Source organism: Rhodamnia argentea, chromosome 8 (genome assembly GCF_020921035.1).
Source record: "Rhodamnia argentea isolate NSW1041297 chromosome 8, ASM2092103v1, whole genome shotgun sequence".
Lineage (NCBI taxonomy): Eukaryota > Viridiplantae > Streptophyta > Magnoliopsida > Myrtales > Myrtaceae > Rhodamnia > Rhodamnia argentea.
Window position 1 is genome coordinate 23,964,179 of NC_063157.1, and position 60,948 is coordinate 24,025,126.

The following is a 60,948-nucleotide window of genomic DNA, read 5'->3' on the forward strand; positions in this document are numbered from 1 at the left end:
TATTGCAGCGTCTCTTTCAAGTAGGCAACTGCTTTTGTCTGTTTTGATCCCCATAGAGGTGCATTCCTTTTCAGCATTTGTTGTAGTAGGGTGAAGTATCTTGGAGATCTTGGGAACAAAATCTCGAAGGTAGTTGACAATACCAAGAAACTGTTGCACCTTTTGGCTATGAAGTTTTATGTGGGAAACTTTTGTAATTCTTCTACAATATGGGGCCTGGACAATAGGTTCCTTCTGTCAAGTGCATTTCAAGAAACTCTATTTCTTTCGGGCGAGTTATCATCTTATTCTAAGAGAGCATAATACAATGCTTCTAGACAATCTTGGTAAACCGCTTGCAATGGGATTCTTCATCAAGATTGTAGAGAAGAATATCATCGATGTGTATTTGGAAATTTATCAAGATTGGCTAAAAGATTTTACACATGACTTTTTGAAAAAGAGAGAGAGCAATTTTTAGTCCAAAAGAGACTACTATCAATTGGAAATGCTGGTTTGGAATGCAAAATCCTATTTTAGCTCGGTCTTCTAGATGAATACCTAATTGTCAAAATCCTACTTTAAGTTCAAACTTTGAATAGATCTTGGCCTGGGCTAAGCTAAGAAAAAGGGAACTTTTGTGGGGTAAAGGGAATTTATCATCATGGAAAAACTAGTTCAAAGGCTGATAATTGATTCCAAGTCGAGCTTACCTCGATTTTGCTCTACTCGTCTATTAACATAGAATGCTTCACAAGCCCACCGGGAATTTGAAGGCTCAATAAGATCTTGGGCGAGCAATTTAGCACATTCCTTTTGAGCCGGAGAAAGATGCTTTAGTTTCATGCTAGAGTGGCTGGCCTTGGTAAGGTTAATATCTTCATTTCTTTTAAAAAGAAGTTTGACAAAGAAATCTAGATTTTTTCACAAAGGATGGAAACAGCTTTGAGAAAACTGCGAATGGGATTCAGAACAACAAGATAAAAGGTTTTGGATGATGGGATCAAGGATTTCTAATTGGATGATAAAAAGTCTTTAAATATCCACAAATTCTTGGAAATGGTTATTGAATTTTAAACCAGTGGATAAGGTCCTAAGCTGTGGAAGTGTAGTAAGAATATCCAAACCAATGATAATATCTTTATCAAGAGAGCTGCATCCGAGGATTTTAACGGTGACAGGACACTAAGGAAAGATCCGGAGAAGACAGATTCAATATCATCGTTGTCATGTGGAACACAAGTGCTTTGTGCTATTTTCTAGATCATATGACTTCATTGACGCTTTGCTTGAGGGCATTCTTTGGCAAAGTGCGCTTTCTTGTTACAAATGTAACATCTATTCAACTTGCATTTCTTCTTCGAAGAATGATGATGCTTTCTTTTGCGAAGAAACTTCCACTTGCATTTGCCTCGCTTCTTCTTGAAGGAGAATCTTTTGAAATGCCTCTTCTTCTTGTTAATGGAACAAGAAGGGTCATTGCGATCCTTAGGTCATTTGATTTTCCACCCTGGCTTTATGCATACTTTGTTAAGCTCTCTATTTTCTCGAAGATAGCCTTTGAAAAGTTCTTTGCAGAGGCACAACTCTTCAAGTACAATGTGAATTGCTTGTTGAATTTCTCCAAGGGTAGCTTCTGCTAGAGGCCTCTGCCTTACCTTCAAATTCTTCTCAGCAGTTTAGCTAACTTCTTTAGGAATAGAGGATAAGAAGGTTGGCTTGAGGTTCCAGTCTACCCCTAGCAGATAAAAGAGCTTGGCCATTGCTTTGAAATGTCGGTCAAGATCGCTTCTATCCATCGAACAACATTTTCGCTCGAAGAATTCTTTCCCCTGGAGTTCAATAGCGCTTTCGGGTTTTCCGTTGAAAATTAGATGAATAAGCTAGATTGCATTGTCCAAGCTTTGAGTCAAGAAATGCATCTGATCATGCTTGAGGCCACTTTCCACCGGTCTTTTAGAGTTCCCGTGAGTCTCTTGGTGAATTCAAGAAGTACTTCATATGTAATATACGTCGTAAGGTGCCTAGTGGTCAACCAGGCATGAAATTCTTGGAGTTGATCGGGTCATTTGTGGTAGGGAACATCATCTAAGGTAAAGATGTTGACGACGAAGTTGGAGTACCAGCATGGGGAGTAGAATGGATTACATCTAGTTCCGAGGCTATCTCCTCCTTTGATGGTGGATATACCATCATGATGACATTATTCTCGGATGAGGAAGAGTTATTAGATAATTTAGAATCGGACGATTCACTTTGAGGAGGATTTGGAGAGTCTACAGCGTAAATAGTAGGAATATGGACTTAGTGTCTTAGGAAATTCTCCAAAGGATTTGACACCATGAATGAAGTAGGGGTGTTTTAGGAGAGGGTGGTGAAGGTGGAGGGGATAGTGATTTTTCTTTCCATTTTTCTGCTTTTGCAATTGGTCCCTAAGGGATAAGATGTTGCTCTTAGATGGTGGTGCTGATGAACGAAGAACAACTGCAAATGATGAGGATGATCCCAGAGGAGAGAATTTTGGTTTTGGAACTGGTTCAAGAGAAGGGAAAAGGAAGGGTTCGGGAGGTGATGTGAAAGGCTTTTGTCCTTGGAGGATCTGGATTTGATGCCTAAGTTTTTCAATTTCCGGGGTCCGATTTTGTAAGTAATGACTAGGATGGATTTGCTTGATTCCTAGCGGTTGAAGCCGTTTTTTGGAAATCTTCTAACATTTTTTTGGGCACAATATTCGTTTGATCTACTCATTCAAGAGGGGTAGCGACTATGTTAAGGACTTCATTTTGAGCAAGAGCGCTCTCGGTCTGCTAATTCGGGACGGCCTCGGCTAGAGTGAGTCCTTTGCGTCGTCCTTGAGCATCTACATCGGTGGAAATAGATATCTTGGGTGAATGAAGGTACCTTTGCTGAGAATCATAAAAATTTTCCAAAAGAGGAAACTTAGCGCCAATGTTTCTAGTAGCTTATGCTTGGAGTGGCGGAAAGTTATCAGCCTGGAACATACATATGCTGGGTAGGACCGCCGGAGGTTTAGACTTTGGAGTGCATGTGCATGGTTTAGGGAGATCAATGGGATACGAGTTTTTCTTTACCCATGTATGGATTAGCTTATAGAAGGGAGAAGTAACAGATTTCTTTGGTGACGGCGGTGGCTTTGGTATGGGTTCAAGTTTTGAACAAAGAGGTGGTAGTGATATGATATGTGGGGGTTCAAGCGATCCATACGAAACCATGAACTAGTAACGTCCACCATCTTCTTCAAGTGGTCCCACTGTGAGGTCTCCGTCAAAGTATCTCTGGTAGAGAGTATCTTTATTTTCTTATTCTTCATGGAAGAATGTCCGTCATCTTATTCTTCAAGACTTCGGGAGCATGATGATCGTGAACAGTCAATATCCCAAAAACAATGTCCTGTAAGATCCTTGTAGTAGTGAACAAGTTGTCCATTTGAGTTAAAAGACTTAATGAACTCTTTGGAATCAGGGCATTCCTTACTGATAGGATCAGTTGGACATGGAGACACAAGATGGTAGGGATAATAGAAGAAGATTCTACCTTTTCCTTGGCAAGCTGATTTGTGGGAATTTGTTTGGGCACATGGATGCATGAAGTCTGGTCATGATCAACAAAGATAAATAGGGCATCTTCCGAGCTGGGAAGATTGAGATCAATAGCATGATTCTGTACTTTGTAGATCATTTGGTAATGTAAAGTAGCGGCTATGAATCCAGGAGTTTGAGGGGCTTCGGTGATCTATCGTTGTACTTTAAGGGCCGAGAGCAGGCTGGGGTCAGCAAGAGCCATGTTGAAATTTGGAAAAAGAGTGACAAAAATAGTGCCTGCATTCATAATGGTGTCACGACCTTAAAAAATAAACAAGTTAATTTTCGGGCTAATGGATTATCGGGTTAATTAATTAACTAACCTAACTCGGACTCTCCCAAGTCCATACCAAATCGCAACTTAAGGTTCAAATAATTAACATGCAACGTGTTTTGAATTTGGAGTCGCCACTAATCATTTTCGGTAGGTTGATTAGAAACCTAAATAAAATAGCGGGAGAAAACTATCTTATTTCCGCGAACCGGAGATTTTGAATTCGGGGGATTTGGTTACGCTAGATTACTCTAACGCCCTTTCGGTACCATTTTCATGAAAAATATTTGATTTGGCAATTTTGATGGATTTTACTTGAAACTCAAAGATGCAATTTTTTTGGTTTTTTCTTCTTTTTTATGGGGATGTAAAACATTGAACTTTGTACGATATACACCATGGGTGATTTAGAAAGAAAGAAAACGCAGCCAATCACGAGTATTTACAAAAATAAATTAACATGTAATAATGCTAAATTTTGGGACACGTGACATGTCTAAAATAAACAAACAAATGTTCACACCAAACGATTACATTTTTGTAGATCGAGATGGAAAGGGTTACCTTCTATTACACAAAATCTTACTCACGTACACGTTATGGCTTCCTTCAAGATCTCGGAGTTGGAAGAACGTGGCTATCGTCGAAAAAAGGCAAGCAGTGGCGCTGTTGGATGGCGAGAGGCGAAGTACGTGCCGGGACTCGTCGAAGATGATGCTCGACTAAAACTCTTTTCTTCACTCTCAAATTTTCTCTTACGATTTTTCTCAAGAACTCTCTTTTTCTCTCTAAAGAATTTCTCTCACAAATTCTCTCAATTCTCTTCCACTCTAAAACTCTCTCAATTCTCTTTCCCTCTCTTATAGGCAAAGTTCTTCATCCTTCATTCTTCATCTTCATTTCTTCACCTTCCATCTTCATCTTCTCTTCTTCATCTACATCTTCTCTTCTTCATCTTCATTTCTCCACCTTCCATTTTCATCTTCTCTTCTTCATCTTCATCTTCTCTTCTTCATCTTCATTTCTCCACCTTCCATTTTCATCTTCCCTTCTTCATCTTCATCTTCTCTTCTTCATCTTCATTTCTACACCTTCCATTTTCATCTTCCCTTCTTCATATTCATCTTCTCTTCACCATCTTCCTTTCATTATCTTCTCTTCACCATCTTCCTTTCTCCATCTTCTTTTGGTATTTGCAATACGGTCCCTGGAGTTTCAAGTATTTGCAATACGGTCCCCGAAGTTTTAAGTATTTGCAATACAGTCCCCGAAGTTTCAAATCTTCTCGGTGCATTTTTCCATCACGTGCCTAGTCTAGACGCATGCTAAATTAAGTGTTCTACTTGCCAAATTATATGCCAATGCAATGTATGCTCAAAATAAATATGTGAGATGATTTTTATAATTTTTATGCAAAAAATAGATTAGTCAAAATTTAGGCGTCAACAAGTGGTTTGAATGGTTCCGATACGGGTATGTTGGTAGTCAACAAAACGAGTATCTAGCAAGGCTATTTTTGCGACAACATGCATTTCTTTTCGTCCATGAAAGGAAAGAGCAAGATAGATAGCTCCAAAATGGAGATAAGTATATCACTGTTGAGCCCACTGTAGAGGGAACTCTTGAGGAATTTGTAGGGTGACAAACTGTTCTTGCTGTGTGGACAATATAGAATGTTGATCAAACTTAGAAGATCGAACGTACTCCTTGATGATTCGATGGGCATGTTTCATCAAGTGTCTAATAGATTTGATGGGAGCAAAGGACGAAGGCTTACAAAAGGCAGAATACGGGTTCATGTCATGTGTGGTCTAACTCAACAATTTAACGGTAAAATTTAAAAGAAACTAACGTGCGACAGATTTGTCACGGGTGTATCGGTTCAGGATTTTCTGTGGTAAAAAAAATTAGTCTGGGGTAAATCTGTCCCGGGTATGTATCGGTCTGGAGTTTTTCGCGATATTAACTTAAAAAAAAATACAATTAAACCCTCCTTTTTTTTCTCCCTACTTCTAGTAATAGTTTTTCCTTCCTCCATGTGAAGATAGAAAATGGAAGGATGGTCCTGTACGAAAGAGCTGTAGCCTGTAAATGCACGTTGCGATCAACCCGGACGTAAGCCAGCTTTGTCCAGCAAGAAACTGTAAAGAATATTCCCCCTTCTTTCTTAGCATAGGCCCCGATAGATACAGCCCAAAATGGGGTCATGTGGTGGGGACAAACCAAACTTAGAACGGACTTTTAAGCTTTTTTTAATCTTTTTTATTTTATTGCTAATCAATTATTATTGCCTCCACGGCAAAAAAAAAAAAATCATAAAAAAAATGTTAATTACGTGTCGTGTTGAGATTAGCAAGCAGCAAGGATTTTTTTTTTTTGTTTATTTGCAGGGGAAAAATGATTTTGTTCCTAAATCCTCACTCCTCCGTTCGGCGGCATTTCCAACTTTTCTTCCTCTTTTGGTTGGAAACTTCGTCTTGTCAAAGATGACGGGCGCTTCCAGAGCAAAATTTCCGAGTAGAATACGCGACGGAATGTCGCGCGCAACGTTAATATCGTTCGACATGTTGCTGGTGCGATGTCGCCGAATTATAATTGCCGTCCCCGTTTATTTGGAATTTGCAGTTAATAATGTCAAGAATAGTTACAAAGGAAGGGCGGGGGGGGGTCCCAAATGTTAAACGATGTTTCTTTGTTGGGGTTGTTGTGTGCCCACTACCCTTTCATTGTGATCTTTGTCTCGTGATCAAAGGTGTCATCGATGTGGCTTGCCGTTAAATGCGATGATGCATGAGTTGCGATCACGACATTAACACGGACGAAAGGTCGCTACAAGCGTCATAACTCCCGTGTTTTGTCCCAAGACTTTTCAATCGATTATTTGAGTGCTATAACTTCTCAATCGATCACTCGAACGTCGTAACTCTCCAAAAGCGAAGCTCGACAGATGTCCTATATTTTGACGCCACATCGGATGATTGAACGAAAAGTTACGGCGCTAAACTAGATGTACTTTTAAAAGTCAAGGCACTCGAGTGACCGAAGAAACGGTCGAAGGAGAGTAATGACATGGTTAACGTGTCCTGTGACCAAAAACCTTAAGAAAATAAAAAAGAAAAGAGGAAAACAAACGGATAAAAGGGATTTGCGGGTGGGGTAAAACCTGAAAAGCTGGAACAAAGTATAGGCCGGGGTCAACTTTTCTGCCAAACTCTTGGCTACGGATTTGCTACGCGTAGGAAAAAAAAACAAGGTAAAAAAAAGATAGGCAGATACCTTAAAACCTAAGTAATGTGGTGAAAGTACTATTTTGTCCAATTGACCGTCTCAATTATCCGTTCAATCCTGAATCATGATTTTCTGGGCTAAATTCGCAGGATTCAGAATGCCAATTGAGAATCAATCACGAAGGAGAAATCATTTTCCAATTGTGTAGTTGAGAAAAACCCAACACGTTTGACCAAAAAGAAAAAGCCCGGGCATGACTTTCTGTTGTGTCATGGCAACTCAGGTAGGTTTGCCATTTTCAAAATTAGGGGCACTCCATGAAAAGGGATGCCCGTTTTTGGTACAACAAAGAAAAGAGAATAAAAAATAAAAATAAAAATTGCCCTTGAACGAAAATGCCCCCGACTGTGAATAGGATCTGTCAGCCGGTAAGCTCAGGCCCTTCTTTACGTTTAAGCTGGCCACTCCAGTAGACCCGTCAAATCAAGTTATTATTTGAAATTTTTCCCGAGATATTTTAGGAAGAGAATGATATTTTTTACCGACTCATTTGAGTTCATTTGGTTTTGAGACAAGGGCAGATTAAATCGGCGTGAAAATCTTTAAGGTAACGGTCAGAAACGAGGACATACCAGCCGCACCAAAGGTCGGTCCTTTTTTTTTTTTTTTTTTTGTTTGGCGAAGTGGGGTGGGATGTTGGGGGGTAAGAATCGGACGAACCTTGAGATAGAATATCCCCGCATGAGCTCGAGGCGAAAGCCTTTTCTTCTGACTCGTCTCCTCTGCGCACGATGGGCTCGCGGAGAAACCTCTCCTTTCCCTCGTCTCCTCTGAACACATGAACGTGAGGAGGAAGCTCCGCCAACTCTTGCAGAGGAGATCTAAGATCCACGCGAGGGACGAAGGCTCTTCTCTCCCTCCCCCCTCGAGGACCAGCCCCCACCCCATCGTTCCCTTCGCTACTCCCAGGATCCGGGCAGAGTCCCAGATCCCCCACGGGGACAAATTCCAGAACACACGGAGGTTTGCCCGGGAATCATCGGGTGAGCTCCGCGCTCGATCCTCGGATCGCACCCTTTTCGTTTTGGATGTCCCCTTTTGCGCAAAGGAGGTTATAAAAAAAATTTAAAAATAAAAAATAAAAATTGGATTGAAAGAAGATTGGGGGTTGTCCGGAGATTTGGTTTTTCTTATTCTGTATTTGTGCTCTTGTTGTTCCGGCGACAGCGGGTGTGCTTAGCTTGCTGCTCGGATTCTTTCTTGTGCGTATGGGGATGGATTCAAGCACCATTCAACTTCCACCCACGGAGAGTACTGAATTGGAGGAGTACCCACCTGTGACCTCCTCGAGGATCAAGCTGAGGGATGGGAGATTCCTGGCCTACACCGAGAGGGGTGTCCCCAAGAGCAGATCCAATTACAAGATCATCATCGTCCACGGATTCGGCAGCTCCAAGGAGATGAATTTCCCGGTGTCCCGAGTACGCGCTTATTCGATCCGTTTCTGTTTCCGCTCTTTTTTTTTTTTTTTTTTAGGTTTGTAATGATCTGAATCCGTTGGTTGGGGTGAGCAGAAGTTAGAAATTGTGTATATTTGGGGGAAAAAAGTTTGAAGCTTTGTGTTCAGGGCCACTTGTTCGCATGCGAAGAAGATGGAAGCGTCAAAAGGTATTCCATGGGTAATGGGATTTATGTAGATCCTCATCGTTGAAAAAGGAGGCGGATTTAGGATCTGTGAATACACCAGACGGTTAGGGTTGATAGAGACTCCGAATGAAGGGATTGGTATGGATGATCCAGTAGCGATTGGACTTCATCCGGTTTTACCCTTTCTGCTGCTGAAGAAGTAGGAAATTTTATCTCCTTTTGATTTCTGTAGCATGAGGAATGAGCTGTTAAAACTGGTTGTTCAACATGGCAAACTGTCTGTTAAGAGGTTTGCTGACCAAGGCAATGACTTAATCGAGGCTGGAGTAATCATTAGTCCTGTAATTGGCAGTCTCCGAGAGAAAGTACTTGAGAGACATTTAAGAAGAGAGTAGTCGATTTACATGTATTTTATGCCCAAATTCAGAATCTTTGGTCCTTGTTTTGCAGGAACTCATAGAAAAGTTGGGCATATATATAGTACTTTATGATCGAGCTGGTTATGGTGACAGCGACATGAACTCGAAGCGTACTGTAAAGAGTGAAGCCCTTGATATCCAAGAGCTTGCTGAATGGTTGCAGTTGGGGTCCAAATTTTATGTGATTGGTGTCTCAATGGGATCATATCCCACATGGAGTTGCCTCAAGTATATACCGGACAGGTAGCATCGTCCTTGCTGACACTTAAAATTCGCCTGTCTTGGTTGCATGTTATTTGTTCTTGGATAAATCATGCTTAGTGTGACTTAACTCCATGAAAAATTTTAGAAAGTCGTCTGTTCTTACCTGAGCTTTCTCCTTGCAGGTTAGCTGGTGTGGCCTTAGTGGTCCCAACAGTCAACTATCGTTGGCCTTCTCTTCCTGAGAGTCTGACAAAGCCCGACTACAGAAAGAAGCTTATCCGGTGGGCACTCCGGATCGCAAGCCATGCCCCTGGATTGCTTCAGTGGTGGGTGACTCAAAAATGGCACCCTTCAGATGGAGACCCAACCCTTTTCAACCAACGAGACATCGAAGTCCTGAAGACGACGCCAGGCTTCCCCATGTTCACCCCGGTAACTATCAATTTACCTGCACATGATGTGATACAAAAGCCTACGTTGTTAATCATATGTATTCCTAGGTTAGTTACATACTTGCAGATGAGCTTTTTGCAAGTTTTTGACAATGTCAATGTATCTTCTCACTAACAGGAGAATTTACGACGACGAAGAGTATTCGAAACTCTCAGAAGCGACTTTAAAGTAGGTTTTGGCAAATGGGAATTTGACCCCATGGATCTAAGCGATCCATTTCCAAAAGGCGAAAGCGCTGTACACATTTGGCAAGGGTGTGAAGATAAGGTCGTGCCTTTTCAGCTTCAAAGATTTGTTTCAGGAAAGTTGCCCTGGATAAAGTATCACGAAATTCCTGATGGAGGGCATTTGCTTGTGCATTACACTGGTGTATGTGACGCCATTGTGAATGCTCTTTTGCTGGGGGAAGAATCTCTTTTGCTTGGAGAAGAACCGGTTTCATGACAAGGTGGTCATGTTTGTACATTATTCATGACACCAATAACCTCTGTGATTCAAATTGCTCATTTGGTAAAGTAAATTGGTTGCAGAATGTCTTGCTGATCATATTTTTTTTTACCAGATGTAGTTTGTGATTAACAGGGTTCTGACCTGCATTTGGCTAATTTACAGTTTCTTTCGATATCTTTCCGTTATTAGACAGCAGATTCATCTCTTCTTGTAAGTACTGGCTCTGCGCTATTAACTTTGGCGGTTGTTCCATATCCTGAAGTTTGTAAGCATTTTACTCTGGTGCTTATGCATAAACACTTAGGAAATACTATGCCACTGTACTTCTTCTTGGTTATTATTGATCGAGTGATCATGAAGAGAGGATGACTGTGCACTGAGTGATTTAGGTAGAGACTTAGTTTGAAAGTACAAGCTAACCCAGGGTGAGAACCGAAAATGCACCAATCATACCGCCCAAAATTTCCTACTGCAGCAGAAGCAGCTTCAACTGGAGGACATTTCCTCTCTTTAACAGTTGTTTAGTACTTAAATGAGGCGACAGGACGAAGTAAAGCATTGCGACGCAACTACCGAGTTGAACCACACAAGCTTCCACCACGAAAACTGACCGTAGAGATCAAAATATGGGAAGCAAAACTGCCCAGTAATCCTACTGAACAAGCCTTTGCAGAGAGCAAGCCAGTGGAATACTCGGATATAATCTGACCTTGGAGATCAAGATTCCTGAATTATCATCTAAATCAAACAGAGATGCTTACTTGACCACCCAGATTTCAACCGAATTACGAATGCTAGTACACATTCTGTTGTAGCAGAAACGGTAGGGGTTTCAGACCGTCGAATGGCGTCGTGTTTTCAAATAACTTACGGCAGTTGCCCCAGAAAAACTTACGGTGCCGAAAGCATCTTCCCAGTATGTTGGGCTTGCTGCAAGGGTCCTTCATCTTTGCGCAACGCGTGCTTGTTAAAGCGGGCCGCTCATTTTCGATCACGTTTGCAAGCACGCCGCTCATTTTCGATCACGTTCTTGAAGGCAAATGCGGATGAAAACATAGTCCGGTCCAGACCACACTGATCGATCTGTGGAAGCACAAAAGGAATGTGACAATGAACACAAGAATGCTGCAAGGAAGCTTTCATTCCACAAGCTGAAATTCGTTTCGACTCTGAAAATTATTTGGATGTGGCTTTTGATTGATCAAATAGTGAGTGGGTTCTTCTTTTTCACTCTGGGTTATCTTTCTCTTGTCACTTGTTCTTGGCAAGTTCTGTACTTTTCCTCTGGAATATGGCTTTTCCTCAACAAAGGACACTGTCGAGGGGACCTATTCATTTGGGTGACGATCCATCCGAATTGTTCTTTTTTTTTTTTATAAAGAGGGTGAAGCTCTTTCAGATTGACCAATACGATCGACCGCAGACCTCTTGCGCATTGAAGAACGCCTTATCCACCCGAGCCAACGCTCCTTTTGGTGCTAATAGGCATAACAGAAGTTATTTTGAATTTCTCCGTCGAAAGTTTCCAACTTCATTGATCCGATGGTTGAACTGGTCGAACCCGTCGGCTCACGAATCGGAGTCAACCGGTTTGATGGGTCCAGATTTGAAAACATAGATGAAAAGTGAGTAGAAAGTGAAGCTTTTCTGAATGAACTAAGTGAGCAGCATCTGACAATCTCGCTAATTATGTACCATTCCACTTAATTCATTCCGGACCTAAGTAAAGTCCTTAAACTACTTCGTTTGAACTCTAGCACGCAAAATTCATGATATTTCCTAAGATGAAAGGAAGAAAATTTTTCTCTCTCAACTTAGGAGGTAATGGTGGAAAAGGTAGACTCCACGTCATTTTCGGATATCTACCACCGAGTAGGGTCGTATAATAGCGTTCTGCGCCCGGGGTGAATCATCGAAGGTTCCACTCCTATTTCGTCGACTAGTGCTTTGCACAATATCTTTGAATCGACTTGTCGCCGACGTACCTCTTGTTCAAAGACACTCGCGAGATTGTCAAATGCTACTCTCTCTCTATGCGTGAGCAATTAAGGGCACACATGGCAACACTTCGGTTTCTGATTTTTCTGCTCGTGCTATGTAAGTTGATTTTTTATCAAAGAAAAGTGTTTGATAACATGATAAACTTTCTGATTCTCGAATAGAAATTCGTTTGATAACCGTTGAAAATTTCTACTTCTCAAGTATTATTAACATAAAATCTTCTACAAAAAATTATTATTGGCGACAGAAAAATTTCTATTTCATTTTTAATTTTTCTAAATTTCTTTAAAAGATACTTTTGATTATTAAAAAATGTTATTTAAATTTTAAATTAAAAATAATTATTTATTTTTTTGCTTTGGTGGCTAGAGATGGCGACTCGATTGGGGGGGTGGTCATGGGGGCGGTTGGGGGTGACCGACAGTGGACAGTGGTAGGTGGTGGGTGGCGGCAACCGACAGAGGTTGGTGCGGGGTAGTGACGGCGGAGGCATAGCTAGAAGAGAGATGAAAATGAAAAAAGACCGAAGCAAGATACATATTGATGTCGAGAGATTTTTACTTATGAAAGAGAAGTAACTTTTTTTAAATTTCTGGAATTAACTCAAAAACAACTTCAAAAGTAGAAATATAATATTGCGTAACCTGGCGAATTTCTACTTCAAATGTTACAATAACAAACGGATTTCTACTCCAAAATCAATTCTAGAGAAGAAATTCATTTCCAGAAATGTTACCATGTGCTCCCCAACTTGCCAATGTTCCTCGCTAGAGGATGAATTGTGTCCTTCTCGTGTTTAAGGGGAGAAGGTAAAGACATGCCTTTTCTTTCCCCCACGAGACATTACTAAGAAGTTGGAAATTATCCCAACCTAGTTAGTTGGGGTGTCGGAGACAGGTTCCGTGAAGAATTATATCCGTGAATGGAAATTCACTGAAGTTAAATCCTTGTTAGATCGTGAATGTTGTAGCGATAGAGTTGAATGAAAAAACTTCTCCTTGCTAAGAAGAAGATGCGGGTTCGGTTCTTGCTATCCTCCCGGGTTAAAGTAACGTAGTTAATGGTAAATGGCTCACATAATTAACGGTAATAATACAGTGAATGGCTTCATCTCAAAAGGAAAAGAAGTATAATTTAATTTCTCGTTTTTGTTACGAAAGTCAAATCCATCGTGGCGATGTTCGGAGCATCGCGAGCTACCAGCTCTCTCGGCTGCCCTCGAAATTGGGAAATTTGAAATGACTGAGAAGCACAAGGACATAAATCTTAGACCTTTGGAAGGTTGGTGTAATTATTTTTTTTTTTGGGGACAGATGAGGTTAGTGTAATTAAAGGTGGCGTAAATCGACACTTTTCTTTTGGACAAAAAAAAAAAAAACGACAGTTTTCTATTTTGAACATGAGATTTTCTTCGTTAAATTTATGCGACATTTCAAGGCTCTTATTAAAATGAATTTCACAAAAAGGAGTTAAGTTAACGATCTTAAATGCACAATATATATGCAGCGAATGTTAGGGCGTGCATGGCAACACTTCTACTTCGTAAATCAACTTCTAGTGAGAAACCGATTTTTTTACTTCTCTTGAGAAGCAGGAGCTGAATTTTCTACTTATACTCCAGGAGTTATTTTTTATCGGAGAAATTCGTTCGGTAACGGTTAAAAATTTCTACTTCCGAAATATTATTAACACAAAATATTCTGTGAAAAATTATTATCAGCAACCAAAAAACTTCTCCTTTATTTTTGAACTTTTTAAATTTCCTTAAAAATAATGTTTATTATTAAAATATTATTTACTTTTCAAAAAATAAAAAAATATTATTTATTTTTTACTCCGGCGACGGTGGCCGGCGCCGTGGTCTATAGTTGGTGGCGATTGCGGTTGCGGTTGACGAAGGTTGGTAGTGGGTGGTGGTAGGTGGTCGGCGGTTGGTGGCGGAGGTGGTCCGCAATCGCGGGCGGCAATAGGCGGAGGCCGGCGAAGGTTGGCTAACGAGGACGATTGGCGGGTGGCGGTGGTCGTGAGCGGCGGCCGATGGAGGTCGGGGATGGGCGGCGACCAGCAACAGTCCGCGGTGATGGAGGTTGGCGGAAGTGGGTATGATAGAAAAGAGGGTAAGAGCGTAATAAATAAAGGGTGAGGCAATAATCACTTTTTGAATTGGAGAAGCTATTTTTTTTAATTTTTCAAATTGAGGAAAAAATAATTTCAGAAGTGAAAAATGCTTTTAGAAATAAAATTTTTTACCAAACGAATTCTTACTTTAAAAATTATATTATCAAATAAGTTTTTACTTTGGAAGCACTTCAAAAACAGAAATCCATTTTTCGTAAGTGTCGTCATATCATGCGCCCCATTAAAGAACGCTGGGTCACTTCTTTGACTGCTTTCCACTCTCTCTCTTTTTATTTATTTTATTTATCTACTTTTTATGTTTTTTAGCGGAGACAAATACGGCAATGTCTTCTTGTTTCGTGTCAACGCGCAGCATTTCCACGAAAGGAAGCCAGCGGCCGAAGCTCGATCGGTGACGCCGCGACGACGAAATTCGCCGACCACGAACCCCGAACTCCGATTCGGCGCCCCACCCCCGCGACCGTGCTCGATCGCCGCCACTTTCTAGATCTCTCGCCCTCCTCCCGTCGCGTCGGTTCTCGGATAATTCTTTTTTTATCAGGTATTTCCCGCCATTATGCTCCGCGAAACCTAAAGCATTTCTTGTTTTCCCCCTCCGCCCTAGGGTTTAAGCGCATTTCAAGCGTTCGATTTTTCATCTTTGGGAAGGAGCTGATTTGATTTTTTGGTGGGTCTTATCCCCGTCACTCGCTTAATTCGTTTGGCGACTGAGCAGAATTCAGGTAATTCGAATGAAGTCCGGATAAATTTAGCAATTTTGGTTCGATTTGATGTCTTGGTCGTGGCTTTGTGATCGAGGCAAGTTTGCTCCTGCGATCGACTGGGGTCTTGTTGTTGGAGGAGTGGTGGCTTGGTGAGATCACCTGCTGACGAGCCGTCATCGCTCATTTCGTGGCTTCTTGTTGCGTTGTAGTATGATTGCGTATTGGTAGAGTCCACAAGCATATGCTTACCTTGCTCCGATGAGAACTTGTAGGCATTTGTGGGCACTGCGCTTTTTTTAGAATGACCGACCTTTTCTGATCTTGAGAAGATTATAAATTTGCTGGGGTTTGTATTGATTCAAAAAGTTTTGTGGGTCGGTTATCAAAATGGTGACTCAACAGAAAAGTGATGCCCAGAACCTCCTTGTTACAAAAAAGGAAAGAACCTCTCCTTGTTACCAAAAGAGGGACATTGTTCATGGGCTAGGCAAGACTAGTTATTCTCTGTCCAAAATTAAAAACTAAGCTAATCGTTCTGAGGAGCATCGGTAGAGTCTACCTTCCTATTCTTCACCCTGTCCTCCTGAAGGCATTTTATGGTCTTATCCTAGCTTTCTCATCCACCATTGGGGCAATGTTGATAATTTTTGTCATTTTTCTGGTACAAGTGGTTTTTTATTTTTATTTTTCTGATGTACGAGTGCCATATGATTATCTTAACAGCTTTTTGGGGATCTGGAAATGCCAGGGAATTAAGAAACTCAAGTAGAATCTGAATTCAGCAAGGATAGGTACTATGATGTGACGAGTTAAGCAGCTGTTTGACAGGCAGCAAGTGCACTATGTTAGGTCCTGGCAATAATTCTGGCAAGTGCAGTAATACGTCTTCATTGGAAGTGCCTCCCTTGCCCCAATGTTTGTCACTTGAGCCAATTACATTAGGCAATCAGAAACATGTACGATCGGGAGAGATCAGGAGGGTCCTTGCTTTCCCTCTTGGCAGTACATCAGAGGGGCATTCATTCGGAGTGAACCAGCCTAAGCCTTCTGCTGTCATGGCAACCAAGGAGCTAAAGCATATCAAAGAAAGTGTTGAAGATGCCTCGAGAAAAGCAAAGTAATGGTTCTTTCACGTCCTGCAAAGATCTTGTTTATTGCCCTACTTCTCATTCAGGTTATTCTGTGTAGTGGGAGCTCTATTTAAATGACTGGATTGCACTTTTTTGAGAAAGGCACAATTTGGAAATTGGTGGGAAAATTTCTCTTAATTTACTTCAGTGCATACTTTGGCGGTTAGGGAATGTGGTATAGCCATCCATGAGTCCTAGCAATCCTTGGAAATAGCCCATGAAGTTGAGCCGAAGACATGTCGTTGTGGTGCTTGGCTTGTTTTCTTGGCAGTTATGGGTTGAACCACTCTGAAGATGTTTGTGACATTCACTTAATATTTGTGAGGATGTCTGTTTATTACCCTATCACGGTTGGATAAAGCTTTTTGATATCTGGTTCATGTGATGCTTTACCCCAGCTTTCTATAATGTCTTATCTATTATATTGAGAACCAAATCTAGGTTGATTGTTTGTCATCATCCAAATTACTACGTGTCCATTGAATATTTGGTATCTTTTTATCAGGGACAGAGCAAAGATGTTCCGGGAGTCCATCTTTAAGCTGGAAAAGTACAGGGAGAACCTGAGCTCAAAGAAGCGACAAAGGACTGATATCTTATCCATTGAGAGGTCTGGGGTTGACCTGGAAAAGGTGAAAAGTCAACTTCGTGGAAGCCCTCGTGACATGGTCAATGCGAGGCTAGAGCAGAGGCCGAAAAATGTTGGATTGGTTAAGCGTGTCCGTACTTCAGTGGCAGATATGCGGGTTCGTATCCAAGGCTTGTTTCCATTTCTGGTCTATAGTTATTCAGTTCTTTTGGAAATTTTTATCCCCTGCTTTTGTTGCGTGTTTTCTAAGGTATTGCTTGGTTTTAGATTACTAGTTGGTCATGCTTTTATCTTCTGCTCAATTTTATTTGGTTTTTCTTGGATGTATTTCTGGGTGAGGTATATTTTCTAGTTTTTGTCCTTTGAAGGGATAACCTGTATGATTTCCTGGTTAGAATCTGTATCACCCAGATACTTATGCACTGCTTAGGTGTAGATAAATTGAGAGTTATCTTGTATCCGCTGGTTCAATGATTGTTATTGTAGATATTTCAGTCCTAGTTGGAAAACCTGAAGATTACATGTAATTGCTGAAGCCATTTCACCTATGAATTCATAAGAAACCTTTCATCTTCTTTTCTCATTTGAAAGTTTTCTACGGATTTGGTAGAAGCTCCAAAGAAAAGCATGAAATTACTGACAGCCTGTTGATGCTGGACAAAAATGTTCGACCGCAGCTTTATTCAAAGTGTGCTATATAAGGTTTAAAACATGCAATGCTGTCATGTAACGACATGCATATTAACACACTCGAGTCCTTAATACGAATTGCCCCCTATGGATGATATATTTATATGCCAACTTGCACTGTTTTTGATAGATTTCTGTGATATGAGTCATCATAATTGCCTTGTCTCGCGAACTTCTTGTTTATCTTTTGGCGTTCATGATAATTGTTATTTTAAATATCTGTTTATGATGCAGTACCTACATCTGAGAGATCAGTTCAATATTTTCCATTGCACACTAATGTTGTTTAGCTCTTCATGTTATTAGGCTGATACCAAGTCCATTTCTGCCTCGAGGCAGCCGGCACTTATGGAAAGAAATGAAGAAAAGGTCCAGGTTGGTAATGGTCTTTTAGTTCGAAGTGAAGAAAAGATCCGCCGGGTGGCTGCTCCAGGTGAGAGTTGGGAGAGGAAAATTAAGAGGAAGCGATCTGTAAGTGCTGTAGGCAACAGAACTGTAAATGGTGATGGAGATCCAAAGCAAGTTATGCAGTCTAAACTGCCTGCTGATTCCAAGTTGCAATCTGGTGATGGTCACATTTTCAGGTAATCTTGTATGTCTATCATGTTGATGTGAATATCTGCATTCTAAGAAGTCTGCTGTGTAATTTATGTCTGATTGAGCTGTAGAGTCATTTCCTTTTTCTTGTTGATTGTGGACATTTTGAACTCATTAGGGATCAGATAGCCTTTCATTTTTTCTTGTCTCCTTCCTTTGACTCAACTGTATTATTCACTCTAGATTCTCTTATACTCGCATGTCCCGTATGCAGAATTTCTCTATTGGTTATTGCGAAAGTAATTTAATGGGCAGCTGGGATGGGTAATAAACGATATGGTGGATTTGTTTCTTTGTTGGAAGAATATTTTTGTTTTACGGGTCTGAGTGGTTTTTTTCTTTTTCCAATATGGCTGATGAATCTTACTGTGTACAATGTTGGGGTTTCTAACCATTAGTAGAGTCTGGTCCCTGGGCAACATTCAATTAGCTGCCGCTAAGGAACTGTCAATTTTAGAAGGCAAGCTATTGAGATTTTGAGATACCTTCCTAATGGAAGTTTTCCTTGATTGATAGCTGCCCTTTGGCCAGTGTAATTGATAGCTGTCGTATATACGTGGCTCGTGATATTCACCCAATTGACATTTGAATGGTAATAAAATGAAGTAGTTGCTCACTTTTTTAATTTTAGTCTTGAAAATGGTTCGTGAGGCTAGGGCTAATTGAACACAAGTGCATAAGAAAGGTCGCCGCACAAGAAAAGGAGGGGCAAGGAAGCCCTTATATGCATGGTTCGCCATTCAGCATAGCATCTGTAAAATGCGTGCGAAACAATTATGTGTTAGATGATTAGTAGCTGAGGAAAATCTCTTGCATATATAAATACTTGTCACCTGAATCACTTCATTTGTACTATTCTATCTCTCTCTCTCTCTCTCTCTCTCTCTCTCTCTCTCAATTTTCTTGCTACTACAGGTCAAAAACTTCTAATGGCGTGGGTGGAACAAACAAGTTGATCAGCCGGGTTGAGTCTCCTGGTTCAAATGCCTGTGCAGTTCTCAAGAATGAGCTGGAGACAGCCCCTTCACCAAGGGATGGTACTGATTTGCTGGAGCAGAGGGTTTTACTGAAAGGAAACAAGTATGTCCTTATCTATTCTCAAGATATCTTGTTCCTTGTATATAGCTGCCATACATGTTCGTTTCTAACATGTTTTAAGACTCTGCTTTATACCTTTCCTTCATAAAAAGGTGTGCATTTCTTCCGTCCTCTATATACTTGGTCAGGTTGACGAGGCTCTTAATTGCCAATAACCGGAGTACCTCTTTCAGGTCAAACTTTGAGGAGGGTGATCTGGCTAGTGGTTCTGGTTCATTAATTAAAGGAAAGGCCTCCCGAGCACAACGAACAGGTTCGCTTATGGTGCTTGATTCATCTCCTAGCATTCATCCTTCACCTGGAGCTCTTGAAGATTGGGAACCACCTCCAAAGTCAAATAAAATTATGGCAGCTGGCATCACGAATGATAAAAAGCATCCTGTGTCTCCCGGTGCAACTTCACAACCAATGGCACAATGGGTTGGGCAGAGACCACATAAAAAATCACGCCTTCGAAGGGCAAACCTAGTCTCTCCTGTTGTGAATCCTGCTGACAAGACTCAGAATCTAGCGCAAGGCTTTGCGACACCAGAGCCCAATCGTAGAAATTCTGCAACTGGAAGCAGTGGATCTTTGATTGGACGCATATCAGGTAATGGCAGCATGAAGATCAAGAAGGAACCTGACATTTCATCGCCATTTGGCATGCCTGACAATGAAGAATCAGAAGCTTGGGAAAACGGACTGAAAGAAAAAGGGATGGATGGTGGTGAAATTTCTGCATCTCATAGTGCTGGGGTTAATGTTTTGCCTGTGAAGAAGGGTAAAGTACTTTACGAAATGGGAACAGTGAGAAAACAAGGGCGGAGTGGAAGAGGTTTGTCTATGACAAAGTCAAGCGTTTCTCCACAGGAGAGGATGGAGGACCTAATACCAGCAAAACCACCTCAAAGTGTGAGGCTCAGTTCAGATAGAAACAAAAGGTCTTTGCATTGTTCATTCCAAAAATTCTGCATAACGCACTTGCACTATTTAGATTATATTCTCTGTTAAACGATTTTTGCTCTCTATTGTTGATCCAGTAAATCAGGCCGACCTTCTTCGAAGAAGTTGAAAGATAAGAAGGCTGTGGCTCGGGTTGGGTTGGTGCTAAATGCCGGCACTTCCGATATTTCTGGTACAGTGGAAACCCAAAGCTTTTGTTTAGTACTCTTACATCTCAGCTTCTCTCACTTGGGTATTATTGGCTAGAATAGCTCTAAGTTCTCTGACATTTGAGAATATTGATGATGATATGATGCGGCTGAGTAGACATAGGATAATCTCATTGTTGGAAGGACATACGGTGCACATGGCCTAATATTTGTGATCCCATATTTTCCTGTTGGCACATATATTGTAGTACTTTTACTTGGCTTTCTGTGGATGGGAGAAGCTTGTCTACATAAAAACATGGTGTATTTCCAAGAATTTAATTTCTGGGGTAAATTATATAAGTCACATCTTCATTCAGCGAATCTGATTTTTTAATGCTGCAGTATCTTGCTTTTGATGTAAAATCAAACTTTTTGCATTCAACGTTTGTCGTGCACTTGGTTTCTCTGTGATTTAAGCTTCAATAAAATAGATTCGAGACCTTTGGAACCTTCCATAAGCAAAGTGAATAAAAAGATTGCCAAACTTATGTTTTGGCCATGAAGAAGTTGCCAAACTTTGATATTCCACTAACTTGATATTATTTTGCAGGTGAAATGGATGATGATTTTGAAACTTTACTTGCTGCTGTAAATTCTGCTCGAAATGCTTTCAGTAAGCACTCTGACTCAGATCCTCTTGTTAAGTTTTTTTTTTCCCTAATGTTGACTCTTTCATCCCCCTTGTGAAAATGTGACCATAGAAATCTTTATTGTTTGTACAGATGTCGCATTTGTTAGTACACTTTGGAAGAAAATGAAACATGTTTTTGCTTTTGTGAGTCCTGAAGATGAGTCTCACTTAAAGCAACAGGTAATAGTTATGATAGAAGATCAGTTTCTCGATATCTTGAACGCGGGATTCATCTTGCTCTTTTCTTACTTGGATCAGCTCAATCGCACTGAGGAGCTTCATGAGAGTTTGTCATTCATTATCAATCATGATGCTTTGGTAAGACAACTTGTTTATGGGGCCATATTTTCTTTTTTGTATTTCTTTCAGTCTATCAGCGACTTATGAAAAATATTTTGCAAACTTGCAATACTTTTCTATACAAAATTCTCAGGATAGATATTACATTCTACAATAATTTATTGGTTCTTTTCTCAGGGCGCAGTCGTTCACAGAGAAGATTCTGACCGTCCTGGTGGACGAGAAGGGAACCATTTGGATGAGGAAGCATCTCATAATGCTATATTATCTGGCAGATTTGACATTGGGAGTTTGGACAAGGGTACTCCGTTGTATCAGAGAATTCTTTCGGCTCTAATTGAGGATGGCAGTGAAGAACTCTACCATCACAATGAAGGCAAAAATTTGTCTCTTCAGAGCGTGAGCGATGATTCTCATTGTGGTTCATGTAACCAGATAGACATAGAGTCCAGAGAAAAGGATAGGATGGAATCTGAAGTCGAGTCAACTGTGGATTTATGGAATCAGAAAGTTAACGTTCTGGACAGATTTTCTGCTGATAAAAGTGCTGCCTCTAGCACAGTTAGGAATTCAAGCATGTCGACTTCTGTTTACAGCAACGAGCATTCATTTGGAGATGATGAATACTCCCATTCAGATGCAGCCATTGTCAGTGAAATATGTTCAGATGATATGGGACAGCTGCCAAAGAAGGAATTGAACGTCTCTGCCTTTCCTTACCATGATGGTCAATATCAATCTATGTCTCTTGATGACAGGCTTCTGCTTGAGCTAAGGAGTATTGACATACATCCAGAAATATTGGTAGGTTCCTTATTTAACAGCCAGGATCCACTGGACTCTTTCCCAAATGTTACCCATGCCATGGAAATCCTCTTCTTACCGCTTATATGTGAACACTTCCCCTCTTATTGTTTCAAACTTGGTTTGCTTTATGCAGCCTGATCTAACAGATGACACGGAGGTGATTAATCAAGATATTGCAGAACTGAGGGAAGGGCTATACCAACAGGTTGATATCTCCCTGGTCTTCTTGAATTTGTTGGACCGTAAAGTAAGGAATTGAAAGGAAGATTTCTCTTTCTTGGGTGGAAAGAATGAAGTCTAATTGATTAATGTCCAATCTTTCTCTTGCAAAATCCTCCCACCATTGATCTCTGATTTTTGACTGAATGTTAGATTGTCAGAAAAAGGACAAAGTTGGAGAAAGTGGATAAAGCTATAATGAGCGGAGAAGATGCGGAAAGACGGTAATACTAATGCCTTGTTGGGTACTTGTCTGATATTTTTCTCTTGCTTCTTGTTTTGTTTAAATAGTTGGACTTGATATGCAGGAAAGTTGAACTAGAAGAGATTGCTATGCAACGACTTGTTGAGATGGCCTACAGGAAAAGAATGGTAATTGTTTATCTGTTCGAAATTCATTATTTAGAGCTGGTGGATTATTTGTTTTTGAATTTTTTTTCCCACAAAATTCATATGTATTATCCATCTCTAATAAAAAAGGAACTATTCTGTACTTTCAAGTATCCGCAGATTGATGGATTATTGGTTTTTGAAACTGAAATATCAGATCGGATAGAGTAGACAGTAATAGACTCATGTTTTCAATGCAGACTGTCCTTTTTCATGCTGTCTTCTCATTATGGATTTTAGTACACCGATATATTATGTTGAAACGCTGGTAGTTCCTATTACTAGTTTCTTTTGGTTAGCTAAGAAATTGCCCAAATGGTCTTGAAAAGAATCATTTTTCCTCCTACCCCCCAGGGGGCAGGGTTGGACCCCTGCCTCTGTGGTTCTCCTATTTATATGCTGGCCATTAAGCCAGCAGAGTTGATCCAGTTCATATCAAGTGATGAAGTGGAAGGGATGCGACTCTTAGACCTTACCTCATATTGGTACATTCTGGTTCTTTGACATTGCATCTGACCTCGCCAATCTGTCCTATAAGAATGAGCATTATTGTGTGCTGAATGCTTAAGCAACCAACCGAAGGATTAGGGTTCCTGATTCTTCATCTCATATCTTTTTCTCTTTTTTGTTTAGTTCTAATATCTGGGTTGTGGGTTGGCTGTCCGTTGTGAAGCTCTTTTGTTTACATTTGATGAGTTCTTATCTAGTTTTTTGTCATATCAGCTGTTCTATGACGTAATAACAGAATTATTTGTTTGTGACTTATGGGGCTATCATAGGTCAGAGTAAATTTTGGTACTTAGAGTTTATATTGGTCATCATATTGTAAAAATTTTTAGTATGATTTTTCTTAAATATTTAATGCCTAATGCTGTATGTCCTAAAATTCAGTGTATTTTGCACATGATCGAAGATAAGCACTGAATATCCAGTTTTAGCGTCTCGTTTTCTGAGATTATGCTTTGTTTAGTTCCCACAAGTCTAGTTTCTGTAACATTTTCCTCATCAATAAGCAAAAGACAGGTAGGAAAGTTTGTCAACTTGGATAACAACAGAAGGGCAATGTTTTGAAATTGGGCATTCTTGTCGATGTGGTTTCAATTATTCAGAAGCCCACCCTATGCTTTGTAGTACTAGAAAGCCCTTTGACCCATACTTGCCACGACAGAATTTCATCTGGGTTCTAACAAGAAGTCCAAAAATGGATGCCTTTCTCCACCACTACCAGACGCTGGCAAATTGTGGTGGTAATTGGTTTCCTACATAACTTCGCATCTTGCGAATTCCAAGCTTACTCCAGTGTGACAAATGGTTTTTATTTAGGCTGGTTGATTGCGTAGTGCTTTCCCTCGGTAGTCTTTACTGGCCGGATGGTTCCTCTTCTAAAACTGCTTAGGGGGTACCCATGGTATTTGGCAATTTTTCCAGAAGATATACATCCAGTATCAGTACGACTTTGTACTTCTTGATGGTAACTGGTTCTACTTGAGGTAAATATCGTATCAAGTCTTATGGTGGTCCTACCATATCGTCAAATACATTATATCATGCTAAATCAGAACAAAGACAAGTTTTTGTATGTACCTTTGATTGAAAAGTAGCTGCAATGGTATGTTGATGTGGATGAACTAGAGACGATTGAAGCACTGCGCTGGTTGGTAAAGAGTATTGTCATGTCAATTTTCTATACAGGCATGTCGGGGCAGCAGCACTTCAAAAGCTTCAGTGCGAAAGGTTTCAAAGCAGGTTGCGTTGGCTTTTATTAAGCGCACGCTTGTGAGATATCAAAAGTATGAAGATACGGGCATCAGTTGCTTTTGCGAGCCTGGACTGCAGGAAATCCTCTTTGCACCGCTGTCTAGCAGTAATGATGCAAAATCTGTTGAGTGTGTCGGCTCAGGAACAGCAAGCAATTCATGCATCAATGTTCCGAATCCAGGTAAATTTTGATCGTGGTAGCCTGTCATTACAAGATTGACTTGGAATCAGTTATCAGTCTTGCCTTTTTCAGGTTTGATACTTGTATATGACTGTCACCTGATAAAAGTCCTATCAGGATTAAAGTTCACGTGAACGAAGTGGTGTAAACCCTTGACCGAAAAAAATGAAAAAGAAGTGGTGTAAACCAGTAAAGAATCTTTTAACCTTCTATATTTCCTGCCACAGGTGCTGTCTCTAGCACATTTGAAAGGTGCGACTCTCTCGGGAAGAAGAAGGAAATGCTAATTGATGATGTCATGGGGTGTGCTTCCTCAAAAGTAACATCGATTGACAGCTCCATACTTGGCGAAACAAAGGTTAAGAGAGGTGAGAGGGAGAGGAATACGACTGTTACTACTCCATCTGCAGGGGGTGGTCAACAATCGCTCCAAAGCCCCGGGGTTGAATGCAAAACCAAAGCAAAATCGAAGCAGAAGACCAGTGATCATCCGACTTCAAGAGCAAGGCCTGGGAATGGATTTCCAGAATCGGCAAATACCTCTAATCACGCGATTAACGCATCACTTGGTCGATCGAAGGCGGGTAATAATGGACGAGGAGACTCCACTAATAATGTGGATGAGCCCATGGATCTGGCAAATCTCGGGCTTGGTGGGAATCAAGATCTCAGTTCGTTTTTGGACTTTGACATGGATGGGATGCAAGAACACGATTCTGTTGGTCTCGAAGTACCACCGTGGGATGAGTTCGCATTCGACTTTTAAAGCTAGGACGGCGCACAAGATTTCGACTTCATTAATCTGCAAATGCTGGAGCTGGGGGTGACTTATATGGTGCTGTGTTGTTCCATTATTGATCAAGGGTGCAATGTGTAGAGTTAGGCAATGAAAATTTGCAATTCTCCATTTTACCAGATCGTTGGGGCGCAAGCAGATTCAGAATTGTCATTTTGATTCTTTGTTGTACGCTAATCCCCAATAGTAAACAATTTTGCCCATCCAAAGTTACAATCTCAAGTGCAGCTCCTTTTAACCAGCATTGAAATGGTGCCTGTCAGAACACCCCGAAGGGTTCGGTAGGGTTCGGTTGTTTCGGAGGTGCTGAAAATGAACGATTCAAAAAATTATTTTTAATTAATCACTTATTTCTTTTACAAACAAAAAACATTATGATGTAATCGAAAAAAAAATTATTAACTAATTATTCCGAGCGATAAAAATAAATATTTTTGGAAAAATAATTTTTAAATTATTTATTTTTTACGAAATAATAGAGTGAAAACGTAGTTTTGGTTTCTCACACGTTCCTTCCTTGCAAAGTCGTGACGGAAGCAGCAATACCCTTTGACAAATTAAAATAGAATTCGAGACCTAATCTAAAAAGGACGTGTCCCATTAGTCTTAGAGAAAAGTCGCCTTTGCTTCCTACTTCTCTTATGGGTGCGGGGTGAGTGAAGGCACGCCGACAGTGATGGACAGTGCCAAATTAATTAATTTTATTCGCAGTGTTAATCTATGTTCGATTTTAATGGAATCCAAAAGTTAGAGACGCCAAACCAAAAAAAAAAAAAAAAAAAAATTCTCAGTCGAAACAAAATAAATAAATAAAAAATAGGATAGCTCCCCGTTTTAATTTAAAGAACAAAAAGAGAGTAACCACTCCAAAAAAACCTTGTCATTTTGTCATTTTCCCTCCTAATAATCACCAACAATTGATGCCATGGAAGAGCAATCTGTTTGTCCCCGACCATCTAAGGCCTCAATTGAGCGTTCGGTTGAACTGTTTCCCGTCGTGTTAAAATCAACCGCTTTGTCCGTGAGTCCGACGTGTCGAGGAATGTTAAAAGTTGAAACCATTTACTCGAAAATAATCTATGTTACATAATGCTCATGGATGAAAATCCCTGCAAAGATTTGTTGTTTACGACACTCTCAATCTGTAGAAGTTGTTCAATGAATAAAGTAATTTCATATCAATCTGGAGACACACATTAATTTAAAAAAATCGATGGGTCTCCAAACTTTTTCAGTTTTTATAACCATGTCGGCAGAAGATCATCTGTGTATTCATATTAAATGAATAATCAAAGTAAAGAAGCAGAAACTCTCAATCTGCCTCGTCCTATTTGAAACGAGAAACGCATAATTATTCACAACCACTTCCATTAATGAAAAAGGAATGAAAGAAAGAGGCAAAGCCCTCGCACCCACCACCCCAGATTTTCTCCTTGTCAGCACCAAATATATATAATGTGTTCTTTTCTTGTATGAAGAGGACAACAATGTCATGTCATTAGTTAAATGGGATTTTGCTTCCTGCTCAACTCGGTCCTTTCTTCATATTCTAACAACAAAATGAACGTCTTCTTTTGCAACCACTTCACGCAAATGCAAGAAAACCGCCGCACCTCCACTTCCCAACCATCCATACATCTCTCTCTCTCTCTCTCTCTCTCTCTCTCTCTCTCTCTCTCTCTCTCTCAAAAGTGCAATTGTATGCATTCAATGTTCCCCACATGGGTATGAATGCCATTACTACATACATGATGAGCTTGTAGCAGGGAAAAGTATAAAAAAAAAAAAGTCTAGATCTATTGCATTGGTGTTAATTCGGTCATAAAACATCAAATTGGACTAACTTAGTCGTAAACCTTTTGAAAATTTGCCAATGTAGTACATCCAGCCAATTTTGGTCGGAAATTGCCGACATATACGCAGGACGTCCTACATGGAATGACCGACGCTAGCGTTGACAATTTTTAATTTTTTTAAAAATTTTTTTACATGTTCTTTTTTCTTTTCGTTCCTTTTTCTTTTTCTTCCCAACTGTGTGCTTGCAAGGTCGCCGACCTACCATCTTCGGTTGCTCGCTTGAATCCCGAACGAGGGTGTTAACCCTTGCCTAGATCCGGGCAAGGGCTCGACACCCGCTTGGATCTTGGCGAGGCCGCTTTCACCCTTGCCTGTATGTGGGCGAAGGCTCGACGCCCTTGCCTATGGCCGGCGATCTCATCGGCCAGATTAGTAAATGGAAGAATGAAAAATAAAAGAAAAAAGCATAAATTTTTTTTAAAAAAAATTAGAAAACGTTATCAAATTTTTTTTCCACGTCAGCACTTTATTGTGTCATTTAGAACAACCGATGTTCATGTCGGTAATTCGACCAAATTGATAGGATGAACTATATTGGCAAATCGTCAAAAGATTTAGGATTTAATTCGTTCAAAAACGTTTAAGACCGAATTGACACCAATGCAATATGTGTCGGACTTTTTTGGCTTGTGATATGTCTATCAAAAGCTTGCCCTAGCTTTGTAGCAAAGTCAACGGTTATTCAATAGATAACTTCTCATTTTAAGTGAAGATAATGTTAAGAGACGCACACAAGAAAATATATACATATAAGAATTTATGTTTGTCGATATAAGTACATGTACTAGTTAAATAGGCCAAGGCTTTGAGATTATTCATGAAATTACCTTGTTTCTCCTCAGATATTATTACTGTATAGCTTGTGCTTTTGGGAAAAGAAGGATGGCATAAGAATATCGTACACAACAAAGATACTCCGATGGCGAAGATTTTGTTCCTTTTTCTCTTTCTTTATAGCCCAGTTCACCAGAAGCTTCCCCATGCACATACATTTTGATTACATTCATTTACATGACAAGAAAACAGACGACATTGGATATATAAACACTAAAATTTCCTATCCTCCTAAAAGAGAAGCTCCTAGTAATTTTCGTAGAACCCGTGTATCGGGGAGAGGTCGTCGTTCTTGATCTGATCGATCAGGTTCAGCTCTCGCTCGCTCGGTCCGACATGGGACGATCAAAAGTTGGAGAAGTGGTTTTGCGTAGCCTGAACGATTTGCAGATCTGCTGATGTTTGGCGCGAACTATCATCATTCATCATGTTCCTGACCAAAACCAAGTTATTTATGGTAGTCAGATGCAAGAACAACTTAAGACGACTGGATTAGTTTTGATAACTCGTTCAAAAAAAATCAGCAGCTAATGTACTGATAATCTCACTCTCGAGGACGAGACGCCCATAGAGAACTCAGTGCTCGCAGTCGTCCGTAATATTCTCCAATCACCAAAAAACAGCGCGCGGCTTGTCGAACCGTCAGTATCCGGCGCAAGTGATGAAGGGTCTGTTGCCTCAAGTTATCAGCCTGCAATTCTCAGCTACACAAGTAAGAAAACTCCTTCACGAAGTATAACAATGAGGTAGTAGACGATTAGTATCCGATAATATATATAATCCACCAAGAGCAAGTTGAAATAAAATTAAAATGCTAGCAGCTGCCGCACCTCGAGTCGTCTGGGCATCTCGAGACGAGGCCGCAGGCGAGGACGGGCAATGGCCGCGACCCTCGCCGGCCACAATTGGTGAAGGTAAGGAAAAGAAAAAAAGAAAAGAAGAAAGGAAAAGCGAAACGTAAAGGACAATAGAGATAAAAAAAATATTAAGACAATATTTAAAAAAAAAATATTCGGGCCAACGTCGGTCGCACCACATAGAACGGCCAGCGTCCACGTCAGCAATTTCTATCCAAATTTCATTAGATGGGCTGAATTGGCATAAATGCAAAATGTTGAGAACTCAATTAGCAAAAAACAAATGGTTTAGGATTAAGTCGACACAATTACAATAAATTAAAAAAAAAAATTTTTGGCTAATTTTCCCCCCTTTCAAAGGCCAACAACAATTCAAGAGGGCTACAAGCTCATGAAAGTTGTCATTTTCTTCAAATTTGGGCCATTTTGCAATCATAGAGATGAATAATCCTTTAAAATCTTGAACCCCATTTTCAAGTGGATGGCTTATCATTTTCCTCCCCATTATTTTAAAGTTTTGGCTTGATAGCCCTAGCTAGGGTTTCCTTTTCAACCGGCATCTCTTTCAAGCTTCAAGCAACCTTGTGGATGGTGACATTCAGAGAGACATGGTAAGAAGAATCAACACCAAACCCTGGTTATTCAACATGCTAATGGACTTCTTTACACCACAAAGAAGACATTACTTTTTACAACACAAGAATCATGGGTAAAAAGAAAACAAAGTCATGGTGTAAATATTTCTTAAAATTAAGTTTAAAGAACTAGAATTGTTTCAGGCTTTCAGCTATGGCATATATATAGTGGGGGATCATCGTTGACCAAATCTGATGGAGACCGCCAACAGTTGTATATCTAATCAAAGTATTAATATGATAATCAAAGATAGATATTCATCTAACCACGAATCAGCACCAAAACTGATGGAGGGTTATGCACCATATAATAAAATAAGAATTTTTTTTAAAAAAAAACTGGGATTCTTGTATTTAATCTCAGAAAGTCAAACAAGAGGTTAAAATCAAGGTGACGTAAATCGAGCTTCAGTTGCACGTTAGCATAGTAGTTGTACCTTAGCTTATGCTAATTTCTGCTCTACAACCTTCATAAGTTTGCATGGGGGAATAAAGTTGCTCCGAGTTAAAAAAAAAAAAAAGGATTTTTTTTTCTTGCCGCGCTAATTGACAATTTTTACCTGTCGAACGAAGCCTTCGAGGTTGGTTAACTTGCCCAAGGCGACAGCCATCTGTTGCATCCCCTCGATGCCGGGCCCGCCGGCAACGGTGTCAACGAGCGACTGCTGGAGCTGTTCTAGCCCCTGGGACAGCGCCTCCTCCGCCTGCTGAGACGAATGCTGGAGGCTGCATATTCCCATGAATTGTTGTTCCGTCAACGGATCTAATTGCGTTATTAATATCTGAGAACACAGACCAAACATAAAACATATGAACATCCGGGTCCTCATGTTATTAAGCAAGGAATCTATGTTTTTAATTTTTTTTGGAAGTGGCAATTTAACATGGAGGACAAAAATCTGCGGAGAATGATCATCCGAAGCACCCTGTAGAGGCAAGAAGAGCCTGGTTGAGAGAAGTGGGTCGGGCTTCAGAATTTTGGTGAGAGGCCATTTTGGTCAATTGACTGCTCTGGCTCCAGTAAATGTCACTTCTTCTTTTTCAGGACAGAAAAAGAAGTCTCCTAGAATCTAGGTTTAGCAAGTCAATGCTTTCATTATTCCCATGATTAAAGAAGATGCCTTGCCAAGAACTTTAAAGCTTTGTTTAGAACCCAAGAAAAGGATTCTTTTCTCTGGGAAGCATTATCACCCTTTGAAAGTCTATTAGAGTAAAGGACAATGTGTCCTTTGAAGAGAGAATATACCAGAGGCCAGAGTCCCTGCCAACATCATCCTCCCATACTACTATTCAGAAATTGCCAAAAGATGATTAGGAATCTATTAATACCACGGACCTTAATCAGTTCCGATGGCCGGAAACCGCCCATCCAAAGGAAGCAGCGCTCGGCTGGGGTGGTCCACACCCCGGTTATGAGGTGGAAGACATCGGACTTAGCGGCCACCCCTTTGAGCCTGAAAATCTCATCGTAGTGTGAAATGTAGCCATCTACTATCACTCTGAGATCATCATCGGTTAAATGTGCCTGGAGACCGGTTCTAAGCTCCAACATATGCCGGTGGTCGTCCTCCAACCATCTTGCATACTCCATATCAAATATTGCGGCTCCTAGATGGCATTGTATTCTTTCAATTATGGCGGTGATAAAACATTAAAAAAACTTGTAAGGCGGAAGCAAGTAAACTGTTCACCAGCATAGATTAATCAGTCACTGTGGCCAATTATCAGTCTTCTGCACTAGACTTTTTCAGGAGCAGAGTTTCTACTTTTTATAAAGCATACCTCATTGCTTTTGGTGCAGAGCAAATCAATTTGCTAAATGGGGCAACGGTGGTGGCAAATAGTCTATGTTATCATGGCATATGAACTCTGGTTTATTCAGTCAAAAAATTGACTAGATTCAAAAGTACAACCAAGTCTTGCAAGACATGAATAAGAACTGAACGATTTTCTTTCAGTCAAACGAGGAATAGTCAGAAAGGGAATTTGGAAAAAAAATTTCAGGTGGTGTGTTAGACCAGGCAGCTCAATTATTTGGAAAAATTGACATTCTCGATCAGTTCATACTAGTCCAGGAGTTTGAAGTTTAGTTCGACAAAAACATCGCCCGACTGCTTTCGAAATCCTAAGACAGACTTTCAGACTACAAAACATTCCTGCCTAGTACCATTGATCACTGACAGGATATTTTGACCAAATCACGAGAAAATACGAAGTCCCTTTTGCTAGATTTTATTCTTTCTTAGTTAAAAATCTTGCTTTGAACACTTTCAAGGAGAGAATTAATTTGTGCAGATGAAGCCATCGAAGACTCACCAGAGCTTATATTAGAGCCGCCGCATGCACCCATGAAGAACCCCTGCAGAAGAGCCGCGAAAATTTGCTTTCACTCATTAATATCAAAGAAAATAGTTATGGCCACAAAAATCTCGGTAAAATAATATGTTTTTAGACTTGAAAACCTGAGAGCGTGCCCGGTGAAGGTCTTGTTCTAACTGAGTGAGCTTTATTCTACTTGATTCTAGCTGCTGAACGTAAGCCTGTCGAAAGAAAATGAAAGAGTAAACATTAGCGGGCTCTTTAAAGTTTACATTTTTCTACTTGATGGAATAGATTTCTTATTTTATCATTCAGATTTCAAAGCTGTAGAAGATGGCAGACCTTTTTCCTGAGACGGCTCTTTCTTGCAGCTTCCCTGTTTTGGGCCAAACGTCTCAATGTCTGAAACCAAATGAATATGGTTCATCTAGAAAGTCAAGATCAAAGTGAAGAACAATTGAAAAAAGGACATGATCTCGTGTAGCCCAAAAAGAAAAAGAAAAAGAAAAAAAAGGAACAAGTGCTAATGAACTTGGAACCTTAGCATCAAGTTGCTTCTCTGAGGTGGAGCCTCCTTTTCTCTGAAACATTTTTTAAACAAAAAAAAAAACCAATTATTGGTATGATATGAGGAGTTGTTAAATGCAATGCAAGATCAGTGACAATGACCCTAGCATTTGATCAAAACAAAAATTTGAAGAGAATAAAGAAGAGGTGGGTTGGAAAGCATGCTAGTTCCAATCCTGGTTTTCAAAGGGGAAGAGATCAGTTGATAATGTTGTTTAATTTATCAAGATGGCACAGATCTAATACAGCATTCTTTCCATGTTTCATGAACCCTTTCAAAAATGAACATTAAGCCTAAAATCTTTTCATAAGGGAAAAGACTCTTTTTTTTTTTTTTTCAATTTCTCCCAAAATCTTTTTTCATCAATCAGGATAAGGAACAGTGGTAGCTCCTCTAAAGATCCTGCCTAAACATTATCTTTGTGTATTACCACTGTTCGTACCTTTTCCTGGGAACTTTATTTTTGTGTATTACTACTGTTTGTACCTTTTCCTGAGCACTTTGGGATCTGTTTTATCTGTAGAAAGAGAGGGAGGGAGGGAGAGAGAAGCTAGGGATGTGGTAAAGCAGAGAGAAGGTGTCGGAGATCAATGAACTGAAGTATAAAGTAAAAAACCTTGTCTTGGGGTGCTTTGGAAGCTGATTGACTTGGAGAGGGTAGAGGAGATGTGTCACTTGCTGTCATGTCCATTGGCTTTTGCAGCTTCCGATGATCCAAAGAAGATGATGCCTTGGCACTGACTGGCGACTCTGCTTCTCTCTGAGCCTCAGCTATGCTCGAAGAAAGAGTGTTGGTGTTCACACCCGATCCTGAGTCAGTGCTCTCTCCTCCTGACTTCGAACTTCCCTGGGATTAACAAGAAGAAAACACATTCATCAGCACAAAAAGATTTCAAGTCCCAACCTTTTCATCAAATCACGTCCTAACATGATAAAAACCACTGAACCCACCAGTATCTCCAAGAGAAAAATCAGAAGTTGTCCAAAGAAGCAAAGAGAAATTTACTCTAGGAAAGAACAGAGCTGAGAACTTGAGAGGGTGACTGATCAGTACACACCAAAGGGTGTCTCAAGAATGCGTAATATAACTAGAAGCCTTGAACCGCCCGAGTTAAGAGACATGGTCAAAGTAGGAGAAAGAAAGGAAACAAGGTACTAACCCTTGGGGTATGCTGGAGTCTTATTGGCCATGAAGGGAACATGTCCAGAGTGGCCGCAGGCCTGCCTGTATATAAAGCTGCAAGAGAATCACCCCGTAACAGCAAAAATCTCAGAGGATCACAGTAAGTAGAGAAAATATAAAGACAACCAAAAGATTTTGTTTTTCTTTCGAAACGTGAAGAAAAAGAAAAAAGCAGAGACTGAAACCTAATCCATCTTCTCTCTCTGCTTCCTTTTTCTTGCAGTTACGGATTCAGTAAGAAAATCATGGCTGGGGTAAGGTCAGGTTTCTAAATTTGTGTACTCATGCCATTCCGCTCTCAGTCCCAGAAATGATTACTATATCACAAATGGAAAATTCGCCAAACCCCACGCTGAAACCATTTTCAAACTTCCCTCTCTGCCTCACGCGCATAAAGGATACAACTGGTTGTTCTTAATGAGACGTCACTGGAGAGGAAAAAATGTGAGAGATGGAGAGTTTCCATGTTCGTACGTGCTTTTGCTTCATCATTTCTGAGGTTAGCTCCTTGCAGCACAATTGCCTCTTCTAGCTCTCCAAAATCAAAAGCAGATCCTTCTTGATTACTGAAACAGAGAGAACTAATGGTCAATGCCCCTATAAAGAAACCAGTCTCTTTCCTTTGTTTTAAAGAGAGAACTCAGTTCCACTTTGAGAAGAAGGAAAAGTTCAGAGTCGGATGAGGCGGGTGAAGAGAAGAGAGTGTTGGGTTGGGTTGGGTTGGGTTCATACATGAAAGTGCTGGGATTGTTGATTCCATGATAAACCGAGTAAGGGATGTGGTGAGTTGATGGCCCTGTTTCTGATAGACCGATCTCGCCAATCCTTTGGCTCGCCATGCAGGACTTGTTCTGCGCTCAGAGCCGGACTATGTTCATCTCCCCGACACCAACAATGAACTGCAGCACAGAAGAAGCTGAGAAACAAGAACAACATCTGATGGTTGTAAGAAAAACTTATGGACTTGTTCTTATCAAGGAAACACACCTCTTTACCTCGATTTTCGCGGAAAGAAACTCGTTTCAGGGAATAACCCAACAGCCAGCCAGAGAGAGATGGATGAGAAGAAAGAGAGTTAGAAACAGAAGAAATCAGAGCTTGATTGTCAAAATATAAATAAGTAGCCACAAGTCGGGTCCACCCTTCAGACCCTCTCTCTCTCTCTCTCTCTCTCTCTCCTTTTTGTGACTTTTGAAGCTTGATCCTTCATGGACGTCTCTATCTCTCCTCTTTTTTCCCTCCTTCTCTGTGAAGAAACCTCACTGATCTTTAGTCTGCTCAGCTTTGTGTTGCCTGCGTTATGACCCACTCATAGTACAGAAAAATATTGTCCTATCAGGGCCCTGGACATGCCACCTCTGCTTGTGGGGGTTGGAAGAAGAATTGATATGCCAAGAACAATTAAAGATGAAATATTTTCATATGCATATTATTCTTTTCTTTAAAAAGAAGGAAATTGAGGTGGGGTCTCTGGGATGAACCCACTCGAATCACTGGATCTTACTGCATTTCTCTCTCTCGTGTAACCGCCTGGGCCTTCTATTTGGCCCTTTTACTGGACTTTTTTCAGGGATTGCAAGTACTTGCATGAACAGAAAATGAGTAGATAAAGAAGCGATTTTTTATTAGTGAAAAATACAGAGAGAAGAGATGGAGATGAGACAAGATGATCTTTCACGAAAGAAAGGCAAGAAAAGAGGGATCAATGTCAAAAGGAGGACCTCTAAAGGGGTTTTCAATTGTTCTTTTTCATGCCCTGAAGAGTGAAACTGAGCCCCCCATTGACACCTAAGACCTTTATGAAAGAGAGGGTACTTAAAGTTTCTATTCATGCCTCTTCAACTTCCCAATAAAATATTTAATCTGCAGACAATATCCACTTGCCTTGTGAATTCTGCTCTTTGAGATGGATTTGTTTGGTGTTATCCCCCATGGTTGACATGTCAACATCCACTCCCTGTCAATCACCTAAAACCATCGCAACATTTGAGATTCTTTCCTATTAATGGAAATTTATAAAACCCTTCTCTTCTTCTTTTCTTAGAGGCGGGTCCTGCACAAAGTCCCATGCAAGAATGAGCTTCATCATCTTCCTTATTGCTCCTGATCTGGGTCCTTACTATTGCATAGGGTGGTTGTGTTTGTTGGACATGGCCTATGGACAAAAACAAAATCTTGCCCGGGTTGCAGCGCGAAAAGAGCAAAAGAAACTGGGACACATGTTAAAGAATCTCTACCTAAAAGACTTGTATTAGTGATTGAGCAAAGCATTATTGGGGATACACAGACAGGTGGTTTCTTGTCTCTGTCTCTCTATGTATGAATATGTTTATGTCTGGTGTGTGGGGGCTGAATTGGACCCATGAATTTCTTCCATAAAGAGGTGGAAACAAATATTCTGATGCTGTGTTCATCTGCTATTTTTGGCAGATTTTCTTTCGGAACCAATGATTGGGATGCAAGAAAAGGCGGTCGGATTCAATAGGGCAAGCAGTGCAGGGATTGGGTGATGCATACTTGATAGCAGTTTGCTCAAAAAGCACCTCACTTTCTGGGTTTAGAGATTCCAGAAACCTAGTATTCAGTATTTTGGGTCATTAATCCCACTATTAGATTGCCTCTTGATGTGCGTTAACAAGTTAAGGCAATTTCTCTCTCTCTCTCTGCTACCTTACTTGCCTTTTTTAACCTCTTAGTGGTTTATGATCCTGGGATTAAGAAGTTGAGGAAGCCGGAGGTCGGACAGTTTCGTTCGTTGAATCAAATCGACAGTGAACTTTGTCGAACAAGCCAAGCGAGCCCAAGTTCTGTGAGCATTAGTCTTCTCTCCAGTAACCATAAGATCCTGATTATATGGTGTTTAATCCGCAAAGACCACAGATGACAATTACATGCTAAGAGGCTCTCTCATTTTTAGCAACCTGTGGATGTTAATGCTAATCAATTTATCTCCACTCAAATTGAGTCCTCAATTTTAGTCCTTTTCTCCTTTGGTTTTTTTTTTTTTTGGGGGGGGCCGGGGCGCATAACACACGATTTGCAGTCTTCAAGTAGATACACTGTCTCACCTAACAGATCACCATCATTATGATAATCATCTACTCTTTACTATTCATACTTTCATTCGATTCTCATAATCCTGCCTTCAAGTCCATCAGTTGCTCCTTACGAGGAATTAACGGTATCGAATCAGATAAAAAATTTCGATTTGCCGATTTAGCGGAAGGGTTTTGAATCGAAGATTTCTTTTGTAGAACTATAAGACTATGTTCATCTATCGGTTCAAAAGACATGATCCAATATACGTTAGAGCCCAACTTCCATTGTTTAATCCATGTCCAATGAGAATATGCACCTTCCAAGCAACCTAATCAAGATGTCACAATGGATTTTCATCAAAGCATTCGCAATGGATTTTCAACTAAACATTCTTTGTTTTTTTTTTTATATATAATGGCTGTAATTAATGTAACTGTCTCTTAATTGTCTTTGTCTGGTATGATGGAGATATGCATTCTCAATCCCCAGTCAATGTATGGCCTCCAAAGTGAAAGGTCTCACTTTCTCATATTATTGCAGCCTCAGTGTCAACGAGGTTTAAAACCAAACCCCAATTGAAATTAATGGTATAGTGATTGGTTTGATTTTTTTTCATTCTAAATTAAATTACAGACGCGTAAAAATAAACCGAAAACATATCTCCAATCCGACTCATAACTTCCTTATTGGCACCGTTCTGAATCACGGCGTTATTACGCTACATATTTTCCTCGGCACCTCTATTCGGTGGATCACAAGTTATGGACATGATCTACTTACGACTTAATGAAATATTTAACACGAATGATACCCTTATTTGATAATCCACCGATCAGAACAGTGGACGGATACATGAACCTTCTTCAATATCAGTTTTGGAGCGCCGCTGTTTATTTTTCTTTCTCGAGTTCACATTTGCTTTTGTACTTTCAATAAATTTGAAGAATAGGAGATGAGATGGACCCTCTGGAAGTTTTCATCGTCAGACTCCGCATATGGCATGAGAGTTATTCATGAACCTTTAGCTCAAGAAGAAGACGATAATGGCGAACTTCTTTATCAGTAGGCCCACAAAAGGGTCGAGCTTGGGAACGATGGCCCAGGTCCAAGAAACCAAAGCCCAAATTCTTGCTAGGGTTTTGGTCCCCACCTCTGCTTCCGCACCATATATATCCGAAACCAAGCTCTACAGAAAACCCTAGTGGCGGATTTCGCTCTCTCTAGTCTCCGGTACGCTCTGCCTCTCAGCTTTACGTCTTTGCATCAGGTTTCAGTGTCGACGCACTGTTGTTCTTTCTCCGTAGCTGAATCATTTGCTTCAATTCGGAGCCTCTGTGAAGTAGAACAGGCTAAAGTTTGGGTTTTTCATTTTTTGAAAAAAAGCTTTATAGTATGGCGTTTCTTCTTAGTTCTTATTTGATCAGATGAGTATTGGCTGATCTAGAGGCTCAGCAAGTGTTATTGACCGGTCTCGAGACTGTTTTGAAACGGTTCTGTTTTTCGTTCAATTTTGATCGCAGGAGGCAAATCTTTGGACGGGCCCTAGAAAGGACAAAAAATGAGGTATGCCACGGCTCAGCTTGCTTTGTGATGGAAAACTGGTGTCTCTGGTTTTGGTTTTGTTTCTCTTTGCTGTGCTGGATTAAGTCTTGAATTTGCCGTTCCCTTTGCTCGAGATAGCTAGGTAATTGCAGAGATCGTTCGAGATGAGTTAGCTGAAGGGTGCTTGGTTATGTTCTTCTTAGTTAATAGTCAAATGGGTTTGTGAGTAGATTGAGTCATTGCAGTGATCGATTGATTGAGATTAATTAGCCAAAGGGTGTAGTTAGTATTCCAATGGTTTATAATTAGCTCAAGCCATCCTAGGAAAACCTTAATCCATTTGAATGTGGAGCATCTCTCACTAGGCTCGATTCTTCTCATTATGTTTTGGCTAATCTTGTCTTTGGTTGAGGTAATATCGGCACTATAGACGTCAGTTGCTCATCATTGGAAAAGTTGCAATCAGTGGTTAAATTTCCTAGTAGCATCTTGCCCTAGTCTATACTGCTTGTAGAATGCAGCTGGCATCAGGGATGTTCAAATTGCTGAGAAATGTCGCTGGAAGCTGTAGCTTGCATTCTTCTGTATTGCATTTTCACAGACCCTATTGTGGGGCTGCGCTGAACCCAAAAGATAGCTGGTATGCTCATGTGGATGCCGTGTTTGAACATCCTCGCAGAGCATCTGCACAATATGGTGTAGTTGTAATGTTACTTATCGAAACCTACAGGAGAAATTTGGAGTTGAAACTAATACATTTGGGAATCTCTCCTGAATATTATGCTTGTTTAGTTCATGCTTTTATATTGCTCTGACCTTTGATTTTTCCCTCACTTCCAGTAAGCTTCAAAGCGACGCATTAAGAGAAGCTATCTCAGGTATAAAAAATGATTGTAATGAGAAGAAACGTAATTTTACCGAGACAATCGAGCTTCAGATTGGATTGAAGAACTATGATCCACAGAAAGATAAGCGTTTCAGTGGTTCTGTTAAGTTACCACACATTCCTCGCCCTAAGATGAAAGTCTGCATGCTTGGTGATGCTCAACACGTTGAAGAAGTAAGTACGTTGCAATTGCAATTCACCTCTTATATTTTGGTCTCCGGCGTCGGGTAAACTATTCTCAAAGAAACGCCATTCATGCCTTTTGTCCTGCTGCAGGCAGAGAAGATTGGCCTGGATTATATGGACGTCGAAGGGTTGAAGAAGCTGAATAAGAACAAGAAGTTGGTTAAGAAACTAGCAAAGAAGTACCATGCTTTTTTGGCATCGGAAGCTGTGATCAAGCAGATTCCTCGTCTTCTGGGCCCTGGTTTGAACAAGGCAGGCAAGTTTTTTCCTTCATATGCGGCGGCGGTGATTCTCCCACCTAAGTGAAATCCAGTTTATGCATTAGTAGTTTTTTTTTTTTTAGTCTCTGAACTTGATGCTATAGGGTCTGCAGAAGATGCTTATAATGTTTAAAATTAATGCAGGGAAGTTTCCCACCCTTGTCACCCATCAGGAGTCCCTCGATGCCAAAGTTAACGAGACAAAGGCTATGGTGAAGTTCCAACTCAAGAAGGTGCTCTGCATGGGCGTTGCTGTCGGTAACCTCTCCATGGAGGAGAAGCAGATCTTCCAGAATGTTCAACTTAGTGTGAACTTCCTGGTTTCGTTGTTGAAGAAGAATTGGCAAAATGTGAGTGAATTCGTCTCTCAATGTTTACGAAGATGCCTATTTACAAAATTGGTCTAAGCCATTTTTCTCATCCTGTGGATTCGATTTTTCTGTTCTCTGTTCATGCTGATGGGATTTCTCCTCCTGTTGTCAGGTCAAGTGCCTCTACCTGAAAAGCACCATGGGGAAGCCATACCGAATCTTCTGAGATGTCCAATGTATTTGTAGGGAGTTGCTAGATAAGAGAGACCTTGTGTGCCCACCCCCCCAAAAACCATTGAGAAAGTTACGTTGGTGTTCTTTCTTGTCAGCTGTTTTTGCTAAAAGTTTTGGAATTTAATGACAATCTTTGGTCGGAATGTTGCAGTTCGTTATGTAGTTTTCTGTCAAATGTTTTAATTATCTTGGGCTGGACTCGTGATGCATGTAAAATCAGAATACTGTAACACCTCGTCTTAGTTCAAGTTTTTTCTTTGTAGATGCTATAAAGAGGTCTCTTTGGAATTGGTCCATAGCTAATCATATGATCTAATTATGAAGATTCTCAAAGCTATCAAAGCATGTATCCCCTTAATTTTTTCTCGAAAGGGTTGGTGCTCTCTTTTAATTTTTTTTTAAAGATATAATCAAGTCATAAAATTCGCCATAGAATTATAATTAAGTCGTAAAAGTTTCAAAAAAGTATAATCAAGTTATTTCATTAATTTTGCCAAATTTGGTAAATAATTTTAAGATTTGATTGTCTTTTTTTAAAGTCCTAAAATTTAATTTATAATAAATTTTAAGACTTTCGGCAGGTTAATTTTTATACGTAATCAATTCAGTTCTTCGGCTCCTTTGGAGCCAGCAACGTGTAAGGGTTGTGTGTTGCTCGGCCATTCCACGGCTCTCAGGCCCTGCCAAAAGCCATCTCTCTCTCTCTCCCTCTCTCTCAAACTCTTCAGGATTCTAGAGAGCTCTCTCCTGCTGCTTATAAACACAAGTCACTTTCCGGAGCCATTCACTCTCCCCTCCAACCTTGCTGGCGTTTCCTCTGCTTCTGGTTGTTCCATTGTTCGCCGGGCTGCGTTGGTACTTCCTCTTCTTGCTTCCATACCCGTGTGTGTTGTTCTCTTTTACTTGTGCATGGTCTTGTTTTTCAACTGCTAGGCAAGTGTTCTAGGAGGGATCAACTTTTCCTAGATCCAGGATTGAAAGAAAAAAAAAAAAAAAAAACTGAGACAGAGAACTGGTTTATCGGGTCGGTTCCTATGCGGTTCGGTTCAACTCAAGTGGGTGGTTGGAGTAACGATTGGAGAGCACAGACTGCATTCAAATCGGTTGCTGCTTCTTATTTTGCTCCTGACATTGATTGCTCTAGTTTGCATTTACATAAAATAAAAATAAAAAAAAAACCGGATTGGTTTGCTTCCTAATCCATTACTGTTACAAGGCATACAAACACCAATTCATCTAGGATGATCTGACCTGTTTTCATATAATTTGGTGCCGCAAGTCTCGTGGGAATGTAAAAGCTTCACATTGGAAAAAAGAAGCCGTAAGTTTGTAACGTACAATTGCGAAAACTTTTGCACCAAGCATGAAGCAGTCGGTGGTAAGAATTGAGACAGCCTCGTAATTTCGGTACCGGTCGACAGACCTGTCGATCATCAGCTAATTGTTGGGGCTTCCTCTTTGGTGTATAAGATGAAAATTACTCGACTTGTGTAAGGTTATATTAGTACAGATTCGTTTGACGACGTGAACAGATAAAATCCAGGGACAAACATGTCGACCGTCGGAGGACTAGCAACCGCTTGCACTTTGGGAAGCCAACCCAAGAGGCGTTTCCAACCCACCGCTACCCTCATCAAGACCCCGCCCTCCTCTCTTGGGTCGGTGCAGCCCATCGCCAAGTCCTTGGGCCTGAGATCTCCGTGCGGCTTCCGGGCGTCCATGGCGGTGTACAAGGTGAAGCTGATCGGCCCTGACGGGGGCGAGCAGGAGATTGAGGCGTCCGACGACTCCTACATCTTGGACTCAGCCGAGAACGTGGGGCTCGAGCTGCCCTACTCGTGCCGGGCAGGCTCTTGCTCTACCTGCGCAGGGAAACTGGAGTCGGGGGCCGTGGACCAGTCCGAGGGCTCGTTCCTCGATGAGAACCAAATGGAGCAAGGGTACGTGCTCACTCGTGTTTCCTATCCAAAGTCCGATTGCGTGATCTACACACACAAGGAGGAAGAGGTTCACTAGACCCTTGATTGCATGCCTATTCGGACTATTTTTTCTTTTTCCCTAATCATGGCTCGTTCTTGATTTAGTTTAGTGTACCACGTGATCAATTCATGTAACAATGTATCACTTGATACATTGTAGTCTCACTATATTGATTATAGTTGAATAAGAAGCACTCTTTGTAAGTTCTTGAAATGCTTCCGAATACGGAGTATATTCATATAGCCCACTACAATATAGCATATTTAGTGCTCTACTTGTTTTTTCAATCGGTGACCGGCTAGAGGAAGAAGACAAGACAAAGAAAGAAACGAAAAAAAAAAAAGGAAAATATTAAAATATGACCGAAAATTATCCACGTCAACGTTGATTGTGCGACGTAGGACGGCCGCCATTCTTGTTAGCAATTTCAAGATAAAATTGGCCAGATGGACTGTATTGACACAAATACAAAAGGTTCACGACTCAATTGATAAAATAAAAAGAAGATTTAGGACTGAATTTGATATAATTACAATAGGTTTATGACTTTTTTAGTTATTTTTACTGAGATGTGTGGCCTCAGAGGAATTCTGGATCATCGAGGATGGACTCTAGAAAGCCCAAAGCCTATTGGGGCCTTGTGGAACTAGACATACTTCTTGTCATTCCCTGAACTAAGGAGCCCGGCTTCGTTCTCAATCTGAACTCGACAATCCCTTTTGATTGCGGGAGGGTCGCACTCGGCTTTTTGCTAAGACCTTTCGTAAGCTGGCACGATCAAGAAACCATCGAACGACGGTCCAATTGCACATGTTTCACGAGTTCACGCACCTTCTTGTCCACGTGCGTGACCAAACTAGCATGAGTTAAACATGTTTTTTGGACACTGAGATTGTGCAATTGCCCCTTCTTTTCTGGTCCCTTGTGTAGTGTACTTTGGAGTTTTGAGGGTTTTTCGATTCGAGTCCTTGAGCTTCTTGAGTTTTTGCCATTTGTTGCGGCCACCGTTCTTTCTTAACGGTGAATGTCATTGGGGTTTATCTTTTTTCCTTTTTGTCGAAATAAAATGTTTCCTTCATATCTCGAAATGATATGGGAGAAGTTCAAAATAAAACAAATTAATTCCAAATAACAAAGTAGAACAACATAGCACGAATGGTTGTGATGATCACACTCCCGTCCTGCAAGAACGGATGTGTCCCAGCATCAAAATAGAATGAAGAGCGGTCAAATCCCGAACCTCGCATTGTCATCAGTGATGGGGGTACAATGTAATATCCTTCTCCAGTAGCTACGGCTGTGAGCTTTGATTCAGAGTTTTTAATACAATCTCCATATGGAAACACCAGAAACATGTTGAACGAGCTCTTGAATCTAAATCTAGATCGAGATCTAATCGGGAGGTGAGAGCTTCTAGAGTTTAGAGAAGTCACGCGAGTTGATTTCTAACGACGAAATCGGAAAATAAGCTCACCGAGCGAAGAAGAGCATCAACTAAACGAAAACAACAATACACCCTCGTATCAGATTCGGATTGGGAGAGAGAATCTCAACTCAAGTTGAGAAGATGGAGCCTCTATTGACCGAGAGTTATTTCTCAGTCGAGGGAGCTTGGAGCGAAAGAGAAACAGGAAACCAACGAGATGTGGGTGAGAAGAGAAAGCGTCATTGAGAGTCAGCAAATTCAAATTTTAAGTTTAAGAGGAACAAATGCGAACGAGGACGGCTTTCAAATGTTGCATCTAGCTAGCTCAAACGACGAATAGACAGCACCGGAGGGACCAAATTGAAAAGCTAAAAAAGAAGTCGAGGTCCCCATTTGAAAGACAGTTCAGCTCAAGGTTCAAATTGGGTAAAGCAAAAGAACGCTAAGAGAAACCGAAAGCAGAAGTCAACCCAACAACATCTTGAGAGAGGGGAGGACCAGGGAACTCATTGGCAAAGCAAGAACGCTTTCTGTGATCCAAAGGGCCCTTTTAAACGGATGAGAGCCGTTGTTCGTCTTACGACCTTTTGGTTGAAAAAGGCAATGCATGTCGGTCGATGAGATATCGCCGAAATCGATCGGGCACCTCTAATCCTCAAAGCAGACGTACTCGTTTCCGTCGAATATAAAACAAAACTTTAACATATTAGCTGTTGGAATTTCACAGCGGCATGTCCTTGTGTGACAAGGTAAGACGTAAATGAGAAACTTGTCTCCATAGATGCAAAAAAAGTTGGCAGGAATAAGAACCGCTCATTTTTTGGGCCTGGCCTACCAAAGGTAATGGGAAAAAGGTCGATAAGGAAGGGAACCAGAGGCCGTCATTTCCCAAGATGATCCATGAGAGAGAGAGAGGAGAGTGTTTGAAAACAAGTTGTAGATTCTTGACGTGCACGGAGCAGACGTAGCTTTCACACTTCGACACCGTCCCACCTCAGCTAGGGTTTCGGTCCATCCCGGGGAACAAAATCATGTGATCTCCCTTTTCATGTTCATTCCCCTAAGATGTGACTCCATCGATGATCCTGTTGAAATATAACGCAGAAGCTAATCATGATTTTATAAATAAGTCAATGCGAAAAATCCAGAGAAATAACGAGAAACGATAAATGATACAGGAGATTATGTGATTCGATCCGAATATCGGTGTCTACATCTACGGGAGAGCAAAGACGAATAATCCATTATAATCGGAGAATCGAAATTACAATCGTTCAATATGATCGTATTTCTCGCACCTAGATTATATCCAAACTCGAAATGTTTATAGATAAAACAACTCAATTGGATAAAATAAATACTACACTCACGAAGCATAAATCACGGTGCACAGCAGCCACTTCTTGCGTCGGCTATAACTTCGCGTTCTTGTACTGTGCGATCCGGAAAACAAAAAACGTCCCAGTTCTTTTTTTCTTCTCCGCAGCGCGACGCTTTCGGCCAAGGGACAAGACTCACTTGAAGTCCTCCCCCCTTTTTTCGTTTTATACGGCTTTTGCAGGTTTCACGAAAAAGGGGAAGCAAACCCTTTTAAATTTTTTTCTTTTATTCCTCCATGGCCCCACGATATAATGCATATAATATGAGCCCTTCCTTTTATTTGTTATGTAGCGCCCAAAATCAAGAAGTCCACTACAGCATATCTTGATTGGTCAAAATCTTGCAATTTTAACAAACTGATCTATATCCGTAAACGATTCAAACTTGAGACATATTTAACAATTCTCCACATTGACTCGATATTTGAAGCCAACTCATAGTGCTCATTATCCATGTTGCTCTCCCATCGCCCCAATGGGTGACCACTCTTTACAGACGCTAATAGTGCTCAAGCAAAGCTTGAGCTTCGCCAAAGAAACATGCTTAGTCATCATGTTTGCAAGGTTTTCTGTTGTCACTATCTTTTTCACAACAACCTTACCTTTCACAAGGACATATCGGATGAAGTGGTACTTGATATTAAATGTTTGTTCGCTCGTGTGATAAACTGGATTATATGTCAGATAAATCGCATCTTGGTTGTTACAGTGTATATAAACACTTTTCTAATCTAACCCAAAGTCCAAGAGCAAACCTTATAACCATATCGCCTATTTCGCTATAAAGGTTAGTGCCATGTATTCCGTCTCGGTCGATGACAAAGCCATATGGTCTTGTAAGAATGCCTTCCAACTAACCGCACCACCCGCCAGTGTAAATACGTACCTCGCTAAAGACCCGCACTCATCCAAATCACCGACATGATCGGAATCCACATAACCCGTGGTCTCACTGCCATTATTGTCCCTCCAGTATACTATACCAACGTCTGATGTCCCCTTCAAATATTTGAGGATCCATGTCACACCTTCCCAATGAGTTTTATCGGGATGCTTCATATAACGACTAACTATACTGACAACTTGTGAAATATCGGGCCTAGTGCATACCATAGCATACATAATACTACCCACGACACTAGAATAAGGAGCACGAGACATGTTCCTCCTCCTCCTCAGGTTGCGGTGATAACTTAACTAAAAGTTTAAAGTGATTCGTTAATGGTATATTCACAGACTTTGTTGATCGCATATTAAAACGTGCTACAATCTTCTTAATATATTTCTTTTGAGATAGATGTAATAATCCTACGGTCTTGTTACGCAAAATCTCCATACCCAATATTTTCTTTGCAACACCTAAATCTTTCATCTCAAATTCAGCACTTAATTGCCACTTTAGCACATCAATATCAGACATATTTTTCGTTGCTATAAACATATCACCAACGTATAACATCAAATGTATTAAAGACCCGTCCTCCAATCTCCTAAAATAAACACAGCTATCCACTCGACTTTTCGAATAGTCTTGACTAGCCATGAAAGCGTCAAACCGTTTATACTTCTGCTTAGGAGACTGTTTCAGCCCATATAAAGATTTCTTTAACAAGTCAACATGATCTTCCTTACCCGAAATAGCAAATCCCTTTGGTTGCCTCATGTAAATCTGCTCCTCCAACTTACCGTGAAGAAAAGTCGTTTTTACATCAAGTTGCTCCAACTCGAGATCTTGTCCAGCAACTAAAGCAAGTAAAACACGAATAGGAGTATGTTTTACCACAGAAGAAAGCATATCGTTGTAGTCAATGCCCTCCCGCTGGATATACCCCTTCGCAACAAGTCTCGCCTTAATCTCGTTGCCTCGATATCGGGAATGCCCTCTTTCCATTTGTAGACCCATTACTTCCGACAATTTTCTAGTTCTTGGGTACTTTAACTAACTTCCATATCTGATTTCGATGGAGTGATTCCATCTATTCACTTATAGCCCCTAGCCCTTGTGACGACTCAAAACTAGCCATCGCCTCAGAGTAAGACGAAGGCTCATCTGTCTCCACCTCGTCACCTACAGTCAAAGCATAAGCAAAATATGTATAAGCATAACGTATCGGTTGTTTAATTTGCCTTCTCTGTCTATCTACGGTTATACTATGCTTCGGCCGTACTGGTTGTTCACTATCACCGATCGTAGGAACCGCGGCCTCATCTGCAGTCTCAACATTTGTTACCTTTAAGGTTTTCGGAGTCTCCACCTGAAGCTCCACCTCACTACTAATACCATGATCCGTATGCTCTGCTGGTTGTGTCTCGGAACTCCTGCGTCGAAGCATTGCGGTCTCGTCGAAGATCACATCTCTACCGATTAGAAAATCGGGTGATTTGGGATCGATGCACCATAACCGGTAGCCTTTCACCCCATGTGCATAACCCAAAAATATGCACTTTTTCGACCTCGACTCCAGCTTACCATCACTCGCATGAGTATACGCTTAACATCCGAATACTCGTAATATGGAATAATCAACAGGTTTCCCCGACCATACTTCCTATGGAGTCTTCCATTGGATATAAAATAATGGAGATCGATTAATCGGGTAACATGTCATGTTCACTGCTTCGACCCAAAATTCCTTGCCTATCCCAACATGCGAAAGCATGCTCCGAGCCCACTCAAGTAAAGTTATGTTCTTCCATTTTGCTACGCCATTCTGTTGTGGTGTTTCGGTGCTTGTACGGTATCTCACAATCCCTTCTCTCTAGCGGAACTCAATAAAATCTTTACCACGTAACTCCATACCGTTATCGGTTCTCGTGCACTTGATCCGTTTATCCGATCGTTTCTCAACCAATGCCTTAAATTTCTTGAACCGATCAAATATTCCAAGAACGCATTGTTTCTCAACCAATGCCTACCTGGAATAGTTGTCGATAAATGTCGGTATATAACGAGCACCTCTTTTTGAACGAACGGGAGACGAGCCCTAGACGTCCGAATGAATATATTTTACCGGTTGCTTAGTCGAATGAATACTTGTAGCAAACTTAATCTTGCACTGTTTTCCAAAGATGCAGTGCTCACATAAGTCTAACTTACTTGTCTTCTGACCTTTTAACAACCCTCTATCACTCAGCATCGTCATATCTACCTCATTCATGTGTCCTAGACGCATATGCCATAAACGAGTTAAATCGGAATCTGGCTCACATGATGAAATTGCAGTAGCTCCTGTCACGATCTCTCCTAGTAGATGATAGAGAGAACTTACTTTCTTTCCTTTCATCACTATCATGGCACCTCGAGAGATCTTTAATACTCCACCTTCAGCGGTGTACTTACACTCAATATCATCAAGTGTCCCAAGAGAAATAAAGTTCTTTTTTAGCTTCGGTACATGTCTCACGTCTATCAATATGCGCACTACACCATCATGCGTCGAAATCCGAACTGTCCCTATCCCCACAACCTTATAGGCTGCGTTATTCCCCAATAAAACTCTACCACCATCTGCAATATGGTAAGTAGTAAACCAGTTCCTATTAGGCATCATATGATAAGAACACCCCGAATCTAGCACCCATTCATTTCCCGATGAACATGTAGTCGCACATAAGATAGCCTCTATATCACTAGTGCTCTCCTCAGCAATGTTCGCTACACTGGTTGTGACTTTCTACTTATCATTTCTGTTTCTCAACTTAGGACAATCTTTCCCGATGTGCCCCTCCCGGTGACACTCAAAGCACTTCACGCGTCCCTTGAACTTTCTATTGAATGATTTAGACCTGCTTTTACCTCTACCGCTATTGGACCCCCATTGTTGCTCTCTACCTCGAATTACTAGTCCCCGCGCTACATCCCGCACCGGACTATCATCTCACAACTTTCTCTACCACTCCTTAGAAAATAAGGCGGACTTTATCTCTTCCGAAGTAATCATAGTACGCTCCTGCAGCAGTGAATCAATAAAGTGCTCACATGACTCTGCTAAAGAAGCTAACAACATCATGCCCTGCTCTTTATTATCAAGTGTCTTACCGACATTCTTCAAACCCATCATGAGTTTATTAAATTCATCTAGGTGGGTTTTGACAGATGTACCTTCAGTATATCCGAACCGGAAAATCCTCTTCAACATGTATAAGCGATTGTTCAAACCCTTCGTTACATAAAGTGTCTCAAGTTTTGCCCACAATGTTACGGTATCCTTATCCTCGCCTCCCTCTATTAACACTTCATCCGATAAATTCAACACGCTTAAAATTCTTGTTTTCCTCATTACCACATGCTTTTCAGTATTTGACATCGTTTCGAGCAACTCGACCTTGCCCTCCAATGCTTCTGCTAAACTTTGAGTGGTCAATAACACATCTATCTTGAGGCTCCATAACCCAAAGTTGTTCATTCGGTTAAACTTCTCAATTTCAACTTTCACTCCGGACATAATTGCAATCACAGAATATCCAAATAATAATCGGACAAGCAAAAGCCCCAAATCGTAACCCAGAATATATGAACCTGGTTTCGATACCAATTGTTGAAATATAACGCGGAAGCTAATCAAGATCTTGCAAATAAATCAATGTGAAAAGCCTAGAGAAATAATGAGAAACGATAAAAGACACAAGAGATTACGTGGTTCGGTCCGAATATCGGTATCTATATCCACGGGAGAGCCAAGACGAATAATCCACTATAATCAGATAATCGGAATTACAATCGCTCAATACGCTCTTGTTTCCCGCACTTAGATTATATCCAAAACCTAAATGTTTATAAATAAAACAACTCAATTGAATATAATAAATACTACACTCACGAAGCATAAATCACGGTGCACAGCAGCCACTTCTTGCGTCCGCCATAACTTCGCATTCCTGTACTGTGCAATCCGAAAAACAAAGAACGTCCCAGTTCTTTTCTTCTTCTTTGCGGCGTGGCGCTCTCGGTTGAAGGACAAGACTCACCTGAAGTCCTCCCCCCTTTTTTTCGTTTTATACGGCTTCTGCAGGTTTCACGAAAAGGGAGAAGCAAACCCTTCTTTTTTTTTTCTTTTATTCCTCCATGGGCCCCACGATATAATGCATATAATACGAGCCCTTCCTTTTATTTGTTCTGTAACGTCCAAAATCAAAAAGTCCACTGCAGCATATCTTGGTTGGTCAAAATCTTGCAATTTTAACGAGCTGATCTATATCCGTAAACGATTCAAACTCGAGACATATTTAACAAATCCGGAGCTTTACATGATCATGTTCCGTCCGGAATGGCAGGCGAAAGATCTTTCGCCGAAGTGCTAAACCTTCGATTTTTTAGATTGGTCTCGGCGTTTCGTGGGGATTCGGATGGGAAATGAATTTGGCGAATATGACAAACAAAACCGGACTAAACTAGAGATAACAACCGGTAAAGAATGCTGATAAAAAAAAAAACCCCCATAAATGATTGGTAAGCTGAAAAGGTTTTATTGATTGCGGGATTCTTTTCTATAGAATTCTCTTGGCCATTTATAGCCGGATACATAAAGAGTAACCGTCATCGACGCTGACTACTTCTAACCCTAATCGGATGATTTCCGACTGCGTATGTTCCTGGATAATTTCTTAGTGCTGCGCACCGAACGTTTCGTTACCTGCTGATTCTTGGTACTTACCCGATGTCTTTCATCAGTTACAGCTGCCGCTCTTGATCCTCCAATTTATGCTGGATTCATGGGACAATCTGCTCATGACATCTCGCGGACTCTATGGTTCCATCATGGCCAACACCACTCTCCTAATACGCCGGAGCTCGAGCTTTTGACTGGATCGACACGACGATTCTTTCAACAAATACTACGTGAAACTAGCACCCGGGAGTCGAATCAATTTTCACGCATCACTTCCATGTTCCGAGTGCTAACCGGCACACGAGCACGAATTACACTTCGGAAACCTTCAAGGGTTGTTCGAGAAGCAACGCTAGGTCGACGGGCCGGCCATCGTCGACGTCATCATCCCAGCAATTCAATAATGCAAGCTGATCAAACAATTATCGACCAAACCTGCTTTGGTCGGTATGGTGTGATATTGATTGAAAATGCAATGGTACGTCATCGTTTGGTCGACCCCATGATGCGATGACGCGTTTTGGCCTATAGACAAAGCTCCCAAGAGGAAGTGATGGAGGAGATGATGACAAGATTTGTCATTTTGCTCCCCTCTTTTTCTCAATTATATTGTTTGTATTCATGCTTCTCCCTTCGGCCACTCAAGCTCTTATTAGTCGGCAAAACGATGATGGATTGGAATAAACAATTGCCGACATCTTGCGTGGATTTTTCAACTAGGGTTTATCAATTGTTGCAAAGGGAGAATCCTAGGCGGGAGCAAGTAACAGTGCACGTAAGTCACTCTAGAATCAATTCCCAAATGTTTGCGGAATGGAATATGGAGGGTAAAAAAATAACTACTCAGTTGAAATAAGTACTTAGGGTCCATTTATTCGAAGAAGGGAAAAAAAATGAAGTATCTCCGGAAATTTGTTTTACGGATTTTTTGGTGCTTGGATGCCGGAAAAATAATCGATTTACTGAAAATATTTTTCATGGACTGAAAATAACCAGCTTCGATCGGGGAAAATTTACTTCCTTTCCTAGTAAGAAGGCGGTTAATTTTCCTAAATCACAAGACAAATGAAAACTAACCATTTTTCTTGAAAATGATTTTCATTAAAAGAATATTTTTCTTTATCATGAAGCTTTCAGTGAAACAAATGCGAGAAGTATCCGTAGCGCGTTCTTAAAAATTTTCACGGCATGAGAACGATAAAGATGAGAGGTACATATTCTTTAGAACGTTGTCTTGGAAAAATGCTCCGACTAAACACACATAGTTACAGGTGAAAGTGAAGGAATGTATCGCAAACCGATTCGTAACGATCACACAGATAATAGAAGAAAATTAGACGACGCACGGTTTACCCAGATTCACCCCGGAATAGGGCTACGTCCCGCAAAAAGATTTCACTATGATTTAGGTTTACAACCGCACAACTCATTACAATAATCAGCCAAAAACGAGTAAATATATATGCCTTAAACGGACCCAAAACCTAAACTTATTTGAAACCCTTTAATCCCTCAACAAATGAGCCTTTCGAGGGAGCTGCGCCCGAACCCCCTCCCGCTCACCGGCGAGCGGGGCAACCGTTTGCTCACTAGGGAGCGGAACCCCCGCCCGCTAACCGGGCAACTAGACACCCATGTCCGGAGCGTTGCCCTTGAACCCCCGCATTCCGTGCGCAGAGATCACATGTCGTCGGATCATACTTCATTTTTCCTAAGCTCACGTGGGCGTACCCGGTGTGAGAAACAAGGGTTCTCGAAATATTCGCTAACTCCAACAAAAAGGACCCTGTCTACTTTGACACTTAAAAAGAATGGATAAGTGCGTTGAAGGTCCTAAAATTTGTCACGAAAGTACAATTGAATCGGAAAACTTTTAAAAAATGCAATTAAGTCCTAAAGCTTGTCCCGAGAGTCTTAAAATGTTCAAAAAGTACAATTAAGTCATAAAACTTTCAAAAAGTGCAATCAAGTCTTAAAACAAAACTTAACATGTTGAACGAGCTCGGATTGGCTGGGCTTCAAAAAGTGAGCAACTTGGATTGGCTGGGCTTCTCAATGCAATATCACTTGTGGCTGAGGTATCACGGCAGCAACTTCATGGACATTTGTGGATGTTTGACTAAATCCTCTTTTCAACTCTTTGAGCATCCACACGTCATATGCAAGGAGCCATAATGGATCAAGATTCGGCTAAACACAATAAACTTCTCGTGTGTGCAGAGAAAGACCGCCGAGTGTGGCAATGGAGAGCAATTCGAGAAAAGTTCTCGATCACAATTTTTGCTCCCTAATTTCTAACATGAATTTCTGATTTTTCAGAGTGAGAGTCTGACACCCCTTTGTACTCTCTCTACTATTCTTCTGTCCAATCACCAGTCAAAGACCTCTGACTTTTGTACTGTGCCGTACTCTCTTTCTCACCTTCTTACCCTTTTTGACGAAGCCCCCTCAAAACCCTTCTCACTTTCGTCTGGACGTACTGTGAAGCTCTCTCGATGCTCCCTTCTCCCTCTTAACCTCACTGGACGAAGCGCTCTCAGAACCTCTCTCTCTCTCTCTTACCTTTATCTGTTTGTGCCGTGCATCAACGAATGGCCTCCCCCATTGAACGTGCTAAGGTGTCCTATTTATAAGCACAGGAAACCTGAAAATAATCGCTGAGATAACGATCGTATCTTTTCAATTTTGCAAAATATCCTGGTTATCAATTCTGCTTTCTACGTTATCTCTTTTCAAACCAACAAATCTTATCAAAACCCCTTCTCTAACTACCTCAGCCCACTTCCTCTTGATTCACGCCCCCAAGTACCATGCCTAGGTGACGAAAATTTTCAACAATGAATTGTTTCGAATTTCAATCAATAATTTAGGCCGTTTAAGAAAATAACAGACTTTTCCAAATCCTCTTTCTCCGCGCACTTAGTTCAATCCGTTTTATCTCATTCATCGTCGATCGAATGCAACTATATGCATGCTATAAACATAAAATAAAATAGAATAAGTGCAAACTATATGCAAGATGATTTAATTATTTTTTGTAAGGATTAAAGTTAATCCCTAATTTTTATGCAAAGGTTAATGACTAAAAAGGATGGCTAAAATTTAGGCATCAACAAGTTTTAGGACTCAATTCCATTTTCTTGACAAGTTTTAGGACTTCCGCCACATTTATCTCCAAAAAGAATGTTGAATTCGTGTCACGTGCCAACATCGTCACTAGCCGCCTAAGAATAGTATTTAGTTCGAGATAATGAAATTCGTATATTCTACCAATAAAAGGAGATTAAGCCAAGATGGACTCTCATGAGAAGTTCTATGAAATGAGATGACGAAGTGGGTTTAGTCATAGCCGGAAATGCTTACCAATTTTGTGTTTTGCGAGTTAGGTCTCATTTGCACGGCTACTACAGTTTGATAGCACCACTTGTACATCATCCACGTCGGCCGCCTAACTCTTAAATCATTTACTATTCTCGTGGTCAAATTAGGGGAAAAAAGCGTGCGTTTTATTCCGGCCGCTTTCCTCTCGCTACACCGCCGATACCGTCTCTTTCCTGTTTGTATTCAAAGCCCTTTATAGTCTTCGGAAAATTCTCTCCTTTCGGCCAAATTGAACGAGCACATTTCAAGTTAGGCGGGTTTTGACTTTTGTGTTTTCAGCTGGTGCTCACAAAACTGTCTTTGTTTTCCTAAGTTTTTTTTTTTTTTCGGTTTTTTCCCCCAATTTCAATTAGATTTCAGATTAGTTATCCAAAAATCAATATTAATCTGGCGACATGAGGGAGACGTCGAATAAAAAGCTCCCTAGAAACATTTTCATCTGGGGGTCAATGTGGTTTCAGGATAGAACTTGAAACTTGAAGCCGAATAGATGGGTAATCGGTGCGGTTTTAGGCTCCATGGTGTGCGGTGTAGGTTACGGGTTTGAGCTGCGATTGGTGGACCGTAGCAACAAGTGGTGGTCATTAAAAACGATGATGATTTACTGCAATTGTTCGGTTAAAACATGCACGTGGAATCTGGGTAAACCTTAGAATCGATCATGGAACATGTAATTGTAACATGGTATGTTCCGGATTTCAAGTGAAACCTATACGGAATCTGGAATCGCTCACCTCTAATTTTATCGCAAATTAGAGATGAAATTGTGGATTTGGCGTTAGCCGGAGAAAGCGTCTTTTTATTATTATTATTTTCTAATAAGAAGATAAATTTTCTTAAAAAAAAAATCGAGATGATAATGCATGACATATTTTTAAGAGTCAGGAACATGGCACGCGTGCTTGCTATTGCTGAGGTGTCTTAGCCGACCTTTGCTCAGATGTGAACGGAAGAAGCCGCCCGCGGCGCCAGCAAGATCCGCGTCAGCACTCGCGCCAATTAATTTAATATCACTTTTTTTTATTATTTCAATTTTGCGATCGTTGAGAAAAAGGGATTAAAAACAAGGAGACAATATAAAATCATTATAATCGCCGCCCCAAAAAAATAATTTAATTAATCGAGATTGCATCAGTGAAAGTCTTGGGAGACATCCGACATCATCATATCGGCTTCATAGCGCTAAACTCTTTTTAATAACTCTTGAATACATTTTGACTCATTTTGTACCTTTTTTACATAATCACCGTGTGTATTGGACAAAAAAAAAAAAAAAAAACCTAGTCACCGTGTGTCATATGGTTAAATGAAAATTTTGGTGGCTGGAAATGTCCAAAGGACATTTTGTTACGGGGCTAAATGATACAAATGGTTCTTAAACTTTAACTCGATGTGCAATGTGATTCATGAACTTTTAATTTGACGAATATGATCTACGAACTTTTGGAACATATTCAACTTAGTCCCTAAACTTGAATTAATAGAAGAACTACATTGAATATCTTTCTATAGTTTATGGATTAAGTTGAACATGTTTCAAAATTTCAGAAATTATATTAATCAAATTAAAAGTTCAATGATGACATTATATATGGAGTCACCAGTTAGTTGGGTGCAGAGCACATGGACGGGAACCATGTCGGTAAATCACTTGTTGAGTACGACCAAAATCCAAGATTGGTCTCGTCCTCTCCATGTGTCAAGATGTGAAATTGGAGCATGGGAACAAAACCCGCCGAAGAAAGCTATTGATATTTTATAGATGCGGAAAGATCAAACCTCCCGGCGAGGCTCGTCCAAGAAATCACGCACACCCATCGACAGTTCCACACCAGGGAGCGAAAGATTATCTTTTGATCTTTATCTCTTCATTGGCGAAGTAAGTATCAAATGGGGCAGAGAATCGTTTAGGTGGAAGTGACAGCAAATTTACGAAACAACTCCCTCTCTCTCTCTCTCTCTCTGTCTGGGAGGTTGCTGCCGGGTGTTGCTGCTGACACCCTTTTTTTCTTGGTGGGGTGTTGGGGGCGGGGAGGTCTTCGATCAAAGAACGCAGCAATGGCTTCCTCTTCCTCACTCCTCAGACTCGTCTTCCTTATCCTCCTTTCTCTCTCAGGTTCGTTCTCTCTCTCTCTCTCTCTCCTTCCGCCGGGTCTTTATCGCTTCCCTTTTAGCTCCCTCCTGATCAGCTGCTGCTACTGGTAAGAAAGACCGCTTTTTTTGCGAGAAACCCGAGCCTCTTCGTCTTTTAGAAAGCGGAAAAGACTCCATCAATGATGGTCGCATGTTGCTTTCTTGGATTGGACTCTAGTAGATTTTCTTCCGCTTCTCTCTCTCTCTCTCCCCTCTGTGGGAAATGACCGGAGCAAGAATCGGGAAATGAGACTTCTTGCTGCGAGTTTTGCTAAATCTTATCGCCCTTTTTCTTTCCAAACTTTCCGGGCTTTGAGGGAAAAATTTGGATATAGATTCGCTTCACTTCATATCAGTTATGGGTGTTTTTCCCTTTGGTAGTGCCGAATTCTGGTGAGAGTGAGACGAGATTTTTTGTCACTAACAATTCCCACATGCCAATGTGATGGGACGAAAGTTAGCATCTTGAAAGGGAAAGTTTGCATCAGTAACTAATATGGATGTGTGGAGATTCTGGTTTGACGGTTTGAATAGTTTTCTGGTGATCTCTGTCTCTCCAATTTTACATGTTTCTTTCTGGTTGTGACTCTGTTTATTCCTTTGTGTTTCAGATTCTGCAATTCAAATTATGGGCGTGGAATTCGGGATTAATTATGGCCAAATAGCGAACAACCTGCCCTCACATTCTCGGGTGTCCACCCTCCTTGGATCCCTCAACATCAGCAGAGTAAAGTTGTATGATGCAGATCCTAATGTCCTCCTCGCGTTTTCCAAATCCAATGTCGACTTCATCATAGGTCTAGGCAATGGGGATCTCCAGAATATGACCGATCCCGTCAACGCCCAAGATTGGATCCAACAGCACGTCCAGCCTTACATCGGCCAAACCCGGATCACCTGCATCGTGGTCGGTAATGAAGTGCTCAACAGCAACAATACCCAATGGATGGCTTATCTCCTCCCGGCGATGCAAACCGTATATTTAGCACTTTCCAAACTTGGACTGAATCAGCAAGTTGCGGTCACAACCGCGCATTCGCTCAATATTTTAGCTACTTCATACCCACCCTCTGCAGGTGCTTTCAGGCAAGATCTTGCCGAGTACCTCCAACCCCTGTTGAATTTTCAGGCGCAGATAGATACTCCATTTCTCATAAACGCCTATCCTTACTTTGCCTATAAGGATAATCCGAGCGAGGTGCCGCTGAATTATGTGCTTTTCCAGCCTAATGAAGGGCTCACCGATCCCTTCACCAACTTACACTATGATAATATGTTGTACGCTCAAATTGATGCGGTTTATTCAGCTATTAAAGCGATGGGACACACTGATATCAACGTCAGGATTTCCGAGACAGGTTGGCCATCCAAGGGTGATGCTGATGAGGCAGGGGCTACTCTGGAGAATGCACAGATATACAATGGGAATTTGTTACAGAGGATAGAGCAGAAACAAGGTACCCCGGCTAAGCCATCGGTGCCTATTGACATATACGTGTTTGCGCTATTTAATGAGAACTTGAAGCCTGGTCCGACATCGGAGAGGAACTATGGACTCTACTATCCAGATGGTACTCCAGTTTATAGCCTTGGCTTGCAACGTTATCTTCCAGAACTATATTCAGCGGTTTCAGCGGCTGGAACAAGAGTAAGACGAATTCGTTTCTTGCTTAAGTGATTGGGCAATTACAGCTAGATTTGAACCTGATGATGTTTTCTTTGGCTCTTTATGTTTTTGCAGGTATTGCCTTTCTTTGTTGTTTTAGTATCCATCACGACATTCTTAATGCTTATTTGAGAGCATGCTAATCTGTTTACCGAGGGAACATTTCGACAAAACATCTGGAGATTGTTTACATGTCAAAGCAGCCTTTTAGGTGACCATTTCGTCATTTATGGCTGTGCTGACCATCTTCTCTGCCCAGTATTGCCGACTATCCGACTGGTTACTCGTGGTTGTTTTTTTTTCCCTCTCTCTCTGTTGAATGACAAAATGTATTGTCTTGTAATATGGGAGTTCCACTCCTGGCTCATAATCTTGACGAGTTCAAGGAACATGCGCTAAGAAGGAAGAACGAAGGCACTTCCCGTTGATTTTCTTTGTACTAGATATAATTCTGCATCAAGGGGCACATAGCTGGTACTGCACTTGATTCAGAAGACAGGCTAAATTTAAGGACCCTATTCATATTTACAGTGACTAGACTTTAGATCAGGATTCAAATTATACAGTAGATTCACTCAGCATGGCTGCCAATTTTTTTTAAACATATAAGATTGGCATGACATGGTAGTGTTAGCATGTCAAAATAGGCGGGCCTTTTCTTTTGCTATTCCTGCTTTGTATTTCTGCCATATGAACGCAATCTCCTTATACTCATTATTTATGAAAGATACGCCTGTAATGGGTCTCTCTTCTTTAAACTTCTGCCTCACGAGTCCAATCCTCCTTTTGATCATCATGTATGAAAAGATGTGGTAATGGGTCTCTGCCACCTTTTTCTCTACTTTCTATTATGCTTGTGAATCTTCATGGGGCAAGATTCTTCTTGTCTTCAGCTATACAAAAGTCCAAGCTGGTTTCTATCAGGGAAAACGGCAGCCTTATTTTATTTCGTTAAGTTGGCCCTAACTTTCGACCCTTCACCAGCTCTCTCTCTCTAATAACCTGTGTTTTTTTCTTCTGAGTCTCGAATAAGAATTTCTTTGTAGAAGCAGCCTTAGTTGGAAAGTGTCTTGAGAACCTTGAAAGGTATGCAACTTAGGTTATTTTCAAGAATTTTGTGGTCCCTCCCTCCCACTCTTTCCGCCCCATAAATGAACACTCAACAAAAAGTTTGAAAAGGACATACATGACCACTTGGAGAGACAGTTCGCCAATCGCCTCACTATTTGCCTGCTGAAAATATCTTATGAAACAAACCTCCAATAACCACCCCTGGTGAATGCAGTCTCTGTTGAATTTGAAAGGTCAGAACAGGGGAAAACTAGAGCTCCAATGTGATTCGACCTTGTAGTCAGACCATGGGACTGAGAAATGATATTTTTTGCTGCCCTAGAGTCACAAATTCACGGAGTGCTGGTTGTTGGCTTTCTACATCATGGTGGTCTGGCTCTCTGCTTTTGTAGATTCCAGCAATGGTCTGAAAGAGAGAGGGATAGGATTTAAATATAAGGGTTAATACCATGAAAAACCCTAAACTGGTACGCACATGACAAATTTGCCCTAAATAATTTTTTTGACCACGAAAAACCTCAAACTGGTACACCTATGACAAATTTACCCCAAACTATTTTTTTGACAACCAAAAATCCTAAACCGGTATATCTGTGACAAATTTACCATAAATTAATTTTTTTGATCACGAAATACCCCAAACAAGTACACTTGTGACAAATTTACCCCTCGTTAAATTGATTTAATATCACGAAAAATCTCAAATTGATAAACTTGTGACAAACAGAGGGTCAAAACCCTATATTGGTATACCCGTCAACTGTCACGTGTCACCAAATCAGCAATTTGATAGTTAAATTTTAAAAAAATTAACGGAGGGTAAATTTGTCACATGTGTACCGATTTAGGGTAAATTTGTCACAGGTGTACCGGTTTGTGATTTTTTATGATAAAAAAAATGGTTTGAGGTAAATTTGTCACAAGTGTACCAGTTTGAGGTTTTCCGTGGTATTAACCCTACATATAATGACGCGACACCTACCCATATCTGGGATCGTTTTAATATTGCCGTCGCGTATATTATATGATCCATTTTGAGCTTGTTTGTAATGTCCTTGTCATGGCCACCAGTAAAGTGCATGGCCAAGAGTCTCAAAATCAATCAAATTAGGAAGAAGCTTTGACTTTTAGGAGACACCCACTACTTGATAGTGATTTAAATGCAGAAAGTTGTTACCTTTTTTTAGTCATTAGCAATGTAATGATGTTCTGTTGCTTGTGTTTTCACTAAACATTGAAAGGTTTTTCGCCCGTTCATTTGCAGGAGATTGCAGAGAGTGGGAGTTGAACTTGACGAATGTACTAGTACGTCTATCATTCACAGTTGAAAAACACAAACTACTTACTAAAGTGTAGGATCTTAGGAAATTAACACGCTGATTCACGGCACAACTTATACGATAGATCATTAGATATAGCGGGTCGATATGATCTTTGTACGAACGCGTTCCAAGAGGGAGAACCTGCCGATGTGGAAGAAGGTTTGAGCTCTTTCGTCGTCTCTCTTTCTCTCGGGGGTGTACGGACTTTACGTTATTTTCACCTCAGTCAATAAGATGGAGCGATGAGTTTGTACCGGATAGATTGCGGATTTCTCGCGGTTCGCCTTTTCGATCGTGCTCCTATATGCTTTCTGGCCCGAGTTTCCCTGCAGGTGGGTGAAGTTGCGATGTCCCTTTAGATGTAAGATTGTCCCTTTTTCCGCCATCCTTGAAGCACTTTGCAACTATGACAACTCGAACACCATTTGGTTATCGTTCTTCAAATTGCCATACTCTGGGACGATCTGTATGAGATGAGAACCCAAATGCTTCTTGTGACAGGTCGTCGTACGCTCGAGCCTGAGAAATCTCTTAAGCACGTCTCAGGAGATGCTAAATCAAAATGATTCTGTTGTAAAAGGAAGTATCTTGTGTTGCTTACGGCATTAGTACATCGGATTTTGTCTTCATTTTTTAATTAATTTAAGTAAAAATTATATTAAAAATCAAAATTGAGCCCAAACGGCATTGTTTTAGAGACGTCATCTCCAACAAGGAGAGAAAAAATATTTAAAAATATCACGTCGGCATTTTCCATTAGCCAAAGTGGACGGAGTCAACAATTGCATCAATTTGATAAGTTTTAAGGCTCGATTGCACTTTTTGCAAGTTTTGAAACTCAATTGTAC

The 60,948-nt window shown here is 40.7% G+C and overlaps 6 protein-coding genes across 17 annotated transcripts; 5 read left to right on the forward strand and 1 right to left on the reverse strand.

The window, feature by feature from the left end:
* Window positions 1-7,780: 7,780 nt before the first annotated feature.
* LOC115735498 lies at window positions 7,781-10,473 on the forward strand. Its single transcript, XM_030666761.2, has 5 exons — window positions 7,781-8,126; window positions 8,311-8,564; window positions 9,181-9,392; window positions 9,536-9,785; window positions 9,924-10,473. Exons 1-5 carry the CDS (start codon window positions 7,922-7,924, stop codon window positions 10,248-10,250), a joined length of 1,248 nt encoding a protein of 415 aa, XP_030522621.1. The 5' UTR covers window positions 7,781-7,921; the 3' UTR covers window positions 10,251-10,473.
* Window positions 10,474-14,699: 4,226 nt separating this feature from the next.
* LOC115735311 lies at window positions 14,700-25,638 on the forward strand. 3 transcript variants are annotated; one of them, XM_048283591.1, is made up of 16 exons: window positions 14,700-14,937; window positions 15,824-16,217; window positions 16,736-16,976; window positions 17,816-18,093; window positions 19,022-19,186; window positions 19,378-20,127; window positions 20,227-20,321; window positions 20,891-20,953; window positions 21,063-21,151; window positions 21,230-21,290; window positions 21,480-22,075; window positions 22,212-22,283; window positions 22,451-22,521; window positions 22,606-22,669; window positions 24,380-24,627; window positions 24,847-25,638. In XM_048283591.1, the coding sequence occupies exons 2-16, from the start codon at window positions 15,943-15,945 to the stop codon at window positions 24,911-24,913; spliced, it is 3,135 nt and encodes a 1,044-aa protein (XP_048139548.1). In that variant the 5' UTR covers window positions 14,700-14,937; window positions 15,824-15,942; the 3' UTR covers window positions 24,914-25,638. The 3 variants fall into 3 exon arrangements, with proteins under 3 accessions (XP_048139548.1, XP_030522367.1, XP_048139547.1); XM_030666507.2 differs by having other exon boundaries at window positions 21,230-21,289; window positions 21,449-22,075; XM_048283590.1 differs by having other exon boundaries at window positions 15,849-16,217; window positions 21,230-21,289; window positions 21,449-22,075.
* Window positions 25,639-28,164: 2,526 nt separating this feature from the next.
* Window positions 28,165-34,912, reverse strand: LOC115735360 (transcription factor TGA9). Of its 6 annotated transcripts, none has more exons than XM_030666579.2 (13): window positions 34,671-34,912; window positions 34,408-34,591; window positions 34,150-34,241; window positions 33,653-33,717; window positions 33,109-33,339; window positions 32,464-32,505; window positions 32,267-32,326; window positions 32,068-32,145; window positions 31,922-31,964; window positions 30,942-31,213; window positions 30,166-30,387; window positions 28,662-28,804; window positions 28,165-28,546 (listed from the first exon to the last, which is right to left on the reverse strand). In XM_030666579.2, the coding sequence occupies exons 2-13, from the start codon at window positions 34,512-34,514 to the stop codon at window positions 28,459-28,461; spliced, it is 1,443 nt and encodes a 480-aa protein (XP_030522439.1). In that variant the 5' UTR covers window positions 34,515-34,591; window positions 34,671-34,912; the 3' UTR covers window positions 28,165-28,458. The 6 variants fall into 6 exon arrangements, with proteins under 6 accessions (XP_030522439.1, XP_030522436.1, XP_030522437.1 ...); XM_030666576.2 differs by having other exon boundaries at window positions 33,653-33,729; window positions 34,408-34,574; window positions 34,671-34,909; XM_030666577.2 differs by having other exon boundaries at window positions 33,653-33,729; window positions 34,663-34,909.
* A 2,956-nt stretch (window positions 34,913-37,868) lies between these two features.
* On the forward strand, window positions 37,869-40,398 carry LOC115735361 (60S ribosomal protein L10a-like). Of its 2 annotated transcripts, XM_030666582.2 has the most exons (7): window positions 37,869-37,944; window positions 38,235-38,277; window positions 39,097-39,316; window positions 39,419-39,584; window positions 39,733-39,938; window positions 40,072-40,160; window positions 40,197-40,398. In XM_030666582.2, the coding sequence occupies exons 2-6, from the start codon at window positions 38,273-38,275 to the stop codon at window positions 40,123-40,125; spliced, it is 651 nt and encodes a 216-aa protein (XP_030522442.1). In that variant the 5' UTR covers window positions 37,869-37,944; window positions 38,235-38,272; the 3' UTR covers window positions 40,126-40,160; window positions 40,197-40,398. The 2 variants fall into 2 exon arrangements, with proteins under 2 accessions (XP_030522442.1, XP_048139698.1); XM_048283741.1 differs by lacking the exon at window positions 37,869-37,944 and adding an exon at window positions 38,044-38,062 and having other exon boundaries at window positions 38,234-38,277; window positions 40,072-40,398.
* A 1,186-nt stretch (window positions 40,399-41,584) lies between these two features.
* Window positions 41,585-42,385, forward strand: LOC115735481 (ferredoxin, root R-B1-like). The gene is made up of 2 exons (XM_030666738.2): window positions 41,585-42,164; window positions 42,201-42,385. Exon 1 carries the CDS (start codon window positions 41,685-41,687, stop codon window positions 42,147-42,149), a length of 465 nt encoding a protein of 154 aa, XP_030522598.1. The 5' UTR covers window positions 41,585-41,684; the 3' UTR covers window positions 42,150-42,164; window positions 42,201-42,385.
* Window positions 42,386-55,798: 13,413 nt separating this feature from the next.
* LOC115735432 (glucan endo-1,3-beta-glucosidase 14) lies at window positions 55,799-60,360 on the forward strand. 4 transcript variants are annotated; one of them, XM_030666663.2, is made up of 5 exons: window positions 55,800-56,024; window positions 56,653-57,689; window positions 57,783-57,918; window positions 58,048-58,181; window positions 60,043-60,360. In XM_030666663.2, the coding sequence occupies exons 1-3, from the start codon at window positions 55,967-55,969 to the stop codon at window positions 57,837-57,839; spliced, it is 1,152 nt and encodes a 383-aa protein (XP_030522523.1). In that variant the 5' UTR covers window positions 55,800-55,966; the 3' UTR covers window positions 57,840-57,918; window positions 58,048-58,181; window positions 60,043-60,360. The 4 variants fall into 4 exon arrangements, with proteins under 4 accessions (XP_030522522.1, XP_030522523.1, XP_030522520.1 ...); XM_030666662.2 differs by lacking the exon at window positions 58,048-58,181 and having other exon boundaries at window positions 55,799-56,024; window positions 57,783-57,919; window positions 60,073-60,360; XM_030666660.2 differs by lacking the exon at window positions 58,048-58,181.
* Window positions 60,361-60,948: the final 588 nt, after the last annotated feature.

What these genes read in the sequence shown, in the direction of transcription:
- LOC115735432 (XM_030666662.2), top strand. Translation starts at nt 55,967, where the DNA reads ATGGCTTCCTCTTCCTCACTCCTCAGACTCGTCTTCCTTATCCTCCTT. An exon ending in TATCCTCCTTTCTCTCTCAG is followed by an intron (nt 56,025 to 56,652) that starts GTTCGTTCTCTC and finishes TTTGTGTTTCAG; the next exon opens with ATTCTGCAATTCAAATTATG. An exon ending in TTTCAGCGGCTGGAACAAGA is followed by an intron (nt 57,690 to 57,782) that starts GTAAGACGAATT and finishes ATGTTTTTGCAG; the next exon opens with GTATTGCCTTTCTTTGTTGT.
- LOC115735311 (XM_030666507.2), top strand. Translation starts at nt 15,943, where the DNA reads ATGTTAGGTCCTGGCAATAATTCTGGCAAGTGCAGTAATACGTCTTCA. An exon ending in GGGAAGGGCTATACCAACAG is followed by an intron (nt 22,284 to 22,450) that starts GTTGATATCTCC and finishes ACTGAATGTTAG; the next exon opens with ATTGTCAGAAAAAGGACAAA. An exon ending in GGAGAAGATGCGGAAAGACG is followed by an intron (nt 22,522 to 22,605) that starts GTAATACTAATG and finishes CTTGATATGCAG; the next exon opens with GAAAGTTGAACTAGAAGAGA.
- LOC115735361 (XM_030666582.2), top strand. An exon ending in ATGCTCAACACGTTGAAGAA is followed by an intron (nt 39,317 to 39,418) that starts GTAAGTACGTTG and finishes GTCCTGCTGCAG; the next exon opens with GCAGAGAAGATTGGCCTGGA. An exon ending in TGAAGAAGAATTGGCAAAAT is followed by an intron (nt 39,939 to 40,071) that starts GTGAGTGAATTC and finishes TCCTGTTGTCAG; the next exon opens with GTCAAGTGCCTCTACCTGAA.
- LOC115735498 (XM_030666761.2), top strand. Translation starts at nt 7,922, where the DNA reads ATGAACGTGAGGAGGAAGCTCCGCCAACTCTTGCAGAGGAGATCTAAG. An exon ending in CTCAAGTATATACCGGACAG is followed by an intron (nt 9,393 to 9,535) that starts GTAGCATCGTCC and finishes TTCTCCTTGCAG; the next exon opens with GTTAGCTGGTGTGGCCTTAG. An exon ending in GCTTCCCCATGTTCACCCCG is followed by an intron (nt 9,786 to 9,923) that starts GTAACTATCAAT and finishes TCTCACTAACAG; the next exon opens with GAGAATTTACGACGACGAAG.
- LOC115735481 (XM_030666738.2), top strand. Translation starts at nt 41,685, where the DNA reads ATGTCGACCGTCGGAGGACTAGCAACCGCTTGCACTTTGGGAAGCCAA.
- LOC115735360 (XM_030666576.2), bottom strand. Translation starts at nt 34,514, where the DNA reads ATGGCGAGCCAAAGGATTGGCGAGATCGGTCTATCAGAAACAGGGCCA. An exon ending in AAATGATGAAGCAAAAGCAC is followed by an intron (nt 33,730 to 34,149) that starts GTACGAACATGG and finishes ATTCTCTTGCAG; the next exon opens with CTTTATATACAGGCAGGCCT. An exon ending in AGAGCCGTCTCAGGAAAAAG is followed by an intron (nt 32,146 to 32,266) that starts GTCTGCCATCTT and finishes TTCTTTCGACAG; the next exon opens with GCTTACGTTCAGCAGCTAGA.